The 72,089-nt window shown below is 37.0% G+C and overlaps 1 protein-coding gene across 2 annotated transcripts; it reads left to right on the plus strand.

Annotated features, from left to right (window-relative positions):
• Positions 1-42,708: 42,708 nt before the first annotated feature.
• Positions 42,709-60,177, plus strand: LOC107806049 (26S proteasome regulatory subunit RPN13). 2 transcript variants are annotated; one of them, XM_016630161.2, is made up of 14 exons: positions 42,755-42,918; positions 47,907-48,011; positions 50,970-51,062; positions 51,228-51,287; positions 51,439-51,477; positions 56,710-56,784; positions 56,871-56,937; positions 57,654-57,735; positions 58,153-58,268; positions 58,367-58,390; positions 58,799-58,893; positions 58,973-59,050; positions 59,141-59,195; positions 59,834-60,177. In XM_016630161.2, the coding sequence occupies exons 3-14, from the start codon at positions 50,979-50,981 to the stop codon at positions 59,974-59,976; spliced, it is 918 nt and encodes a 305-aa protein (XP_016485647.1). In that variant the 5' UTR covers positions 42,755-42,918; positions 47,907-48,011; positions 50,970-50,978; the 3' UTR covers positions 59,977-60,177. The 2 variants fall into 2 exon arrangements, with proteins under 2 accessions (XP_016485646.1, XP_016485647.1); XM_016630160.2 differs by lacking the exon at positions 47,907-48,011 and having other exon boundaries at positions 42,709-42,918.
• Positions 60,178-72,089: the final 11,912 nt, after the last annotated feature.

Below are 72,089 nucleotides of genomic sequence, written 5' to 3' on the forward strand. Positions count from 1 at the left end.
TAGGAAATAAGGAATTTCTAATAAGTTTTAATTTAATAAATCCTATATTAAAGGTAATAATTCAATGTTGTATTTTATTTGAAAAAGGTATTTTCTTCATTCAAATTATTTATAAAAGTAACTTTATCTTTTCTCGCTAATTTCCTAATTGGTTTAGAAACTGCAATTTATTTTATCGTATATAAATGAGACTCCTTGATCATCTTAAGTGCATTTGTTACGGACCCTATGTACTGAGTAGCATGAGGATAATGATGTGCAAGGTGAGATAGAAATATGTGGACACAAGGTGTCGTGTGTGCTAAAGGTTTGGGGATTGAGGTTATGATATGAGACATCGAGTTTGAGATAGTTGGAACCGTGTATCAGAAATGATGTGATTGATTGAGTTAACATCGCCTTCCCTTTTGAGCATATTTTTTTACTTGTTTCTGTCCCAGCTATGTTGGTGTTAATTTACTTGGTTATCTTACATTATCATCCGTGTTTCCTATTAACTGTCTCTACTGTTGGTAGTTTGATTTCTCCCTGCTATTGGTATTACTTAGTTATCTTTGTCATTGTTAGTTTATTGTTATATAATGTTTAGTTTATTAGACCAGTGAGTGTCTTGACTGTTCCTCGTCACTACTCCACCGTGGTTAGTCTTGATACTTACTGGGCACCGCTATGGTGTACTCATGCTACTCTTCTGCACATTTTTGTTATGCAGATCCAGGTACTCCCACTCAGTTAGTAGCTGTGCGGATCATCGCGGTGGAGATTCAAGGTAAATTTGCTAATGCGCTCGCAGGCCTCGTAGTCACCTTCATTTTTACTTATTTCCATTGGTTCCTTTTGTTCTGGAACAGTGATGTATCTATTATGTATAACTACTCATAGAAAGGTTTATGACTTGTATTACCGAATTTGGGAATTGTAATTGTTCAGAGTTATCTAATTTGAAGTTAGTGAATATCAATGTTATTTCTGTAAATTAGTTTAGAGACTAGGTGTCATCACGACTCCTTTGGAGGGGTTTTAGATCGTGACAGCTGCACCCCTTGATCTGATTCGCAGCATATGGAGTCTCCATCAGAATTATTTATATTTTTTTGTTTAGCTTGTATTCTAGACAAATGTTGTATTATTATTATACCTTCTAGTAGATGCTCATGCACTTGTGACATTGGTTTAAGAGGTTCCTAGTGGGTTTTCATTATTGTAGTTCACATAATTATTATTATTTCACCTTGTAATTTATATTTCATACGAAAATTGGTAAATAAAATCACGGGTTTTCTACAAGTACTAGATTATACTCTATTTGTCTAATGGGATTTATGCTTTCAAAAATAATAAAATGAGTATTTAAGTTGATAATTCACCGTTAGCTTACCTTGCGAAGTTGGGCGCCATCACGGCCCATTGTGGATTTTGGTCGTGACAGCTTGGTATCAGAGTGTTAGGTTTACTTAGTGTAGACATATGATTTTTGACCCTCCCCAATATTTTTATATTTTAGCATGTAAATATTTAATTTAGGCCTAATATAGTTATTTCAACTCATTTTGACTCTTTTACTTTATTTTATTACAAAAAAAATAAAAATTACAAAAATATTTTAGTTTATGTATTTTTCATAAATTTTTTATGAAAAAAATAATAATAATACAAAGAATAGTACCTAATTTTTATCTTTATTTAATTTCAAAAACACAAAAATAGTTTCATGTTTAGTTTAATTAATTAGGATTAGCTTTGACATTTATTTCAAACCATAAAAATATATATAAAAATATATTGATCTGCATTTAGGATTTTATTTTACATTTTTAGATTAATTAAGTAAGTTGTTGTTTGACAAAAATAGAAAAATCATAAAAAATATTCATGTTGCATGTTACTCTTTAATTTTCGAATTTTGGCAATTTTCTTTTAATTTGGTATTTAATTAGTTGTAATAATTATTAGGGTTAATTAATTTTTTAGGGTAATTTGGGTAGTCTAGCTTAGGAGAAGTGTTTACCTAACTTATGAAGTTTCTATAATGGTAGGGTTTAGGAAATGCAATAGCTAAATTAAAAAAAAAACACTAAGTTAAGTGGATACAATTAATATGAAGAAATGATTCGTAGTGGGAAGGACACTAACATTGATGATTATAAGAGACAATAACATTCTGAAGAAAAAAAAAGGAAAAAATACGCAGGGCTGCGCAGACAAAAACGACCCCCCCCCCCCCCCCCCCGCGTCGTCTTCTTCAAGCACCCCCACCCCCTGGCTTTCCATATCCTTCCACACACCCCATCCTCTCAAAGAACCAACCACAAACATCAACAGATCCCTCCCCACCATTCTGTTTCTCCGGGAACCAAACGACCTTCCCCATCGATGTCAGGTTTCTTCATCGTTCTCAAGACCAAAACGAACAGACCCTTCCCTGTCGTCCTCATCTTCTTTCGAGTTCAATCTTGTGTGTGTGAGTTCCTTTTCACTTGACAAACAAAACAAGGAATGAAATAATAACATAGAGCTCTAATGGAGTTTCAGCCGTAGCAGCCATGAAAGAAGCTCCACCCCAACGTCACTGCCTCACCAAGCAAACGACCCTCACCAAGCCGGAAATCGAACCAGAGCCTCGGCCACTCATTGCTGCTTCTTCTTCTTCTTCTTCGTCTGTCACTGCTCAGCAACGCACACACATACATAAATAGAGGGGATAAAGAAGAACGAAACCAAAAAAACACAAAAGAAACTGAAAAATATATGTGTACATATATAAAAGAGCTTCTGTTTTTTTTCTTCTTCATTTGATTTCGGTTTTGGATTCAAAATCATGGTGTTTGTTTGAGGTCCGGAAGTCTACTAATTTTGGTTGCCGATGCAAGGTCCGTCGTTGAATGTTGTCACGTTCCCGGCTAGCTTCAGGATATAGGTCGTAGTTCCGTCAAGGCTTCCGACCACTGTTTTGGTCATCAACGGCTCGTTCCATTTCTGTTGGAGATCCACTTTGAGGTCCATATCCTTCACCTTTGTGTTCTATACTGATGAATGCAAATATGTTATTGCTGAAATTTTGTTGAAATTTGACTTGATGCAAATGCAAGACCATTTTGTGTAAAAAAAAAAATTCAATGAGTAGACCTAGAGGAGACTAAAAAAGATCAGCAGTCGTGGCTTCTTCTCTTCTTCGAAAAATCCTTTCTTTTCTCCTTCCGCCTGTGCACATACATAAAACACGCACACACACAGTTTTCTCGTGATAGTTGTTGAATTACAAGCTGTTAATGAGTAAAAAAGCTAATCTCCATTTGTGTGGTGCACCTTGCGAAAGAAGCTATTGCAAATTTCAAATTAAACCAATTTGATTCCCTGGAAAGGTTTGTGCGTTTTATTTACTAACTAATTGATATCATAACATTTTCTTCCTTTTTCTAATCCCGTCTATGTGGTAATGTCTTTTCTTTGTTTTTTCCATTTTTTTTGTATATTAGATTTCAACTGTTCTACTAATTTGGATAGTTTTAGTGTACTTAACGCTATGTGAATTTGCTATTGGTTATAGCCTATGAGATTTATATTGTCATTATTTGTTAATTCGCTTTGATTTGCTACACCTAGATTTAGATGCCCAAAATAAATTGAGGTATGCGTTCGTGCAACTTTGGCAAACTTTCTTACTAATAACAAAGCGTTATTAATTGTGGACACGTTCGCGTGACAGGATTTTTGACACGCCAAATAAATAGGTACACGTACGCGTGACCTGTTTCAAGATAACTTCCTAATTAAAAACGGCTAATGCACGTAGGATCTAAAATTGAGTAATTAAACAATTTGATTAAGCCAAGTATGATCAAAGCGACCGTGCTAGAACCACGGAACCTGGGAATGCCTAACACCTTCTCCCGGGTTAACAGAATTCCTTACCCGAATTTCTGTGTTCGCAGACCGATAATAGAGTCAACTTCCTCGATTCGGGATTTTAAACCGGTGACTTGGGATACCATAAATTGTCCCAAGTGGCGACTCTGAATCTTTAAACAAATCCCGTTTTGATTGTCCTTTAATTGGAAAAACTCTCTTATATTTATACCCTTCTAGGGGTGTAGGTGAAAAAGGAGGTGTGACAGCTCTGGCGACTCTGCTGGGGACAAGAACCCAGAATTTCTGGTTCACGGTTCAAGAATTTGAGCTTAGAATAATTGTTATATTTGGCTTTATTTATTATCGTATTTATTCACATGTGTGGGCTTAATGTGCTAAATGTTGCTTTTTACCGCTTTGATATTATCTGAACTATATATATAAACTGTTACGAAACCCCCCTTCTTTCTGAGTCTTCTGAATTTATGGTGCGCGTGTGTGTGGCCCACTTTTCTGTTAGAAGTTATACCAAGTAGAACGAGGTTGGGTCAAGTAACTAGACCGGGTAGACTTTCGTGCTCCCGGTACGTTGCCCCCACTTCGGCTCGAGTTGTCCGCTCGGGTAAGCCAGGTCTAGAACAATAAATTCAGGTTTTCAAACCTAGTATAACATAGCCTCATGCCGTATCCCTAGTAGGAGCGCTTGCTTGCATCATGTGCATTTTGACTTTGGGAACTCAACACAGGGGTTGAGTCCGTCTAGGAAAGGTGCACCCAAAATAACAGACCATCTTGATGCATCCTATGTGCCACATGTTGCATTTATTCAAGGGTAAAAGGGTCATTTGGTGGACCAATGATAGTTGAGGGCAAATGAAAAAAAAGTGAAGTGTGGAGATAAAGCAAGTTGGCCCGGTTATGTTGTTAAAAAAAAGAGTTTGAAAATTCAGGAAAAAAAAAAAAGATTTTGCACTTTTTCATCATTTTCCGAAAATCAGAAAATCAAAAAAAAAAGAAAAAAAATCCTAAAAGATTTTGCATGTTTCATCATTTTTCAAGAAATAGCAAAAAAAAAATATGTTTTCTCTAAATTAGTTATTTTTTTAATTATCGCCCGTATTTAAGTTGTCCGAACTACGCGAACTTGATTCTCGTCTCTCGAGTAGGCACCATTTCTTGGCTTTGCGGGGTCTTAGCCAAATTTTGCACTTCTATCCACCTTTTGGCCAAATAAGCCATTTTGCAAAAATAGTCTCAATCATGTCTTACATGTGTCTAGTAGGGAGTGTTATTGTCTCACATAGTGTTGGTTTAAAGTTTTCTCATACATGTGTAGATTTATTTATCGAAGTTTGAGCATGACAGACACCCCGTGGCCGTCCAGTCAGGATCGCTAAATCTGGAGTTGCTTAAGGAGATTTGTTTTATTTTTATGTTTTGAGTCCGTTCTTCATTTTATGTCGTCCTTTACTTTTTAGTTTTGTATAGTAATGTCAAGTCTTTTGTTATTGTATTTTCATCTTTGTATTTGAAAAATGTGCTGTAACTCAAAAATCCAAAAAAAAGAGATATTTCATTTTATATTTCCGTTATAAGTTTTCTTTAGATTACTAATTCTAGAAATGAAAAAAAGAAAAATTTCTGAGGTTGTTTTTCCTTTAGGCAATAAATATCTAGGACTTAAAATGAATTGTTTTTATGTTTCCTTTAAGTAGATTAGGACCAAAATTCAAAAAATAAGAGAATTTTCCTTTAGTACTTCTTTAAAAGCTTTATTTAAGGTGTTAATTCAAAATCTAAAAAGATTTTCTTTTGAGAAGTTTCTTTTGGGAAATTAGTGAAAAATGAAAAAAAATTCTTTTTATTTTCATTAGAACTTTAGGATATTGTACATAGAAGAAAAAAAGACAACATACTTTATCTTTGATTTATTTTCAGAGTTTCTCTTTTTAGGCAATCAAAATTGAAACCCAAAAATATTTTTTTTGCTTGTTTCGAAATCTTGCGTCAAGATATCAAATGAAAATTCAAAATATTTTTCTGTGGTTTATTCTTTAGATTTTCTTCCTAAAAAAAAGAATCAAAAAAAAATATTTTTCTCTTCTAGGATATTTTCTTATTAGAATATTTGTATCAAAAGGATAAAAAAACATGTCCATTAAGCTTGAGTTTAGAATAGGTCATAGAACGTTAAGTCTAGAAAATTCAAAAAAAAAAAGGATTTGCTGGTTTTATTTATCTTTTCTCATCAGAGTAGTCGTGGAGGAAAAATAAGAAGAATGTCAGTTTGTTTACTTTATTCTCGTTCTTCCAGAACTACGCAAAGATCTGATTCATGCGGGGTCATGATACGTAGGCAACCCACATAGGGTTCGATCGAATCATTTTATTTTATTTTTATTAAAAGAATATGAAAAAAAGGATAAGATGAAATCATGGGATGTAAGAAATGAGAGGGAAAAAAAGAGCGATAATCAAAAAGAAAAGAGGAAGGAAAATGATCAAGCAAGTGTTGGAAAAGCAAAGAAAAGAGAGGATTGAAATGAACAAATTGGGATGATGCCAACTGATCTTTGTACCCTCGAAGTCATTTTAGAACCGATAACTGTGGCTAGGTGCATTGCACATAAAGTGAGATTATCTTATGTTAAATGCCCTAACGCTAACGTGATGGTTTCATTTTGTTATATTCATATCAGAAAGGGTGGTTGGTTTGTGGTTTTAAAGTGGTAGCTCTTCTCTACAACATAAGGTCAAAAGGCAATGGCAGATGACAACGGAACTGATTTGGTTGATACCGACGCTCGAAAGCAGTTGTTTGAACAGAACAATGGGTTGGTTGAAGAGATAAAGATATTAAAACAATACATGGCTGACATGTATCAGGCTTGGATGACTGGGAAGGTACCACCCCCGCCACCACCTAGCCTCCTAGATGTCGTCCTTACCCAAGCTCCGAACACAATGCCAGATGATCCTCCATACTCTCTAGATCTACCCGCTTATCACAGCTTTCCCAACCGTCTTAGTAGCTCCATCACTCATCCTCCAATTACCTCTCCCCAAAATTTCCCTCCTGTCACATCTACTATCCCCGACAATTAATACTCATTCAAAGCTCATGATGCCCAATATTACCCATCAGAGGTTGCCCACAAGGTTCCTAACTCATACAGGCAGGGCCCTCGGGATAAGTTTCATGTTGAAAATGAAAGGTTCACAGGAAGAGAAGGGAAAGATGGGATACCCAGGAGAAAGGCATAGAACAATCCTTGAAAAACAAACAAGGAAGGGAAGACCAAGGTAGCATGACTTACAAATAACTGTCTGTGTCCCCTGACGTTCGCCTTCCCGCGGGATTCAAAGTGCCAAAATTTAACTTGTATGATGGGTGTGGAGATCCGGTAGCCCACCTGAGGGTCTATTGCGGTGAAATGAGAAGCGTTGGAGAGAAAGATGACCTGTTGATGGTGTATTTCAGTAAGAGCCTGACTGGGGCAGCTTTGGACTGGTATATTCGTCAAGATGTTGGTAAGTGGCCTACATTGGGAGACATGGCTCAAGATTTTATTCGATACTTTTAGTACAGATCAGGCGTTACCCCAGACTGCTCCTCCCTATCTAGAATGGAAAAGAAGCCGGAGAAAAGCTTTAGAGAGTTTGGGCTCAGATGGAGGGAACATGCATCTCGAGTCAATACCCCGATTGGTGAAGAAGAAATGGTTGAGCTTTTCCTATGAGCCCAAGGGCCCACCTACTCCAGTCATTTGATCCCGGCCTTGGGAAAGCCTTTCAAAGATATGTTAAAAATGGGGGAGCTAGTAGAAGAGGGAATCAAGTCAGGCAAAATCATGAGTTGTTCGAAAGACATTCAGAACATCTCAGTAAGCTTGGGTGGAAGAAAGAGAAACAGAAAAGATGATCCGATGGGCTTTCCCGATCAACACTTCCAGCCTCGACATCGTCCCCATGGATATCATGATGCACCAAGTGATCCTCCCCAATGCCACTTCTCTCCACGGAACTCCCAAAATCGTACATCACTCTCTCAGTACCCAGCTCCACAAAATGCCTATCCACCCCCACGAGCCTATCGAAAACCCCCTGGATCAGGTTTCCGGCCCAATCAATCATTTAAGAATGAGAGGTTGCTGAAAAAAGAAAAGGCTTTCACCCCATTAGGAGTGTCATATGCCAGTTTGTTCCAAAAGTTGAAGCAATTGGACATGTTGAAGCCGATCCAGATAAAAATACCAAACCCTCTTCCAAAGAAGTTTGATTTTTCTCAAAGGTGCGCATATGGATCAGATGCCCCGGGGCATGACATAGAGAAGTGCTGGAATCTGAAGAAAGCAATTCAGAAGCTTATTGATGTAGGCGGCATTGTCGTACAAAATCCAAATGCAGCAAACACTAGCCAAAGTCCATCGCCTATGCATAATGAGACGCATCTGGTGAGTATGATTTGTTTTGAAAAGGAATATGAAAATTCTTCTGAGATCCTCGAAGGCCTACGCGCTGCAAAGTTTTCAGTGCTATCAGAGGTTGATCTTAAGAACGAGCCAGCAAATGGAACCCAAAAGCAATTTGTTAAGAACAATGTGATGGAAGTTTGTGAAGATCCTAGTAATGTTGATGCGGAATTCAGTAGCTAAGATGCCGAGCTTGGCAATTGGAAAGACGCTCCTGTCTTGGTTAGCCAGGGAGGAGTTTTGGTGGTTTATTTTGTTGTCATTTCTGTTGTCCGGGTTATTTTAGGGTGATAATCCAGACATTGTCTCGTGGCTCAAACTCTTCTATCCTTTTATTTTGCCTAGTTTGTTTAGTCATGGTAGCCCATCTAGTGTTGTCTAGGTTTGTTCTAGGTTTGTGACCCCAATTTAGTTTGTTTGTTTTGTTCAAACCCTTTCACCATCTGTCTAATGCAATTTTCTGTTTTCTGTAATTTCTAGTCATTTTCATTTAGTTCTCTTTTCTTTTATAGTTCTTTTCCTGATTGACTCTAGTGACATGACATGCATGCATAATTCTCGGCCTGGTTTTAAAAGAAATCAAGAAATAAAGCAAGTTGCCTTCGGGTACAATTTTGAGAGTTTGCGTGACATTTTTGGTAATTATTTTGTCCGTAAATATTTACCTTTTTATAGTTAATTGAAAAATACAAAAATGCATGTTGCATGCATATTTAGGATTTAATTATGCATTTAGAAATTAATTAAACCATCATTTGGCTCTAAAAGGAAAATCACAAAAATATGCATTTTTACTCTATTTGTTGTCATTGTCTGATTTTATTTTAAGGTTTTAATTTGTGTGTGAATAATATTTGTGTAGTTTTATTTTTGAGTTTACAATTTAATTAGGAATTGTGTTTAAATTAGAAATTAAAGAAGGAAAAAAAAAAGAGTTCAAAAATGAAGGAATTCAGATGTGGGCTTAAAATTGAGACCAAAAACCAGGCCCAAATCAACTCATTTGACCCAGTCCGGTTAGCTGGTCTCTCAGACGAAGGAAACGACGCCGTATTGGCACTTTCCATCTGGACCGTTGATCAAACAGATCTAACGGTCCAGTTCAGTTCTTTTATTAAACCAAACGACGTTGTATGGTTGTATTTGATCGGGATCGTTCATTGCTTTTGATCTAACGGATCCCAGGCTTTCCCTCATGACCCGACCCACTCCCGTCTGAGACCGACCCAATCCCCACTCAATCAAAACGGCACTGTTCCCTTAAGTGAAGAGATCCTGGCCATCAATCTCACCTGATCCAACGGCCAGGATCCATCCCTCCCCTTCGTATATAAGACCCCATCTATCACCCCACGCCCCCATAGACAAACGCCCCCCCTCCTCACTTCGTCTCTATCGGAACCTAGGTCAAACCCTAGCCGACATAGCTCCCCTTCTCCTGAAACCCCGCGGCAACTACGCCGCCGGCCACCTCCTTAACACCATAGATCCACCTCAACACCCTGGTTACGAATCCACTACTCCCTTGGCTCGAATCATTCCCCATCTTCTCGAATCTTCATTTGAAGATTCGAGTAAAAACCCCATCTATGCCAAACCACCCCAAATTCATACCAGTTACTCCCCTGACCTCACTCATAACCAAACCAAGCTTGGTTTGGTTCGAATCTAACCAGAAACCTTCAAGCCCCAAATCGACTGTATGAACCCTAGAAATCCAGAACCTTGGGGTCTTTCCAATTAAACGAAGGGTTGGGTTCTAATAGACCTTAATCGAGGTGTTCTCAGTTGAGAACACTTCGATTAAAGTCCGTAGGACCTCAAAGAGGTCGAGTCCGGTTCGAGACTGGGTCATTTTGTTCTTAAGATTCAGAGGTATTTTTTCTTTCCTTCCTTCTGTTCATGTGTTCTATTTGTATCTCTTTGCATGTTTTAGTAGTTTGTGTGATTTTTCTACTTTGCTTTTAATTAATTTTGTTCATCTTCAGTAGACCTTTTATTTGGTCCAATTCTATCATTTGCTTCTGTTTGCTATAATTGTTATGTGTTATAATTTGTATAATCGATATGATTAGTTTCGTCGATTAGTTGGTTGTATTACAACTCACTGTTTCTGTCAAATGCTACTTGAATCACATGTTTTTTTTTCTGATTGTTTGTCGATAATTGTTGTACATTATGGCATGTATGATCGATTAATCAATTGTCGTCAAGTAATTTGCTTGAAAAATTAGAGAAAACAGGATAGTAGTTCCTGTTTGTTTTCCAGTAGGTTTACCATTTCTTTTGTCTTCTGTGTTAAATGTATAAAATTGAACCTTTTGTTTTCAGTCTTGTTACTCGTTTATCTCATTGCTCTGATTAATACCATTTCGATTTCTTCTGCTCTTCTGCCCTAAATCTTTGTGTCTGAATAAGATTGTGAATTGGATATAGTTTTAGTTATTTAGGTGTTTAACCAAATGAGTGTCAGGTTTGAACTTACATAAATGTAACTTCAGACTTGTAAAGCTTAGGGTAATGAAGTGATAACAGTAGGGTTTCAGGGGTGATTTAGGAATGAAACAGTTAGGATAATATTTTAGTGTTAGTGTTTTATTAGTGGGATATTAATTAATTTGGTAATGGGGAACAAAAGGGAATGGGGGGCTGAAAATAAGGAAAAGTTTCCTTAGTGGATATTAAGTGAAAAATTTCAGATTTAGTGGAAAAAGGGGGTCGGGCAGTAGTTTTAAAAGGAAGGCAGACTTGTATAAGAAGAGGACAGAAGAAGACTGAAAATCGATCTTCTGAAAATACTAAAGAGAATAAAAAAGTTGGAGAGTTGGTTTTCTTTCACTTCTGAAAATCAGAATCAGTTTGGTTAAGTGTTTAATAAAAAGTTCAAAGTGTTTCTTTCTTGGAGAGTTTAAAAAATAGAAATCAAAGTTTGCTGTTCTATTGCACTTCAGGTTATATTGTTCTATTTGTGATTGCTAATTTGTTTCTGGGATTTCATTGAGGTTTCAAGTAGTTTTCCGAGTTTGTTATTTCTGGTCTGTACTGGTTATTTGTTGCTTATTCTGGTATATCTGTGTTGCTATTTGGTACTACTGAAATTGCAACTGGATTTGGTCCTGAGTTTGCTGTTGGTTAAACAAAATTGTTCCATTGGTTGTTTGCTGGATTTCTGCTTGTTTTAATTTATTTCTGGTTTGTTGCTGCTTTGTTGTCACCCCTGCTGCTACTCACTCCTTCTTCCTATTCTTATATTTTCAATACCATGTACACCCTCTAATTCATTGGTGTAACCTCGAATTGGAATGAAATGAAGTAGTATTTCCAGCCTATGTTCACGTGAATATTTGTAGTGATAGTCAGTCTAATGTTGTCATTTTCCGTTTGTTTGAATTATATTGAGTCAAGAACTGGTCAATTAGGATCGCCTCTATCATTTTGAACCATTTAGACTAGTAACAGACTACGGACTGTACTTTGGTGTAGTAGTTTATTTCCAGCTTTCCCGTTGTTTATATTCACAGTGACGATAGCAAATAATAGATTTCTGTTAACAGATAACTTTTGAGTGAACATAGTGATGCCTTAAACTTAGAAAGATAGGAATTTGAATGAACACTCGGGTGAGTGTAGTGTTGGGAATAATCAGTTAGCCAATGTTCATGTTTCTTTAAAATCAGCAAATTTCGAATGTGTTAGCTTCATTTAGTTAATAGCGCTTCATCTTAGCCGATACTTTCTAAAAAACGCAATAACGCACCTAATAGTATGTAAATCTGGTCGTAAGAGTTAAAACCAAGGCCATAACTTTCTTGTGCATTTAATCAGAACAGCTTAAGCAAACTTTCGTAATCATTAGTAATTAAGGTTGGCTTAGTTTCAAGTAGTTGAAAACAATTAGTTCCAATGGTTTATTTCATCTAAAAATGTGGGTTTAAATTAGTTATAGGATAATTAGTTTTCTTTTGAATATATATATTGTTTGTCAACTCCGTATTTTCAATTTCAGTAGTATTGACTTATAGAATAATGCATGAAATAATCTCCTTTTACGCAAGTTTGATTGCAGTTTTCCAGTTGCGCTTGCTTTAATCCGATAAATAAGTGATGGACATTTCAAGCATGTAATTAACTAGGATTATTTTCTTTTATTTTAGAGACAAACTTAAACAAAAAATGTAGACACTTTAGGAATGTCCTTTTAAAAATAAAAGAGGCGTGCCTCGCCAAAAATAAAACGTATAAGTGGAGAGGTCCTCTATTTTTAATAACTATCTAGCTTTTGGGAGAGGCCGTTTAGCGAATATCCACGACCTTCACCGAATTAATAACACGATAGTCTCTTTAGGCACGTATTTAATAAAATTACTTTCTTAAATTCGGGTGCGCATTTATGTGACCCAAATCAAATCTCAACGACGTTAAAATATGTTAAAACTATGGGTGCATTTATGTGACGTGGTTCGAGACGTGCTTTAACGACGTTGCAATTCTCTTTTAAAATAATAATAATAAAAGCGGCTAAAAGTTAAAATTTGCACATAGATTCAACATGTATTAAAAATCAGATAAATAAACTGAATATGACAATTGAGCGACCGTGCTAGAACCACGGAACTCGGGAATGCCTAACACCTTCTCCCGGGTTAACAGAATTCCTTATCCGGATTTTTGGTGCGCAAATTGTTAAACAGAGTCATTCTTTTCCTCGATTCGGGATTCAACCGGTGACTTGGGACACCACAAATCTCCCAAGTGGTGACTCTGAATCTTTAAATAAAATCCCGTTTTGATTGTCCTTTAATTGGAAAAACTCCCTTTACGTCCCTTTCCTTTGCGGGCGCGGGCGAAAAAGGAGGTGTGACAGCTCTGGCGACTCTGCTGGGGACTTCGAACCCAGAATCTCTGGTTCAGGGTTCAGAATTCGAGCTTAGATGAATTGTTATATTTGGCTTTATTTATTATTTGATCTTATTACATGCTTTGACCCAAATGTGCAAAATGATGCTTTTTTACCGCCTTGATATTATTTGAACTGTACATATAAACTATGCTGAAACCTTCTCTTCTCACCTCCGGGGATGTGCTTACTGGTTGAGACTCCCTATTCTGTTAGTGTCATACCCTGAAATAAAAGAGGCTCGGAAAGTTTCTAAGCCGGCTGGCCTTTTGGTTCCCGGAAAAGAGCTTCTTCCTCAACTCGAGTTGTCCGCTCGGGTACACTGTCTAGAACATATACCCAGGTTGAACCTAGAATAACTTGACTTCATGCCGGATCCCTAGTAGGAACGTTTATTTGCATCATGTTGCATTTGACTTAGGGGACTCAACACAGGGGTTGGGTCGGTCTAGGACAAGCAACCTGAAATGAAAAAAGACCATCCTGCTGCATCCTGTTTGTTTTGCACATTTATTTTCTTCAGATCTGCATGCTGACCAGTTTCTGAAATCGGGAATTTTTGAAAAATTGTGAAAAAGAGAAAAAGAAAAATAGCAGTGTAGGGAGATAACTACTTATTTTTTTGAAAAAATAAAACCAATGTCCAAGTAGTGTCAAAACCCTGTCAAAATTTTGCAAAAAAAATGAAAAAAATTGTCTTTTTTAGTTTGATATATTTGAAATAAAAAAGGAGTCTCGTTTACAAGTTTAGTTTATGTTGGGCGAACTACGCCGGTTTGATTCTCACAGGGCGTGAGATACGTAGGCAACCCTCGTCGGGTCCAACCTCCCATATTGCAAAAATAGACAAAAAATGTCAACTTTTAATTTTCGTCATAGAGACGGGCGATGCCGTTTTGTTAGAAATAACCGAATGTTCTCGAAAGGGACGCCGGAAGGCTGACTTTGCATAAATGGCCACTCCTGTCATTTTTTTTTATTTTTGATCGGTTGACTCACACAACCTTAAAATCTTCGTCCCTGAAGTGCTGAAAGGTCGTGTTCGGAAAATCGGGTCTTTCTTTTATGAGAAATAATCAAATCGTTTTGAGTCAAATAAATTTTCTTTTGTTTAAACACATTAATAAATGTGCAGAATGAGTACGACTCAAAATGAACTTTTTTCAATCATGAATAAAATTACCCCTCCAGTTGCGGCTATGGTGGAATGATTTAGGCAAAGAAGGGCGAGACGAAGTCAAGAAACATCTGAAAGGTCTCACGGGTTTGTTGGGTATCAGGCCTCGAGGGGATATTATAAGGGCACTGGTCACTTACTGGGACCCGGCGCACAATGTCTTCCACTTCTCGGACTTTGAACTCACCCCGAATTTAGAGGAAATAGCCGGGTACATCGGTAGTACTGAGGTTCCGTTAAGGCATAAATACCTGGTTGCTCCAAGAGCCGTAGCGGTGCACCGGTTTTTGGACTCGTTAAAGATAGTCAGAACGATCCATAACCCAGACTTGGCGAAAGGTTTTTGCACTCTAAGCTTCATATACCAAAGATACGGCCACGTAGGAGGATTCGACAAGCCAGAAAACAAGTTGTGCAGCAAAAGTAACCGTCGAAAGTGGGATGAACATAGACGGGTTGCTTTCATGATAACCTTCTTAGGGCTTTTAGTGTTCCCAAGAAAATACGGGAATATTGACATAAAGGTAGCTGGGGTCGTCAGTACTTTGCTCACTCAAGATGACAGCACGCTTGCGCCCATGATTGTATCTAATATCTTCTGAGATCTCACGGCCTGCAAAGCCGGAGGGAACTTTTTTGAAGGGTGTAACTTGTTATTGCAAATGTGGATGACCGAACACCTATGTCACCGAGCCCAGTTCCTGAGCCATGGATCTTCTGAGAAAACCTGCATAGAGGAGTTCTACACCAGAATTAATGAGGTCCACTTACCTGAAGGAGTCTCGGTATGGACCTCATACTTTCGGACTCTCAACGCCAGTCAAATACAATGGACATTGGGATGGTTACCGATCAACAAAGTCATATATATGCCAGCAGCTAGGCCTCATTTCCTATTGATGGGGCTTAAGAGCATTCAACCTTATGCGCCTTATCGGGTTTTGAGGCAACTTGGGAGGTGTCAGATAGTGCCGAAAGATGAGGACCTGAGCACCCAGGTGATTGAGATCAGTTCTGATGGCCAGTTTCCTAAAGCAAGGGTCCGCCAGATTTGGAGCCAATGTCAATACTTGGAGGCAAATACTTGTGTACTGAATCGGGCAAGAGGGGAAGTTTCACCCGAATATCAGGCTTGGTACAAAGGGGAAGTGTCGTCTGGAAGGCCGGCTAAAAGACCTCACCTTCAAGAGTTTGCCAAGTCCTCACAAGAGCATTGGGACTGGTTGGCGAAAGAAGAAGAATACAGGGCCACAATAGGCAAGTTGAAGCAGCAGGTCACAGATCTTCAGTTTGAAAGAGAAGTTCAGACCGCGGCCGATGAAGGGGACAAAAAGAAATCAGCCCAAGAAAATGACTCCCTTAGAGCTCAAAACCGACAAGTCATAATGGATGTCAACAACCAACGGAGAAGCCGGTCCGATAAAAGGCTGATAGCAGGGTTAAGGAATCAGGTCATTGAAAACCGAAAGGACTTGGAAAGATCCGAGGCTAGCATAGCAAGAATGCGGGCCAGATGGGCAAAATGTGCAGCAGCGCGGAAAAAGCACCTATGGCAAGTGAGAAGGGATTATGAAGGGAGCATTGAAATATTAAGAGAAACAAATTCCACTCTCAGAGATCGGGTCATTAAACAAGCCCGAGATGCTAGAACGGACAGGGACGCTGCTATGATTCAATAGCCCGAATGGAAGAACAAATTGAGAGGTTCCAAAATCGGCTCGTTGACAACACTCAAGTATTGGGATTAAAGAATCAACGAATAGAACAGCTGTGTATGGAAAGGGATAGAATCAGGGGTAGGATCAATGAGATTGGGCACTACATCACCACGAGGTGCCTAACCTGTGAGGAAATGCCCTATGATACCCTTTTTGCCTCAATCATGGGTTATGTCCACCGGATCATGGAGGAATTAAAAAGCTTGCAAAGAGGCCTTGCACCAAAGCCCGCGGAAAGGCCGACTGATGCCTCGCGGGCACCAAAATTCAAGGCCTTAATGTATCCCTAATTCAAGTCTACATTGTTGTTTCTAAAAGTTTGTTGTCTATCCTTCTGTTCTCTTTTCATATCAAACCATGTTAATAGTGTGGAGTTTGTATTTTGTTTGTCCTTTTTCAAATAGGTAGCTTGTAATAGCATAATTTGGTAATAAAATAAAATAATTTTTTTTGTGTCTTTATTTGTGGCAGAACTACGCACGGTCTGATTCATGCGGGGACATGATACATAGGCAATCCACATAAGATTCGACCATCACTAAAAAAAAAGGGAAAAGGCAAAGTGAATAAAGAAAGGACATAAGCCGGAATGACGCATGCAATCGAAGCAAAAACATGTTAGAAATGGTTAAACTGCCTAGGAACATTGCATTCCCCAATGTAAAATTGCAATATGTGTTAAACTCTAACGCTAACAAGTTTGTTGTTTTATCAGAGAAAAAGATTTCAAAACAGTTAGCTCGTTAGAATGTTCTGGCAGATTACCATTACCACACAAGATCAAAAGGGCCCATTTCGGAAAGTATGTCTGGTTCGAACAAAAGTGTTGAGGAGGAAAAGACAGAGATACAAATAATGAAGGAGGAAGTAGACAGGTTGAGACAAGAGATAGCTGGGATGCACCTAACCTGGGCTAAGGGGCAAACATCACCAATACTTCCCCCTACTCCTACCCTTTCACCAGCTCGGACTCCGGAACACCCTTCCACTGGTCCATCAACAAGCTTCCCCATTGAGCAATACTATCATGGGGAAACTTCCTATAATCCCCAAGCTTCACCACCCAAACAAAACCCTCCTCCACCAGCTGTTCCTGTTTTCGTGGCACCTCCACCCGCCATATTGCAAAAATCATCCGATGAACCAGTGTTTCAGGTTCACGACAACCAATACTATCCTCCTGAACTCACCTTCAAAGCACCCGAGCCATACACTTACACCCTTCACCTTCAGCTCCCGACAGAAACTGAGAGGCCAGCTAAGAATCCGGAGCAGGACGAAGTGCTCCGTAAAGTGAAAAGCCTGGAGCAATCCTTCAGGAATATGCATGGATTGGGCAGTCAAGTCACTGTGTCCTATAAAGATCTGTGTCCTTTCCCCGATGTTCAATTGCCAGCAGGTTTTAAGATGCCAAAGTTTGATCTATATGAGGGACATGGTGATCCCATGGCGCATCTACGAGGTTTCTGTAGTAAGATGAGAGGGGCAGGTGGAAAGGATGAGCTGCTGATAGCTTATTTCGGTCAAAGTTTAAGCGGGTCCGCATTAGAATGGTACACGAGGCAGGATCCTGGCAGGTGGTATACCTGGGACGATCTAGCACAAGTGTTTGCAGGTCATTTCCAGTATAACCTTGAGATCATCCCTGACCGTCTCACACTGTTAAAACTTGAGAAAAAGCCTGGAGAGAGCTTCAGGGAATTCGGATTCCGTTGGAGAGAACAAGCAGCAAGAGTCGATCCGCCAATGAGGGAAGGTGAAATGGTGGACTACCTCTTACAAACTTTGGAGCCAACTTACTTTGGTCACCTCGTGACGTCAGTTGGTAAATCTTTTAATGAAGTAGTAAAAATGGGCGGCATGGTTGAAGAGGGACTCAGGTCCAACAAGATAATGAGTTATTCGGCGATCAAGGCCACAACTCAGGCTATCCAAAGCGGCACGGGAGGTGCGCTCAGGAAAAAGAAGAGAGAAGAGGTCGCAACAGTCGAAGCAGGTACTTGGTCCAAATCCAGAGGTCCTTCCCCTCGCTACCAACCCAGACCCCATTACCCAAACTATCCACACACTCCATACAACCCTCCACAACCCTATTATCCACCACAAGAGCCACATTTCTCCGTCCATCACGCTCAAACTTACACCCAGCCTCCGGCTCGCCCGCAATGGCGTACGCCGTTTCCCCAGAATACATATCCACCTCCACAAAACACATACCCACCTCCGCAAAGCACATATCCACCACCAAGGGCCTACAGGAATCCTTCAGGGCCAATCTTCCGCGGAAATCAGGCTTTCAGGAACGAAAGGATGCAGAAGCCAAGAACATTCACTCCGTTGGGAGAAACCTATACTACTCTGTTCCACAAGTTGAGGCAGATAGGCCTATTAAGTCCTGTTGAACCCAAATTGCCAAATCCTCTTCCCAAAAATCTGGACCACTCAGTAAGCTGTGAATATTGTTCGGGGGCTCCCGGGCATGATACTAAGAAGTGTTGGAAGTTGAAGATTACCGTACAAGATCTTATTGACACAAATAGGATCGAGGTTCAGGCACCAGAGGCACCCAACATCAATGAAAACTCGTTACCGGTGCACCATGAGGCCCACATGATCGAACTAGTGCACGAAGGAGGGAAACCCAAAAAACCCTCACAAACGGTAATGACGATTTGTGCCAGTCCAAGCGAAAAGCCGACCAGTGGAACGGCAGTGGTACAGTTGGAAAAGGTAGATGACAAGTCAGTTGTGGTGGTGGGGAAAGGTTCATCTGTTGCTACGAAGAAGCCAGAGTCAGTCAGGGTAGTGTTGCAAGGAGTATCAAGTAGACCAGCATTGGTAGTAAAGGGGGCCCGCATAGAACCAGTTGTTATCAGGCCAGTAATGCAGTTGCCGATAACAAGTGAGAAAGCTGTGCCATGGAGCTACAGTCAAGTGACAGTGATGCATAAGGGGAAAGAGGTTGTGGAAGAAGTATGCGAGGCCCAGGGGTTAACTCGTTCGGGAAGGTGTTTTGTTCCCGCAGAATTGAGAAGGGCCAATCCAGTAACAATAAAGAAGCCAGTGACGGAGGAAGAAGCAGAGGAGTTTTTGAAGAAGATGAAGGCACAGGACTACTCCATTGTAGAGCAGTTAAGGAAGACCCCGGCCCAGATTTCGTTGCTATCCTTGTTGATCCATTCAAGCGATCATTGTCAGGCATTAATGAAGATTCTGAATGAAGCCCATGTCCCGGACAAGCTCTCAGTGAACCATTTGGAGAAAATAGTGCACAAGATCTTCGAGGTAAACCGAGTGACATTCTCTGACGATGAGTTACCGGTAGAGGGTACAGAACACAATAGAGCACTCTACCTGACGGTGAAATGCGAAGAATCGGTGGTCACTCGAGTACTGATTGATAATGGGTCAACTGCCAATATCTGTCCTTTGGCCACTCTGAACAAACTGAAGGTTGCTGATGATAGGATCCACAAGAACAGCGTTTGCGTCCGAGGTTTTGATGGGGGCGGTACTGACACAATGGGTGATATCATACTGGAATTGACAATTGGTCCGGTCGAGTTCACCATGGAATTTCAAGTGATAGATGTGGCGGTGTCGTATAATCTTTTGTTGGGACAACCCTGGATCCATGCAGCCAAAGCAGTGCCTTCTACACTGCATCAGATGGTCAAATTTGAATGGGATAGACAAGAGATTGTGGTACATGGGGATGACGGCACACATGCCGTCAGTGATGCCATTGTGCCCTTCATAGAAACTAACGATGACAAGGGCCCATGGGTTTATCAGTTTTTTGACGTAGTCTCAGTAGACAAAATTCCTGAGGGTGGGGACCTTCCACTTCCCAGAATCGCAACTACGACTTTCATGATAGCCTCGAAGATGTTGAACAGCGGGTTTGTACCAGGAAAAGGTTTGGGGATTGATATGCAGGGAATGGTCCAGCCAGTTTCTTTGCTCAAGAACCTGGATACTTTTGGGCTAGGATTCAAGCCTACCGCAGCGGATGTAAAGCGGGCCCGCAAGTTGAAGAAAAGAGTCTGTGTCCTTCCTAAGCCAATCCCGCACCTATCCAGATCATTTGTCAGAGCAGGGTTCAGAAAGTTGTCGGTCCCGGAAGTTCTCGGACCCCTGATCGGGCCAGATGGAGATTTGAATGAGGGATTTGAAAGGATGTTCGCTGATGTCAACATGATAGAAGCTGGAGAGAGTTCCAGTAAGGCAGACATACAGTTTGTGGGGCCTAGGGCAATGTCAACAATTGGACAGCTACTCATCTTCCTACTCAGAGGGAGTCCTGGTAGTTGGCTCTGATTTTCCTTCTTGTTTTCTGGATTATTCCAGGGTTGTAATCCAGATTCTTGTTTATTTTTATTGTATTCAACAAAGTGTGAAACATTGTTATCCCATAATTCAATAAAATGAAAAGTTTCTTCTTCATTCCTTATTTTATTTTTATTTTTAATTTTTGTTTCCTTCTTTTCTTTTTCTGAACAGTTCTTTTCATACTGGTTCTAACGACATGGCATGCATAACGGATATTCAACCTAGTCTAAAAGATCAATCTGATTCCGAACTAACTATACAAGAGGTCGATTACGATAATGAATCGGAATACGATGAGGATGAAGTCTTCGAAGAGATAAACAGAGAGTTAAGCCAGTTTGAAGAGAAATCCAAGCCCAACTTAAATGACACAGAAGCCATCAATTTAGGGGATGCAGACGATATCAGGGAAACTAAAATAAGTATCCACATTGCACCAAATATTAGAGAAGGACTAATCAAAACACTTATTGAGTTCAAAGATATTTTTGCATGGTCGTACGATGACATGCCGGGGTTAAGCACGGATTTAGTGGTTCACAAATTGCCCACTGACCCGGCATGCCCTCCCGTCAAGCAGAAATTGAGGAAGTTCAAAACAGACATGAGTGTGAAGATTAAAGAAGAAGTAACCAAGCAGCTACAAGCAAAGGTTATTCGGGTCACTCGATATCCTGATTGGTTGGCTAATGTGGTGCCAGTGCCGAAGAAAGATGGGAAGATCAGGGTGTGTGTCGATTACCGCAATCTGAACAGAGCAAGCCCAAAGGACAACTTTCCTTTACCCAACATCCATATCTTGATCGACAATTGTGCCGGACGTGAGATCAGATCTTTTGTAGATTGCTATGCTGGGTATCATCAGATTCTGATGGATGAAGAAGATGCGGAAAAGACGGCATTCATCACGCCATGGGGGACTTATTGCTACCGGGTAATGCCATTTGGTTTGAAGAATGCTGGGGCAACGTACATGAGAGCAATGACCACTGTGTTTCATGACATGATACACAAAGAGATTGAGGTGTACGTGGACGATGTGATCACAAAGTCCAAGCATCAGGAAGACCACGTAGCAGACCTAGGGAAGTTTTTTCAAAGACTTCGAATGTATGATATTAAGCTTAACCCGGCCAAATGTGCCTTTGGTGTTCCATATGGAAAGTTGTTGGGATTCATCGTCAGTCGGCGATGTATTGAAATGGACTCGTCGAAGATCAAATCTATCCAAGATTTGCCACCACCGAAGAACAAGACATAAGTAATGAGTCTGTTGGGAAGGTTAAATTACATCAGCAGATTTATTGCTCAACTCACAGCAACTTGTGAACCCATTTTTTTGCTACTGAAGAAAGATGCTGCGACAGAATGTCAGGAGGCATTTGACCAAATCAAAGGATATTTATCAAATCCACCTATGTTGGTTCCCCCTGAGCCGGGGAGACCGTTAATTCTTTATCTAACGGTCCTGGAGAATTCGTTTGGCTGCGTACTGGGGCAACACGACATTACAGGAAGGAAGGAGCAAGCCATCTATTATCTCAGCAAGAAGTTTACAGTATATGAGGTTAAGTACACTCAACTCGAGAAGACATGTTGCGCCCTGACTTGGGTGGCCCAGAAATTGAAGCATTATCTGTCATCATATACTACTTATCTCATTTCACGCTTGGATCCACTAAAGTATATTTTCCAGAAGCCTATGCCCACAGGGAGGTTAGCGAAATGGCAAATATTACTCACGGAGTTCGACATCGTCTATGTGACAAGGACGGCCATGAAAGCCCAAACGCTGGCCGATCACTTGGCTGAGAATCCTGTTGATGAAGAATATGAGCCGTTGAGGACGTATTTTCCTGACGAAGAAGTGATGCATATAGATGAGTTGGAATTACCTGAGGAACTAGGTTGGAAGCTCTTCTTTGATGGAGCCGCAAATGCGAAGGGAGTTGGAATAGGAGCGGTACTTATTTCTGAAACAGGACGTCATTATCCTGTTACGGCTCATCTGCGTTTCTATTGTACCAACAACATGGCTGAGTATGAGGCATGCATTTTGGGTATGCGACTAGCTACAAACATGGATGTCCAGGACGTTTTGGTCTTGGGAGACTCGGACCTCTTGGTGCATCAGATTCAGGGTGAATGGGAAACACGGGATTTGAAGCTTATACCATATCGACAATGTTTGCATGATCTGAGCAAGCGATTCCGATCAGTGGAGTTCAGACACATCCCAAGAGTTCACAATGAGGTTGTCGATGCTTTGGCCACTTTAGCATCAATGTTGCATCACCCAAACAAAATTCATGTTGACCCGTTGCATATCCAGGTTCGTGATCAACATGCTTATTGCAACATTATAGAGGAAGAAATGGATGGCGAGCCATGGTTTTATGATGTCAAGGAGTACCTCAGGATGGGGATATACCCGGAGCAGGCCACCGGAGATCAAAAGAGAGCCATTCGGTGATTGGCCAATGGATTTTTCCTCAGTGGGGGAGTGTTGTACAAAAGAACCCCAGATTTGGGATTGCTGAGATGTATAGATGCCAGTCAAGCCACGACAGTTATGACAGAGGTACATGCTGGAGTTTGTGGGCCACATATGAGCGGATATGTATTGGCAAAGAAGATTCTTCGAGCAGGGCACTATTGGCTCACTATGGAGCGTGATTGTATCAATTTCGTGCGAAAATGTCATCAGTGTCAGATACACGGAGATTTGATTCATTCTCCGCCGACAGAATTGCATACAATGTCAGCACCATGGCTATTTGTTGCGTGGGGCATGGATGTCATTGGACCTATTGAGCCGACAGCTACCAACGGTCATAGGTTCATTCTGGTAACCATCGACTATTTCACTAAGTGGGTTGAAGCTAAAACTTTCAAGTCGGTAACCAAAAAGGCAGTGGTGGATTTTGTTCACTCCCATATCATTTGTAGATTTGGGGTCCCAAAAGTGATCATCACGGATAATGGTGCTAATCTTAACAGTAATTTGATGAAAGAGGTATGTCAACAGTTTAAGATTGCACACCGCAATTCCACCCCATATCGTCCCAAGGCGAATGGAGCAGTTGAGGCAGCCAACAAAAACATAAAGAAGATACTGAGGAAGATGATAGAAGGGTCCAGACAATGGCATGAGAAATTACCATTTGCATTGTTGGGTTATCGCACTACTGTTCGGACTTCAGTAGGTGCAACTCCTTATTTGTTAGTATATGGAACTGAAGCAGTAATACCGGTGGAAGTTGAAATTCCATCCCTTCGGATTGTCGCTGAAGCTGAGATTGATGATGATGAGTGGGTCAAAGCTCGGTTGGAGCAGTTGAACCTGATTGATGAAAAGAGATTGGCAGCTGTGTGTCATGGCCAGTTATATCAAAAGAGAATGGCGAGAGCCTACAACAAGAAGGTGCGCCCCAGAAAATTTGAAGTGGGGCAGCAGGTGTTGAAACGAATCCTGCCACATCAGGCAGAAGCAAAGGGCAAGTTCTCCCCGAATTGGCAAGGACCATTCATTATAACCAGAGTGCTGTCCAATGGCGCTTTATGTTTAACATATATCGAAGGGAAATGTGTCGACATGGCTATCAATTTCGACGCAGTTAAGAGATATTATGTATGATTTCTTTTGATTGTAATTGTTGTTTGTTTGTAGTTGGCATTTATCGAAGAATGAAATGACTGAGGCAATTCTTTCTTCTATCCAAACACTTTAACCTTTGCTTCCCCCTTTGAGCCTTATTTATTCTTTCATATCCCTCTTTTGGAATCAGTAATTAAAATGAAAAAAAAATAATGATAACAAAGGCAAAAGAAAGTCACAAGAAAATAAAGGAATTGGGAGCTACGTTTGACTTAATTCCTCAAAGAAGGATACGTAGGCGCCTCACGGCTCGGTCATAGTGTGCATAATGTAACATAGTGTAACAAAATAAAAATCCCCAAGCAAAACTGGGGCAGAAGTTTGCGTTTGTAATTTTGGTAAGAAAGTTTGATTCCAAGAGTTGTATTGTTTTACCCATCAAAATTATTTTGAACTTTTGATACCCTTTTTTCCTTTTTAACCATACACAAAAACCCATATGGATGTCCAAAAAAGACCTCCCGATCAGTATCTGAGAAGTGCCAAGTCAATGCAAATGGAAGTCGGGAATAACACTCTAATCCCCAGTAAAGAAGAAGATCATAAGCTGGAAATGAATTGATAGCTGAAAGAATCCCCAGCAAAGAGGGTAATATCGACAGCACTCAATCCCCAGCTGAAAAATAGAATAAAATGAGATAGTCTTATCGGTGAAAACTTTCACAGGTACCATAAGGCAACGGAAGATAAGAGAAATAAAACGAGAGAGTCTTATCGGTGAAAACCTTCACAGGAACCATAAGACGACGGGAGTTGAGAGAAATGAGAGAGTCTTATTAGTAAACACCCCTCGAAGGGCACTATGAGGCGACAAGGCAAGATTGGCGGAAAGGGTCCGCATTTGGCAAAAGTTGAGTGCTTGTTTATCCCCAGCAAGATGAAGTTGTCCGAAAGATTGATTGATACGAATAGACTGGGTTGATTAATCTAGAATGCACGACATGATCGTTAAGGATCGGTTATATCATTCAGATAAGTTCTTTTCTTTCTTTTTCCCCAGCATTCGTTCAGAAAGACTTCTTCTTTTTCTATTTTTTTGAAATCATTATTTTTTTCATTTCTTGGTTTAAAGACTTTACCTCCCCAGCAGTTTGTTTTTGAAAAGGATTTTCAGAGCTTACTACCAGTGGCCAAAATGGTGCAAAGCAAAATGCGAATAGGATAGGCCAAAGATAAGGCGACAAAGCGAAAAGAAGTTTGTCGCAAGACCAAATGACGAATGGGTCTAGATCCCAAGAGGACTAAATTTCCAGGGGAAGTCGGAGAAAAACAGAAAGAACAACAGTCAAAAAGTTATGGATCAAATTCCAAAAGGATCCCCAGCAGATTTGCAAGATACAGGAACAACTCCGACAGATTCTCGACAAAGCTCCACAATGGTCGGACAATACAGAGCGGGGAAGGAAGAGAAAATAAAAACCATCCCCAGCAGGAATATCATCCCCAGCAAATAATATCATCCCCAACAAGTTTTATAGCAAAGCAGGGAAAAGAAAAGGGAAAAAACCATCCCCAACAGAAATGGCACGACCACTCGCCTCGTTTTAAACTAACAATTTTTTCTTTGATTTAAAGCAGGGAAAGGAAATATTATTGACAGCAGAAAGACAGGGTCACAAAGAAGATTATCAAACTGGGACATAAAATTTTCTCTCATTACAAAAATTTTCTTGAAATCAGATAGACATTTGGGAAAGAGAGTAGATAACACAAGTTTTTGAAGGAAGTAAAATCCTCAGCAGTATACGAGAAGGGAGATACAAGTTTTAAAAATAAAAGCAATCTTGGAAGAAGCAAGATAACCCAAAGTTTTAAAAGTAATGACCTTTGAATCAATATCATCCCCACCATTGTTAAAAGGAGGAAGATAATTCCCTAGCAGTATTATTCCCGGCAGGTTTCAGGGAAATAAAAGCACCAGCTTTAAAGGAAGTAGTCTTTGAAGAAGGAAAATGACATATTTGTGGAATAAAATATCTGTGTTATCCCCAGCAGTTTTCAGAGGAATAAAACACCAGTTTTGAGGGAAGCAGTTAAAGAAGTCAGGAGCCCGCCTGTAGAACGGAGGTTGTTATATTTTTAAATTGTTGAAGTAAGGAGCCCGCCTGGAGAATGGAGGTGTTAAAATTTTTAAAAGTTGTCGAAGTCAGGAGCCCGCCTGGAGAATGGAGGCTGAACTATTTTGAAGAAGTTGTTAAAGTCAGGAGCCCGCCTGGAGAATGGAGGCTAAGCTACTTCAAAAAAGTTGTTAAAGTCAGGAGCCCGCCGGGAGAATGGAGGTTGATTTATTTTCAAAGTTATTGATGAAGTCAAGAGCCCGCCTGGAGAATGGAGGCTGATTTATTTTCAAAGTTGTTGATGAAGTCAGGAGCCCGCCTGGAGAATGGAGGCTGATTTATTTTCAAAGTTGTTGTTGAAGTCAGGAGCCCGCTTGGAGAATGGAGGCTGATTTATTTTCAAAGTTGTTGTTAAAGTCAAGAGCCCGCCTGGAGAATGGAGGTGTTAAAATTTTAAGAAGCTGTCAAAGTCAGGAGCCCGCCTGGAGAATGGAGGTGTTAAAAAATTTTAAAAAAAAAGTTGTTGAAGTCAGGAGCCCGCCTGGAGAATAGAGGTGTTAAAGTTTTAAGAAGTTGCTGAAGTCAGGAGCCCGCCTGGAGAATGGAGGTGTTACGTTTTAAGAAGTTATCGAAGTCAGGAGCCCGCCTGGAGAATGGAGGCTAAGCTATTTCAAAGAAGTTGTTAAAGTCAGGAGCCCGCCTGGAGAATGGAGGCTGATTTATTTTCAAAGTTGTTGATGAAGTCAGGAGCCCGCCTGGAGAATGGAGGCTGATTTATTTTCAAAGTTGTTGATGAAGTCAGGAGCCCGCATGGAGAATGGAGGCTGATTTATTTTCAAAGTTGATGTTGAAGTCAGGAGCCCGCGTGGAGAATGGAGGCTGATTTATTTTCAAAGTTGCTGTTGAAGTCAGGAGCCCGCCTGGAGAATGGAGGTGTTAAAATTTTAAGAAGCTGTCGAAGTCAGGAGCCCGCTTGGAGAATGGAGGTGTTAAAATTTTAAAAAAAAGTTGTTGAAGTCAGGAGCCCGCCTGGACCTGGAGAATGGAGGTGTTAAAGTTTTAAGAAGTTGCTGAAGTCATGAGCCCGTCTGGAGAACGGAGGTGTTACGTTTTAAGAAGTTATTGAAGTCAGGAGCCCGCCTGGAGAATGGAGGTGTTATATTGTAAGAAGTAATGGTTGTTGAAGTCAGTAAAGCATCGGGAAACGACAAAATCCCCGGCAGATGAAGGCAGTTCAAGATTCGAAGGAAAATAACGCGAAGCTCACAAGAAGGAAATAAACAGTCCGAGATCGGCGATCAAGGGAGAATACAAGTCAATTCAGAAGTAAAGGCAACATCAAAGGAAATACAAGGCAATAAGGCAACACCAGTCACATGACCAAGTTTGAGAATAAAATTTTGTAATGCATAGCTCATAACTTAGTATAACTTCTTTATCTTTAAGCAATGGTGTAATAAGGAGGTCGAAAAGCAGTAGCAACAGCATGTAGCTGCAGTAACAGCAAAAGGCAGTCCCATGGTAGTCCCAGCTACAAAAATTTCCTGAACTACATTAACCTGATTCTTTTCTAGCCAGGGATATGTAGGAAACCTTTGAAGCAAAGGTTCGGTTAAATCTTTTTCAAAAAATGCTTCACACGGAGTACTCCAACGGGCAAAAATCGCTCGTATCCGCTCACTTTATCTTTACACGAAAACTCTTTGTGTTTTCGGACAAAGAGGGGCAGCTGTGAGCACGTGATTTTTGCTTCACGGAAATTACTCCAAAAGAAATCGAGAAATAAAGCAAGTAGCCTTCGGGTACAATTTTGAGAGTTTGCGTGACATTTTTGGTAATTATTTTGTCCGTAAATGTTTACCTTGTTATAGTTAATTGAAAAATACAAAAATACATATTGCATGCATATTTAGGATTTAATTATGCATTTAGGAATTAATTAAACCATCATTTGGCTCTAAAAGGAAAATCACAAAAATATGCATTTTTACTCTATTTGTTGTCATTATGTGATTTTATTTTAAGGTTTTAATTTGTGTGTTAATTGTTGTAAGTGTTAATTAATATTTGTGTAGTTTTATTTTTGAGTTTACAATTTAATTAGGAATTGTGTTTAAATTAGAAATTAAAGAAGGAAAAGAAAAAGAGTTAAAAAATGAAGGAATTCAGATGTGGGCGTAAAATTGAGACAAAAAACCAGGCCCAAATCAACTCATTTGACCCAGTCCGGTTAGCTGGTCTCTCAGACGAAGGAAACAACGCCGTATTGGCACTTTCCATCTGGATCGTTGATCAAACAGATCTAACGGTCCAGTTCAGTTCTTTCATTAAACCAAACGACGTCGTATGGTTGTATTTGATCGAGACCGTTCATTACTTTTGATCTAACGGATCCCATGCTTTCCCTCATGACCCGACCCACTCCCGTCTGAGACCGACCCAATCCCCACTCAATCAAAATGGCACCGTTCCCTTAAGTGAAGAGATCCTGTCCATCAATCTCACCTGATCCAAAGGCCAGGATCCATCCCTCCCCTTCGTATATAAGACCCCATCTCTCACCCCACGCCCCCATAGCCAAATGCCCCCCCTTCCTCACTTCGTCTCTATCAGAACCTAGGTCAAACCCTAGCCGACATAGCTCCCCTTCGCCTGAAACCCGATGGCAACTACGCCGCTGGCCACCTCCTTAACACCATAGATCCACCTCAACACCCTGGTTACGAATCCACTACTCTCTTGGCTCGAATCAATCCCCATCTTCTCGAATCTTCATTTGAAGATTCGAGCCAAAACCCCATCTATGCCAAACCACCCCAAATTCATATCAGTTACTCCCCTGACCTCACTCGTAACCAAACCAAGCTTGGTTTGGTTCGAATCTAACCAGAAACTTTCAAGCCCCAATTCGACTGTATGGACCCTAGAAATCCAGAACCTTGGGGTCTTTCCAATTAAACAAAGGGTTGGGGTCTAATAGACCTTAAACGAGGTGTTCTCAATTGAGAACACTTCGATTAAAGTCCGTTCGACCTCAAAGAGGTCGAGTCCGGTTCGAGACTGGGTCATTTTGTTCTTAAGATTCAGAGGTATTTTTTCTTTCCTTCCTTCTGTTCATGTGTTCTATTTGTATCTCTTTGCATGTTTTAGTAGTTTGTGTGATTTTTCTACTTTGCTTTTAATTAATTCTATTCATCTTCAGTAGACCTTTTATTTGGTCCAATTCTATCATTTGCTTCTGTTTGCTATAATTGTTATGTGTTATAATTTGTATAATCGATATGATTAGTTTCATCGATTAGTTGGTTGTATTACAACTCACTGTTTCTGTCAAATGCTACTTGAATCACATGTTTTTTTCTGATTGTTTGTCGATAATTGTTGTACATTATGGCCTGTATGATCGATTAATCAAGTGTCGTCAAGTAATTTGCTTGAAAAATTAGAGAAAATAGGATAGTAGTTCATGTTTGTTTTCCAGTAGGTTTACCATTTCTTTTGTCTTCTGTGTTAAATGTATAATGAATTGGACCTTTTGTTTTCAGTCTTGTTACTAGTTTATCTCATTGCCCTGATTAATACCATTTCGATTTTTTTCTGCTCTTCTGCCCTAAATCTTTGTGTCTGAATAGGATTGTGAATTGGATATAGCTGTAGTTATTTAGGTGTTTAACCAAATGAGTTTCAGGTTTGAACTTACATAAATGTAACTTCAGACTTGTAAAGCTTAGGGTAATGAAGTGATAACAGTAGGGGTTTAGGGGTGATTTAGGAATGAAACAGTTAGGATAATATTTTAGTGTTAGTATTTTGTTAGTGGGATATTAATTAATTTGGTAATGGGGAACAAAAGAGAATGGGGGGCTGAAAATAAGGAAAAGTTTCCTTAGTGGATATTAAGTGAAAAATTTCAGATTTAGTGGAAAAAGGGGGTCGGGCAGTAGTTTAAAAGGAAGGCAGACTTGTATAAGAAGAGGACAGAAGAAGACTGAAAATCAATCTTCTGAAAAATACTAAATAGAAAAAAAAGTTGGAGAGTTGGTTTTCTTTCACTTCTGAAAATCAGAATCAGTTTGGTTAAGTGTTTAATAAAAAGTTCAAAGTGTTTCTTTCTTGGAGAGTTTAAAAAATAGAAATCAAAGTTTGTTGTTCTATTGCACTTCTGGTTATATTGTTCTATTTGTGATTGCTAATTTGTTTCTGGGATTTCATTGAGGTTTTAAGTAGTTTTCCGAGTTTGTTATTTCTGGTCTGTACTGGTTATTTGTTGCTAATTCTGGTATATCTGTGTTGTTGTTTGGTACTTCTGAAATTGCAACTGGATTTGGTCCTGAGTTTGCTGTTGGTTAAACAAAACTGTTCCATTGGTTGTTTGCTGGATTTCTGCTGGTTTTAATCTATTTCTGGTTTGCTACTGCTTTGTTGTCACCACTGCTGCTACTCACTCCTTCTTCCTATTCTTATATTTTCAATACCATGTACACGCTCGAATTCATTGGTGTAACCTCGAATTGGAATGAAATGAAGTAGTATTTCCAGCCTATGTTCACGTGAATATTTGTAGTGATAGTCAGTCTAATGTTGTCATTTTCCGTTTGTTTGAATTATATTGAGTCAAGAACTGGTCAATTAGGATCGTCTTTATCATTTTGAATCATTTAGACTAGTAACAGACTACGGACTGTACTTTGGTGTAGTAGTTTATTTCCAGCTTTCCCGTTGTTTATATTCACAGTGACGATAGCAAATAATAGATTTCTGTTAACAGATAACTTTTGAGTGAACATAGTGATGCCTTAAACTTAGAAAGATAGGAATTTGAATGAACACTCGGGTGAGTGTAGTGTTGGGAATAATCAGTTAGCCAATGTTCATGTTTCTTTAAAATCAGCAAATTTCGAATGTGTTAGCTTCGTTTAGTTAATAGCGCTTCATCTTAGCTGATACTTTCTAAAAAAATGCAATAACGCACCTAATAGTATGTAAATCTGGTCGTAAGAGTTAAAACCAAGGCCATAACTTTCTTGTGCATTTAATCAGAACAGCTTAAGCAAACTTTCGTAATCATTAGTAATTAAGGTTGGCTTAGTTTCAAGTAGTTGAAAATAATTAGTTCCAATGGTTCATTTCATCTAACAATGTGGGTTTAAATTAGTTATAGGATAATTAGTTTTCTTTTGAATATATATATTGTTTGTCAACTCCGTATTTTCAATTTCAATAGTATTGACTTATAGAATAAGGCATGAAATAATCTCCTTTTACACAAGTTTGATTGCAGTTTTCCAGTTGCGCTTGCTTTAATCCGATAAATAAGTGATGGCCTTTTCAATCATGTAATTAACTAGGATTATTTTCTTTTATTTTAGAGACAAACTTAAACAAAAAATGTAGACACTTTAGGAATGTCCTTTTAAAAATAAAAGAGGCGTGCCTCGCCAAAAATAAAACGTATAAGTGGCGAGGTCCTCTATTTTTAATAACTATCTAGCTTTAGGGAGAGGCCGTTTAGCGAATATCCACGGCCTTCACCAAATTAATAACACGATAGTCTCTTTAGGCGCGTATTTAATAAAATTACTTTCCTAAATTCGGGTGCGCATTTATGTGACCCAAATCAAATCTCAACGACGTTAAAATATGTTAAAAACTACGGGTGCATTTATGTGACTTGGTTCGAGACGTGCTTTAACGACGTTGCAATTCTCTTTTAAAATAATAATAATAAAAGCGGCTAAAAGTTAAAATTTGCACATAGATTCAACATGTATTAAAACTCAGATAAATAAGCCGAATATGACAGTTGAGCGACCGTGCTAGAACCACGGAACTTGGGAATGCCTAACTCCTTCTCCCGGGTTAACAAAATTCCTTATCCGGATTTTTGGTGCGCAGACTGTTAAACAGAGTCATTCTTTTCCTCGATTCGGGATTCAACCGGTGACTTGGGACACCACAAATCTCCCAAGTGGCGACTCTGAATCTTTAAATAAAATCCAGTTTCGATTGTCCTTTAATTGGAAAAACTCCCTTTACGTCCCTTTCCTTTGCGGGTGCGGGCAAAAAAGGAGGTGTGACACATGACATGCACGCATAATTCTCGACCTGGTTTTAAAAGTTAGTTTAATCACGAAGCAATGAAACAATGTTGAAGATGTAGGGACATTTGAGGGAAATAAGTAAAGGTATTTTGAGATCACTTCAAGCCCGAATTGTGTGAAACTGGGGCAGATAGAGCATAAAGAAACCTTATTGAAATGTATCATACCGCATCGGATTGAAGCTAAAGGCAAGTTTGCCCAAATTGACAGGAGTCGTTCGTGGTAATGAGAGTGAGAGTGTTGTCCAATGGTGCTTTGTATGTAACAGATGTAGAAGGCGAATGTGTGGATATGATCATCAAGTCTGGCTCAATCAAAAGATGTTACGAATGTTTTCTTTGGTTTGTTTAATTGGGTTGTTTGTACTTGGCATGTTTTGAAGGTTGGAATGACGAAAGCATTTTGTTCTGCTATCTAAACACCTTATCCTTCGCTACCCCTTAGAGCCTTATTTATTTTCTTTCATACCCCTCTTTCGGGATCAGTAGCAAAGATCATAAACAGAAGCGTGAAAGATAAGTAAAGGAAAAGGAGAAAAGAATAGAACGAAAAGGGAAAGAAGAAAAATGAAAATTGAACAAAAAGAAGAAGAGAAAAGAAGAAAAGAAAAAAAGAGGAAAAAGAAGAAAGAAAAAACAACAAAACAACAAAAAGAGAAAAAGGAAGAAAGGAAAAGAAAAGAAAAATCACAACAGAGCAATTCCTATGTCATGAACTACGTTCGACCTGATTCCTTTTAAGGATACGTAGACAGTCTCACGGTTCGGTCCCATCAAAATAAAATCCAAGAATCCCCAAGCAAGAAACTGGGGCAGAAGTTGTGGTTGTTGTAAGAAATCTAATTCCGAAAGTTGTAATTTTGAACCCATGTTGAATTGTTTTGAGCCTTTGATACCGTTTCTTTCTAACATTATCCAAAAGCCCACGTTACGGTCCAAAGAAAGACCTTCTGATCAGTCTTCAAGGGATGCCAAGTCGAGCAAGTATAGGTGATTCATATCAAGGGCGACACTCTGATCCAAACTGGAAAAATAAAAAATGAGAGAGTCTTATTGGTGAAAACCTTCACGGGCACCTGGAGGCGACTGTAAGTTGAGAGAAAGAACAAAATGAGAGAGGCTTGATGGTGAAAACCTTTCGGGCACTACAAGTCGAATAAGGATTGTGAATCAGATTGGATAATCAGAGCATTGAAGCCCAGTTTCACGGTTTGAAAGTACAACAAGAGTTGAACATCAGACTTGCTTGACAGAATAGGCCACAGGTGCATGTCATGGTCATTATAGTTGGTATCCACATCTGATAGGTTTCCACTTTATAGTTCTCTTGTTAGGAATCATCTTTTACTTTTGTCCTTTACTCTGTGCCTTTTGTCTAGGTTACTTCCTCTCTTTGAGTCTGTGCAGTTGAAACAAGTGAGAAATGACTTCAAAATTTGCCACCAGCTTTCTAATTGCACAAAACGGGGTCTGGCTAACACATCAAAATATCATAAGTCAGGAAAAAACAACAAGCGCATTGAGGTGGTAACAATCAACATGCTTTGGGATCCTTGTGAAATACAAAGGTTTGGTACATATCGATTTATTAACAATGCAACAAGATGGTGGGTGTTAGGAAAACAGATCAAAGGTATTTTCGGTGAAGCACGAAGGTTTGGTACATATCAATCCATGAACAATGCAACAAGATGGAGGGTGTTTGGTGAACGGATCAGAGGTATTTTTCGTGACAAAATTGACGAAAAGGGTGGTAAATCAGTGATAAGCAAGATCTTCCAAGCAGAAGTCAAAGTTATCATGGCAAGCGATGGAGCAATAGACCTCAAGGCCAAGGCTGGTGTTTTAAGTCAGGAAATAATAGCATGCGCACTGAGTGGATGATAATTAACGTGCTTTGGGATTCATGGGAAACACAAAGGTTCAGTACGTGTCAATGGTATTGGGTTTGAATGGATCAGAGGTATTTTCCGTGATAAGGGTGACAGAGAAAGTGCTTAGTCAATAAACAAGCAAGGTTTTCGAGTGGGAATCAAAGTGATCATGGGAAGTGAAGGAGCAATCGCCCTCAAAATTCAAGGCCACAAACCAACCACCATATTTTTAAACTGACAAGATTTTCTTTGATTGAAACAGGGGCAGAAAATTTCATTCATTTCGGAGAACCCTCCGTAAGGAAAGCCAAAGCACCAGACAGGTTTGATCGTAAATTCTCAGGACCCTACTGGAAAATGGGACCTAGTTTAAAATTCAAAACAGTCATGAGTAGTAAAATCTAGCATAAATGTATCCCAAGGAATATAAGATGGTTTTAAAGTTCGCACGTTGGAGATAGGATTCAATTAGCAGTTTTCAGGATCCTCCTGAATAATGGGGCCTAGCTTTAAGATTGTTGTAAGATAACAAGATGTAGCGGAAATAATACCTTTATAAAATATAAACTTAGGTTTAAAATTATCGTTTAATTAAGAGTTGTCAGGACCCTCTTGAATAATGGGACCCAGCTTTAAGATTTCCATTAAATAACAAGATTTAGCGTAAGTTTTGTTATAGAGTAATATAATTCAGCCGTAAAGAAATGTCACTCTTAGATTAAAACTTGACTTTTGATTTTTAGGACCCTCCTGGATAATGGGGAGTAGTTTAAGACCCTCTTAGATAACAAGATTTAACGGAAGTCATACCTTTAAAAGATATAGCTTAGATTTAAAATTGTCGTTTAGTTAAGAGTTGTCCGGACCCCCCGGATAATGAGACCTAGCTTTCAAATTCTTAGTAATATTTGGTAATATGATTCTTTCTAACACTCACATATGCGCCCAACTACCAAACTGGGCAGAAAATTTTCTTTGTTTTGTCTATTTTTGTTGAAATCAGGGACCCGCTGGGAGAACAGGGAGAAGCAATTCAAGTTTCAGCAATCAGGCGCCCACCTGGAGAGCAAGGGAATACAATTCAAGTTTCAGAAATCAGGCGCCCACCTGGAGAGCAAGAGAATACAATTCAAGTTTCATCAGTCAGGCACCCACCTGGAGAGCAAGGGAATACAATTCAAGTTTCAACAATCAGGCGCCCACCTGGGGAGCAAGGGAATACAATTCAAGTTTCAGCAGTCAGGCGCCCACCTGGAGAGCAAGGGAATACAATTCAAGTTTCAGTAATCAGGCGCCCACCTAGAGAGCAAGGGAGTACAGTTCAAGTTTTAGCTTTCAAGTTCTTATTGATATTTGGTAACATGATTCAGTTTACACTCACATATGTGCCCAGCTACCAAACTGGGGCAGAAATTTTTCTTTGTTTTTGTCTATTTTGTTGAAATCAGGCGCCCACTTGGAGAGCAAGGGAATACATTCAAATTCAGCAATCAGGCGCCCACCTGGAGAGCAAGGGAATACAATTCAAGTTCATGCAATCAGGCGCCCACCTGGAGAGCAAGAGAATACATTCAAGTTCAGCAGTCAGAAGCCCACCTGGAGAAAGGGAAAGCATCTCAAAGTACAATTCGAGTTCAGCAATCAGGCATCCACCTGGAGAAAGGGAAAGCATTTCAAATTACAATTCAAGTCAGCAACAAAAGGAGCTCGCGGCAAAAATGTGAGTCAACAGAAGTTAGTCACAATAAAGAAAAAAGGAGAAGGGCAAGAAGTTAATCCAAATGCAGAAGTTGATGAAAAATGTGGGTTGCCCAAGACATGGTTGAGGTCACAAGCACTACATGTCTGGTCTTGATCCGAAAATCTAAAGAAGAACGAACTAGTATCTGCAACTAGCAAGCGTCAAGGTTCAAACCCGAAGTCTGCATGAAAAACCATTCAAGACTCAAGATCAAACTTCAGAAGACTTATAGATAGGAATCTTGTAACTCATAGTTGACATACTTAGTAAGTCTTTTTCATTTTTTTCATTTTGATGTAATAACAGGACCGCGGACCGGAACCTCGACGGAACGGCACCTCGATCGGCTCTCCACCTTGGTATATTCCATCATCTCACTCATCTCTGAACTACACGTGGCCTGATTCCTTTATAACCAAGAATATGTAGGCGGCTCAAATACCAGGGTTCGGTCACATTCCCCTTTTCTTCTTAGTTTTAGTCCCTCCAAATAAGGGTCGGGTCAAAAAACTAGTCAAGTCATTCTTTTTCTGAAAACTCTTCGCGTTCCAGTCAAAGAAGGGCAGCTGTAGACATGTGATTTTTGACCCTCCCCAATATTTTATATTTTAGCATGTAAATATTTAATTTAGGCCTAATATAGTTATTTCAACTCATTTTGACTCTTTTATTTATTATAAGAAAAATGAAAATTACAAAAAAAAATTAGTTTATGTATTTTTCATAAATTTTTTATGAAAATAATAATAATAATAATACAAAGAATAGTACCTTATTTTTATCTTTATATAATTTCGAAAACACAAAAATAGTTTCATGTTTAGTTTAATTAATTAGGATTAGTTTTGGCATTTATTTCAAACCATAAAAATATATAAAAAATATATATATTGATCTGCATTTAGGATTTTATTTTACATTTTTAGATTAATTAAGTAAGTTGTTGTTTGACAAAAATAGAAAAATCATAAAAAATAGTCATGTTGCATGTTACTCTAATTTTCGAATTTTGGCAATTTTCTTTTAATTTGGTATTTAATTAGTTGTAATAATTATTAGGGTTAATTAATTTTTTAGGGTAATTTGGGTAGTCTAGCTTAGGAGAAGTGTTTACCTAACTTAGGAAGTTTCTATAATGGTAGGGTTTAGGAAATGCAATAGCTAAATTAAAAAAAAGGCACTAAGTTAAGTGGATACAATTAATATGAAGAAATGATTCGTAGTGGGAAGGACACTAACATTGATGATTATAAGAGACAATAACATTCTGAAAAAAAAAGAAAAAAAAATACGTAGGGCTGCGCAAACAAAAATGACCCCCACCCCCCCCCCCGCGTCGTCGTCTTCAAGCACCCCCCTGGTTTTCCATCTCCTTCCACACACCTCATCCTCTCAAAGAACCAACCACAAACATCAACAGATCCTTCCCCACCGTTCTGTTTCTCCGGGAACCAAACGACCTTCCCCATCGACGCCGGTTTTCTTCCTCGTTCTCAAGACCAAAACGAACAGACCCTTCCCTGTCGTCCTCATCTTCTTTCGAGTTCAATCTTGTGTGTGTGAGTTCCTTTTCACTTGACAAACAAAACAGGGAATGAAATAATAACATAGAGCTCTAATGGAGTTTCAGCCGCAACAACCATGAAAGAAGCTCCACCCCAACGTCACTGCCTCACCAAGCAAACGACCCTCACCAAGCCGGAAATCGAACCAGAGCCTCGGCCACTCATTGCTGCTGCTTCTTCTTCGTCCGTCACTACTCAGCAACATACACACATACATAAATACAGGGGATAAAGAAGAATGAAACCAAAAAAAAAACGCAAAAGAAACTGAAAAATATATGTGTACATATATAAAAGAGCTTCTGTTTTTCTTGTTCTTCATTTGATTTCGGTTTTGGATTCAAAATCATGGTGTTTGTTTGAGGTCCGGAAGTCTGTTGATTTTGGTTGCCGATGCGAGGTCCGTCGTTGAATGTTGTCACGTTCCCGGCTAGCTTCAGGATATAGGTCGTAGTTTCGTCGAGGCTTCCAACCACTGTTTGGTCATCAACGGCTCGTTCCATTTCTGTTGGAGATCCACTTTGAGGTCCATATCCTTCACCTTTGTGTTCTATACTGATGAATGCAAATATGTTATTGCTGAAATTTTGTTGAAATTTGACTTGATGCAAATGCAAGACCATTTTGTGTAAAAATAAATAAATCAATGAGTAGACCTAGATGAGACTAAAAAAGATTAGCAGTCGTGGCTTCTTCTCTTCTTCGAAAAATCCCTTCTTTTCTCCTTCCGCCTGTGCACATACATAAAACACGCACACACACAGTTTTCTCGTGATAGTTGTTGAATTACAAGTTGTTAACGAGTAAAAAAGCTAATCTCCGTTCGTGTGGTGCACCTTGCGAAAGAAGCTATTGCAAATTTCAAATTAAACCAATTTGATTCCCTGGAAAGGTTTGTGCGTTTTATTTACTAACTAATTGATATCATAACATTTTCTTCCTTTTTCTAATCCCGTCTATGTGGTATTGTCTTTTCTTTGTTTTTTTCCGTTTTTTTTGTATATTAGATTTCAACTATTCTACTAATTTGGATAGTTTTAGTGTATTTAACACTATGTGAATTTGCTATTGGTTATAGACTATAAGATTTCTATTGTCATTATTTGTTAATTCGATTTGATTTGCTACACCTAGATTTAGATGCCCAAAATAAATTGAGGTATGCGTTCGTGCAACTTCGGCCAAACTTTCTTACTAATAACAAAGCGTTATTAATTGTGGACACATTCGCGTGACAGGATTTTTGACACGCCAAACAAATAGGTACACGTACGCGTGACCTGTTTCAATATAACTTCCTAATTAAAAGCGGCTAATGCACGTAGGATCTAAAATTGAGTAACTAAACAATTTGATTAAGCCAAGTATGATCAAAGCGACTGTGCTAGAACCACGGAACCCGGGAATGCCTAACACCTTCTCCCGGGTTAATAGAATTCCTTACCCGGATTTCTGTGTTCGCAGACCGATAATAGAGTCAACTTCCTCGATTCGGGATTTTAAACCGGTGACTTGGGATACCATAAATTATCCCAAGTGGCGACTCTGAATCTTTAAATAAATCCCGTTTCGATTGTTCTTTAATTAGAAAAACTCCCTTATATTTATACCCTTCTAGGGGTGTAGGTGAAAAAGGAGGTGTGACACTTAGGTCTCACGAGTCATGAGAAAGTCTAGTAAAGTCTTACAAATCGGTACGAAGATGTCTGTACTTATCTTCAAGAGGCTACAAGGCTGTTAGGAGCACCTCCCTTCTTGATTCCTCGTCGTGCGATTTGATTCCATTGAGGCGTATGCTTTTGTTTCCTTTTTATTCATTCTTATGTGATGTGGAGTGCTTGCTATCAATTGGGTATCGATGAGCTGTAATGGTACCACAGATGTGGTGCAAGATGTTTCTCTATGCGTATTCGAGTGGGCTATTATTGTCACCAGATGAAGGGGTGATCTTTCATTTTAGCCTAGTATTTGTGTTACCTACGACCGAGATTTGATACTTTCAAATTTGGAGGAATTCTTGTTAATATTGTGGCGTCATTCAAAAATGTTTAAATATGAGTCGGAGGCGTTTATCGAAGTTTGAATGTTTGAAAGTTGAAAGAAGGTTTCAATTGTCGATTCATAGTTTTGATATTGTTTGGTGTGATTTGCGGCCTCGAGCAGGTTTGTTTTATGTTTTGGGACTTGTTGGTGTGATTAGATGGGCTTTCGGGGGGGAGGGGGCTCGAGTGTGATTCAGAGTGGTTTCAGACCATTTTCCTTGTTTTGCAACTGCTGGTGTCTGGTTTTGTTGTTCACGAACGCGAATGGTCTTATGCGTTTACGAAGAAGGACTTTGGGGCTACTGGGATTTACTCATCGGGAACGTGATGAAGGAGACACAAACGCATAGGAGAGGCTGGGGTAGACTACGCGAATGTGACTTGGAGATCGCGAACGCGAAGAAGGAAGGGGAGTTGGGGCCTGACAGGCATTAAGCCTTCACGAACGCGGCTCGTGGCCCGCGAAGGTAAGAGGTTAGAAGGCTCCACGAATGCGGAGGTCTCGAATGGCTCCGCGAATGCGGAGGTCTCGAATGGGTTGGAGCTCATGGAGAGAAGAGTTTGATCATCTATGTAAAGGTAAGTAATTCCCGCATATTATTAACTAACTACATGGATTCTACAAGGATTTAAACATAGTAGAAATTGTGAGATTTTGAAAGAAACCTAGAATTTGGTATTTTGGATTTTGACCACGAAATTGGACATGGAATTGGGACTAAATATATTTGAGTTCGTAATGTTATGGGTAATGTTTATCTTCAAAAAGTTTCGGAATTAGGGCCCGTGGGCCCGAGGGTTGGCTTTGTTGACTTTTTGACCGAAGTTGGGAATTGTTATAAATTAATTAATTATAAGCATTGGAGTATACTTTGATCGATTTGCATGTTGTTTGACTAGTTTTGGGTCGATGGACATCGGTTGGAGGTGTTAGAGCATTTGAGTCAGTTATGGAACTTCAGAGCGAGGTAAATCTCCTGTCTAACCTTGTGAAGGGGGAATTTACCTCGTAAGTGTTATATTCTTATGTGTTACATGTTGTGGGAGCTACGCACGTATGAGCTGACTAGTGTCTGTGTGTATGCTAGAATTCCTAATTATCCCCTGGTAGACTTAGGTTCACGCCATGCTTTAATTGTACTATTTGAGTTATCCTTGCCTTTTTAATTCCTTTATTTCGCGTTATGATTTGAGACTAGGCTTACGTAGAGTGATAGACTTGCTACCAACTACTTGATTAGCCGTGGAATAATTGTGCTTCCCTTACGAATTTCTCCCACGTTGTGCGTTTTCATCAAAAAGCTTTCCTTAAATTTCATAACTCACGTGTTTATTCGTGAGTGGAGTCAATGACCCGTTAAAGATTCTCATTCTTATAACACGTGAATTAATTTTTTTAAATAGAAGACGGTTAGAAATAAGGACATAGATGAGCTAAAAATTAAACAGTAAATGTTTTTTTTACTTAAAAATGTGGAAGAAGGACTTTATTGTACCAAATTCAATACTTCATGGGTACTTAGGCCCTTTTCTGTTAAATATGTGGGGCCTAAGGCGGGGGCTTACCTAGGGTTTATGGCACTCATGACGTATGAGTTAGACGCACGTCATATGGTATTGAATTCTTCCCTTAAGTGAAAATGGTAAATTGTGAGCCCATTATCCATTGTATTTTGAACTTTGCGACATTTGTCTTGAAAATTTCTTAGTTAAAAAAGATGAGATACAAAAGAACTTGTTTTCTGGTGTGTGGATCAATCATGTGTGACAAAAAGGAAAAATTAAGTTAGAGAATTTGAGTTGAAATTAGAAACTAAAATCATGAGAACCATAAAAAAAGGCTATACATAAAAGAAGAAAAATAAAATTGATGAGAAGGTAAATATATTATTTAATTTAGTGAGAAAAATTTATCCAATTAATTCACTCAATCTTGCGTTTACCAAATGTTAAAAATTATTAAAATTTAAAATCTTTTATTAATAATTATATAATATAAATTATGGAGTATATATTATATAATAATATAGTAGTGCTTCTTATTTTCGAGGCCTTAAATATTCAGAAAAGGATATAAAGTACCCCTGAAGCATCGAATTTGGTACAATAAAGCCCTCCTTCCACCTTTTCGAATAAAAAAGCATTTACCGTTTCACTTTTGACTCCTTATTTCTAACATCCTTCTATTTTTAATTTTTTAATCCACGTATTATATTTTCATTGGCTCAACTTAAAATCTAGTCCTAAACACTAACCCACTTGTAGCCCGCCATTACCGATCCGCTCCCAGGGCCATGGCCTTCTTCTGCACGTGCCTCACTTGCCTGTTTTCCTTTCTGATCTTCATCCATTACATTCCTCAGTGCTGAAATTCCAAAACCAACATGTGATTTTCCAGAAAGTTTTCCATTGATTTCATCAGCCAGGACTCCTGCAGGATTTTCGAAGGCAATGGAAATAACCTCAGGTCTTTTACTACTGTATTTTCGGACCGTTTTCCTTAGAACTTCAGGCACAGTTCTTTCCATGTGCGGCAGCGGGCAACTCAGTGGACATATTGACAGTGTAACATGTGCAGCATTATAAAGCGCATGCAGAAGTTTCCCTTTGTCAAGCCACAAGCAACGTGTGTTGATTCTTATTTTTCCTTTCAAAGTTTTCTTTATTGTACCATCCGTGGATTGAGGATGTAATATTTTTATACTGCATTACAAATACCTTACAAAGTTCAGTATCACACAACAAACAAGTATGTCATGCATCAAAAGCTTAAGAAGTTTACCTGACCACTATAATACTATCAGAAGCAATTCTTTGTCTCTCGTCAATACAAAGTTCAGCAACTGGAGATGGGAGATGGAGAATTTGAAGAACTTTAATGAAAAGAGGAAGAAGAAGAAGACTTTGTTGTGTCTTTAAAGAATGGATTCTTTGGGTTAAAATGAATTAAAGAAAGCGGGTAAGTAATGAGAGGGTTACGAGTGGGTTAGTATTTAGGGCTATATTTTAAGTTCAACCAATAAAAATATAACACGTGAATTAATTTTTTTAAATAGAAGACGGTTAGAAATAAGGACATAGATGAGCTAAAAATTAAACAGTAAATGTTTTTTTACTTTAAAATGTGGAAGGAGGACTTTATTGTACCAAATTCAATACTTCATGGGTACTTAGGCCCTTTTCTGTTAAATATGTGGGGCCTAAGGCGGGGCTTACCTAGGGTTTACGGCTTATTCTCTAAACTATATTCAATCCTTGAAGATCTGAATAGCTTTTTTATTTTGAATTTCCTTTTAATTTAATGTGCTTCAAATGAATATATAGTGAAGTACTTTATTTTTTCGTCTCCCAAATTACCAATTTGCTTTCAGTTCTCTGTTTACACATAATAGCCTTCATGGGTTCTTCATCGACGGATGCTTTTCCCCAAATTCAGGTACCCGCTAAATTTGCTTCTATTGTTATTGTTCTGCAACACCTTAGCACTGTTAATACCTGCTAGAAGATTATGTTCTTAAACTTCGTCCTTATTCAAGGACTCTCTTGTATCAGCTCATTTAATATTTTTATTGTTTTCCTTGGAGGAGGAGTTAGGAAAAGCAAATTGCCGCTTGACTAGATTATCGTGCATAGAAGGCTCAACTAGATAGACAAGTCATTTAGACGTAAGTAGTGTCAGTAGGACAAGAAAGAAAAGCTAAGAGGTCCAGGGCATATGTAGAGTTAAGGTGTATTAGTCGTATTGTCGCAGGTTGCTACTTATGCTATAAGGAATTATGCCAGCAAGGTTGAGATATAGCTGTAAAGGTATTAGGTTAAGAAAATAGATTAAATATGTAGTACCTAGGGTGTCTCATAGTGGGAGCTTAGTATGGTCTGGCCCTTCCCTGGACGCCGCGCATAACGGGAGCTTAGTGCACCGGGCTGCCCTTTTTTACCTAAGGGTGTCACAAAGCCGTCAATAAAATAAGTGAAAATCTCAGGATTAGGATTCAAATTCCAACAGAGACAAAAAACTTTAGGTGATTTCTTCCTAGCCACCTAACTTTGGTGGTAGAGTTACTCGGTACACGACTACATGTGTTAGTGGAAGATAGAAGCTACCTGATGGAATAGTAGAGCTACGCGCCAACTGATATTAATACCATCATTAATTAAAAGAAAAAGCCTTTATTAGAGGTAAAGACTTGGTTGATACAAACATATGAACAGACACAAGAAGACTTGCAGATCTTGAGGACTCTAGCAATGTGAACAAAAGCTTCTACAGAGGTTCGTCTTTAAAGAATGGTTATACTATATTGGCCACCTTTTACATGCCACAGTCAGGACCTTGATGGTTAGTTGATTGATTAATTGATAACTGGTAATTATATCTTATGACATGGAGAACATATTATCATAAAATTAAAAGGCTGTTTGGTTAAGTTAAATTTAAATGACTTTTAGTACCAAGTGCTGAATAGGACTTTTAAGTGTTGGAGATAATTTTATGAATAAAAAGTTATGTGTTTTTTAAGTTATAATTAATTTCGATACAGATTAATTTGAGCATATACTAATAATAATTTGACTAAATTCTTGACTAAAAACATACTTAAATAGTGTAAACGATTCATATAGATAGTATTATCCAAAAAGTAAACAAAGAAATATTTAATCATAAAATGAAATATCAATATAAATTATTTTTCAAGATCAAAGAACCACATAAATGAGACTGGAGTGATGAGGTTCTGGAAGAGGGGCAAACTCTTGTTCTTCGTGGAGGGAAATAGAGTACTTCTTAAGGGTTTTCACATGAAAGGAGTGATGAGGTTCTGGAAGAGGGGCAAACTCTTATTTTTCGTGGAAGGAAATCGAGTACTTCTTAAGGTTTTTCACACGAAAGGAGTGATGAGGTTCAAGAAGAAGGGCAAACACAAATTCGAGGTATATTTGCCTGTAGGAGATACTGGAACGGGTTGGTGCATTGTAACTCGGATTGCCACTAGAGTTGTCAACGGTTAATTTAGAGTTCTACATGTTGATACTCCGAGAGTATATTCATGACTAGACATGTCATTCAGGTTGTCTAGGTAACCTAGGACATGACTTATGAGGGGGTCTCGATAGTTATATTAGACATACAGGTTCGCTAGTTGGGGTCGCTTAAGTTTCTTTGGTTAAAGCATTGTGGTAGAACCATCCTTTCGAGGAGGCTACTTGGGAGTATAAGAAAGGACATGCATAGAAAATACCCGTAGCTGTTTGACATTTGGAGTATGGTTCTAGCCACGTTCATCCTCATATAGCAACTAAAAGAAAGCTAAATCGAATCGGAATAGGATAAAGAACGCATGAAGATCAGAGAGAAAGATGATTCTAAAAGTGAAAAGCGTAGAAGACTGATTGTCAGACTGGATGTAGTAACCCGTAGTTAATGAGGACTCCTTTTGTCATTGAGCATTAAAAAGGAGAATGAAATAAGTGAATAGTCAAAGCCCACAAAACAAAACTGAGGAGCAAAGGGTTTTATAGAGTCATCACAACCGTCTAAGCTTCTGCTGTATTAGCTCTATGTGAAGTTCATCAAGTGAGCTCATTTAGGAGCTTTCTGACGTGAATGAAAGTTTTAATATAATCTATACTACAAGCTAAAACATGTAGTGGGGCTTCCAAAAGATTGGGGTGCACTTCTCTAGAAGCTGTACCGAGACAAGGCAAATAAGATTCATCCGAAGCAATTCCTTACCTTGAGAGTGAGGTAGAAAGAGAGGAGGAAGAAGAAAAAAAGGGAGAGAAACCCCAGCTTGGTTTGCAATGATTCAAGGTTCTAATCCTTTTTGTTTCCATTTAATTAATATTATTAGATATAATTATTTTTTTTATCTACCAGGAATATTTATAGATACAATTATTGTTGGGATTGAAATAAAATTTGTTTAGATTTAAGTTTAAATTGTATTATTAGCATTGAGATTAAGTTATTTCCAATTGGAATTGACTGGTTTTATAGATTCAAGATTTTATACATGAATCTATGACTCTATGTATCCTTTGATTTGAGATTGAGGATTCAGACATAGAAAATTCATGAATTTGAGCCTAAAGTCCAACAACAACAACAACAACAACAACAACAACAACCCAGTAGAATCCCACAACGAGCCTAAAGTCCAAACAAAAAAATTTTTGAGTAATTGAATGGGTAATTGGACCAAGAATGGATAAATCACATTTTTGACTCACTGAATATGAAAACGTAGTAGCTCTAACGAGACCTTGCTGATGGAGAGTCGTCATTTATGGGTAATTAACATTGTTATTGCATATTTTGCCTAGATAAGTAGAGGCTATATGCTTTGGCTTGGCTTTGAGCTAAGTGGGACTTTAACCTCTTGATTGCTTTCTTTTCTAAAAGCATGATTTAGAAACTTGCATAAGTGCTTTAAAAAGGTGTTTTGACTGTCTAGTACTTTTGAGATATATACATCTTATGGTATGAAATGATTTCTATAAGCTCTTTAGCTCCATTATTCGGGGACTAAAGCAATGAAGGATGCATCTAATCACCTTTAAAATTGATCATGACTATGGAAGAAGTTCCAGGCATTCAACAGATCACTTTTAATGACTTCCCAGTAATGTTGATAGAATCCCATAGATAATCCATTCAGGCCTGTTACTTTTTTACACTGTACAATGATCAGGACCTGGAGAAGTTCAGGGAATTCAATCTTTGCAATTAGTACGATGCAGATCATTATGCAGTGTAAACAACCTGCATAGGTGTTGCGTTTTTCCTGCTCTTAACACAAAAGTTGTGGTAGAAAGAACTGAACTACATATCTGAAGATTTAAAATAAACCTAGAGACCTGAAGTGTCAAGCTTCTTTATTTAAGTGTTTATAATTTGAAGAGAAATAGAATAAGGTTTGGGTGCAAGCATTTCATACTTTTGAAGAAAACTTCTCTTTTAAAGGTATTCTCCTAACTGAAAAAGAGAAACTTTTGTGTGGGTGGCAACCTGTAGTTAGTAGCACACATCATAATTATAGATTTTTCTTGGGCATTTGGCATATGTCTGAAAAGCTTTAAAACTGTCGTGGTGGCGGTAGCAGCAGACATTTTCCCTCCTTTACTTGAGTGCAAGATAGGAAGGAAAATACAATAGTTGATGTGGAGGATGTTAAATGGTTGAAAATCACAATAACACAATCAATGGCTGTTATAAGAGTACCAATAAAAAATGATGGTTACAAGAATGGTACAGCAACCTGCAACTAGTGTTTTCAAAGGCATCGTTTAAGTTGACCTGTGGATGAGGCAAAGCAAAGCTCCCTGATAGTCAAGGGAGGGTGCTTGTCCAGGCGGGTGCACTCTCATCCAAATTGGATTGTACTTTCATGTTTTATGCTTTAGTGGCTTATGTGTTTGCCCTGCTGGAAATCTTCTTTTCTTTAGGTAAGCATAATCAGCAAGAGACATGAGAGAGTTTGGAATCATGCTAAGTTTGATTTGTTTTTGTCCAGAGTGGTTGATTTCTAGCATTGTCTTTCTTCCATTAGAAAGCAGATTCGTACTTGGATAGAAAAATCATTCGCCGAAAGGATCACTAGAATTGACGGTGCAACAGAAATTGCCAGAGGTTGGCTGAAGGGGCAAGAGGGAGAGAGAACGGGGAAAAGAAGGGGGGGGGGTGAGGGGAGAGAGTGAGAGTGAGACAGGTTGTTGCTAAATATAGTTAGATTTTATTTTAGGTTGTTTCGGTTTCTTGTCTGAGCTATTTTTATTTATTTATTTTTTGATTTTATATTTGATTTTCTGTCAGTCCGATATGATTTGTACTTTATGCTTTAGTGCTTATATGTTTCCCCTGCTGGAAATCTTCTTTTGTTAAGGTCTCTCTCATAATCAGCAGAAATGTGAGGGAGTTTGGAATCATGCTTAGTTTATTATGTTTTTCCAGTGTGGTAGATTTCTAGCATTGTCTTTCTTCTATTTGAAAGCAGATTCTTACTTGGATCGGTGAAAATCATTTGCTGAAAAGGATTATTAGCATCGACTGCGGGACAGAAATTGCCAGACAAGGGGGGTGGGGGGTGGGGTGTTAGAGAGATTGTTACTAAGTATAGTTACATTTTATGTTAAGCAGTTTGGGTTCTTGCCTGGGATATTTATTTATTTTTTGATAAGTAAGACTAGGCTATTTATTTGGCGGTTCTATGATCTTTTGTACTTTATTAAACTGTCTTGTTGATTCTTTGCTTGGATTTTGGGCTGGTCCAAACCAACTCAATTCTATCTAACTTTAAGAAAATGCGACATAACGTCCCATCACTTCAATATATCTAATTCCCTATTTTCTGAATGATATTGTATTCTCAAAACATTTTTAAATAATGAAAGCCCTTTCTCTTGCTTTTCACCTTTTACCTTCAGCCAATATTTGGAGGTTTATTCTGATTCGGAGCTAGCCAGTGTTGTGCATCTTCCTCAGTTGTCTTCTGATAATCAAGTCTCAAGGGTGAAGGGAGTGATAGGAAGGTTTGCAAATATGTTAACTTGATCATTAACTGTTTTTGGCTTTCCTAAGATTTTAATTGTTCCAAAAAACAGCTCCATCCATTTTCAGTATATATGGATGTCCAGCAGAAGTAATATCGTTGCTATCTTGGTCTGGGAGGCCAACCCCAGTGGAGGAGGAAAGCATGCTGCCAGTAGCTTATTTGTGGCCACTTAATTTCACCACTGGTTTTTATTAAGCAATGCTTTGCTTTACCGTTACTGCATTGTCTTTTTGATACCAGCAGGTCATGGAGGAAGCGATGCGTGTAACTTTTCCCAGTATGTTGTTTTGGTTTATATGGATGAAAAGCAACTACGATGAAGTCAGAGCTGAATTCATCACTTTTTAGACTCTTTCCACTGTTCCAAATGAAGAATGAATAGTCCAAAAGCAGCCACATATGATTCTTGTTTGAGAAAGCATAGTGTACAGTATAATGAAAAGCTATCCATTGTTTTTGGTCTTTTGTTTAGGAAATCAAAGGGGTGATGCTTGTGGTGTCTAAGTTAGAAAGATATTACCAATACATAAGAAAACAAAAGATTTAGTACAAAATGTAAATTATGAGCTGGTTTCTCATGGGGATAATTATGAAGTTCGGCTGTTTTCTCAGTCTCATAGATTCTGCAAATTTTGCAATGCTAGTCAAAATAAGATTGGTAAAGTCTTGAAATTCGCTGCACGATTCATTTAAGCAGCGGGCACGTTAATTTTGGCATCAAACATGATAAGTTGCTCATAGTTGTGGTCAGGTATCGGAAGATGAGAAGTCTATGGTCATTCATGCCATTAGCTATGAGAAACTCAGAAAGTTATCATGACTGTTAAAGAGCGGCATCAGTTAAGCGAGGGTAAGGAGAAGTTGGATGCTACAGGCAGGTTGGAGCATGTATCATTCAATAAGCACATGCAAGGGTTGGATGGATGTCATGAGGACAGAAGTGAAGTGCAGAGTTTGGATCTTTAAAAACCTTCTGTGTTGATTGTGTAAGGTTATAGTGTTTGAGATGACTTTCGGAAAAATTGGAAGTGGACTGAGGTTCGGGGGCAGGTTCTTGGTGAAATCCTTGTTAATCTTCCTCTGAAGAGGAAGGGGTGTGACTTCTTCATAGAGTCTGTCTGGCTACTTTGCTTTCCTAACTTACCATTTTTTCGCATAGATTGTCTTGGATTCCCAACTTAACTGTAGAAAAATGTAAGAAAGAGGCAGATCCTTTATAAAATTGGTGTTTTTTTGCTTTTTTTTGATCAGGTAAGCTAACTTTTATTAAGAAGCTTCAAAAAAGTACCAAGGGGGTACTTTCAAAGTACAAGCAAAACATCATAGGAAAAAATTACAAATAAAGATTGTACAATTCCATAAAATGTAACAGCTGCACTAAGTCTCCTACTACCCTTTCCTTACACCAAAAATATAGTTTCTGCAAACAATTATTTTTCAGCGTAGGAATGTGGGTCCTCTGATCTTCAAAGCATCTTTTATTACTTTCTAGCCAGATGGTCCACATGATGCATAAGGGAATGGTCATCCACATCTTTTTCTTCCTTTTGCCTACTGATTGACCCTGCCAACTTTCCAGCAGGCTTCTAACACTGTTTGGCATTGCCCACTTCACACCATAGATGTTAAGGAATAGGTCCCAAATCTGTCTGGTCTGCCGGCAATGAAGAAACAAATGATTTACAGACTCCAGGCTTTCTTCACAGAAAAAACATCTACTGCATAAGGCAAAACCTCTTCTTTGTAGCATATCTTGGGTAAGACATCTATTCCAGGCTTAGAGGATTTGGTGTTTTTTCTTGCTAAAATACTGGATCCTCATGATACACTATGATGGCCATCAATATTGTAGAATAAGATGCTTAGCTGGTGCTCCGGTGAGGTGTGAGAGGCTGGCATGGGAGGGCTAACGGAGAGGCAGAGGCAAGGCAGAGGCAGCTGAAGAAGTATTGGGGAGAGGTTATTAGGCAAGATATGGCGTTGCTCCAGCTAGGACATGACCATGGATAGGAAGGTGTGGAGGTTGAGAATAAAGGTAGAGGGTTAGGTGGCAGAGTGTTGTCCTTGTTTTTAGCAGTAGCCAGTAGCTTTGATACACCACTTGGTGTCTTTCGTGTTTTTTTCGTACCCCTAGACTTCTGTTACTACTTCTTGTTGTATTGTGTCTCGGTTTCCTGATTGCATTGCCTACTGCTAGTTTTGTATTTCTGCTTCGGTTGTTAGATCAATTTTCTTGCTATTGCCCTTCCCCTTTCCCTGTCCTGAGCTGAAGGTCTACCGGAAACAACCTCTCTGCCTTACTAAAGGCAGGGGTAAGGTCTGCGTACACTCTACCCTCCCCAGACCCCTCTTGTAGGACTACACCGGGTATGTTGTCGTTGTTGTTAAGATGCTTAGCTAGGTTATTCCTAGATGTGCCGAGGAGCTTACAACCAGTTGGAGCGGAGGAGGAAAGAGGAAGAGAGAGAAGCCGTCGGATGTGATCCATCCACACATGGAAGGATATGAATTGGAAGACATTTGAAGGAGTCAAGGATGCCACTTCTTTGACGGAAAATGTGCAAGTACCTTTTGTTCATCTTGGAGTATACAGAACATCCCAATTTATATGCACAGATTGGATGACAGTCACAGAGAGCTCTGCCCCTTTTTTCTTCTTTCCTATAGCATAATTCTCTTACTCTCTTGTATGTCGAATTTCTGATTGTCTCCATAATGAAAATTGTTAGTTGTCAAAGATAAGAATACCTTTGCTAATTTTTCCTGTATCATTGTTCAATTGTTTTTCCCTTTTCTAAAGAAAACAAAATTACAAAAAAAAAGTGCAGCATACATGTAGTCTACCTTATGAAATGGTAATTTTTTTTGTTCATTTGACATTTCATTGGTTCTTATTGGTGATATAAATGACATATATTGGTATTATTTTGAGCAGGAAACTTTGATGGAATTTCGTGCCGGTAAAATGATCATAGAGGGGAAAAAAGTTATCCCTGATTCACGGAAAGGACTTGTTCGTATAGGCAGGGTATGAGGAATTCAAAAGAAAGCATATTTGATTTGGTTTGTCATTTTTGTTGTTCGCCTAAGTTTGACCCCGTCTAGCTTAAATGGTGGCGATCTTACAAAAGTGTTGCTTTATAAATGTCTAAATATCTGTTGTGAAATTACGGTGTCATTTTTTATATTTTAGGGTGAAGAGGGACTACTCCATTTTCAGTGGCTTGACCGTAATCTCAACATTGTCGAAGATGTATCCTTTTTCCCGCCAAATCATAGTGAATTCTGTCTTTGGTATTGCTTCACTTTTATTTTATTGATCATTGCTCTTATTCTGGAAATAGTCCCATTTACAGCGATTAATAAAAATCTGAGAGTTGTTTCTTGACAAAAGTTGATCATAGGATCAGATTGTTTTCCCAGAGGAGGCAGTTTTTGAGAAGGTATTTCTATTACCCGTTGCTTTATACTTTAATCACTGAAGAACTATCCAATTGCAACAAAAGATTTCTGTAATGTTTAAGATGTTCTCCACAAAATACTGAATCAATATTGTCTAACGACTAATGAGTGACTCTAAACATGATTGTCAATCTAAGAGTTTATTCCCCGAATTGTCACCCAACTTATGGAAATAACCTATCAATGTCACTTTTGTTTGGTTTGGGACAATAAAGTCACCCAAAGAAAATAAAGAACACCCATTTGGTATGCCATGTCATATTAAAAAATATGTTTTAATGATAAAACCCATTTAACCAAATGTCTATTATACCCATTTAACCCATCCGATAAGAAAATGGGTCTACTTTAAAATGACTAAGAGGGTGTTTGGCTAAGCTTATAAGCTGGTCAAACTGGCTTATAAGTACTTTTTGGCGTATCTACGCGTTTGATAAAATTAAAAGTGCTTATAAGTTAAGTGCTTATAAGCCAAAAGCCATAAGTTGGTCTCCCCCAACTTATCAAATTTCAGCTTATAAGCACTTTAGGTTTGACAAAAATATTTACTATTCTATCCCTAAAATAATTCTTTTTAAACAAAACTCTTCGTATACCCAGTTCTTCAACTGCTTATTATTAATTTCAACACTTTTATCAAAATACGTAACTGCTTATTTTTTAAATCAGTTTCAGCACTTAAAAGTGCTTTTCAGCACCTAATACTTATCACCTACTTAAATCAAATCAGCTAAGCCAAACGGGCTCTAAGTTCTTGTTTTTAACAAAGTAAATTCTTGTTAAAAGGATCGAAGCAACAAAGATAGACAAACCTTTTGACCGGAGGAAGTACTTCACCTTTTCAAAGTCATTAAATTAGCTTCTTTCCAATCTCAGAAACATCCATGAGGTAATTAAATACCTGTGCTTGCTCCTGTTGTATTCCCACCAAATCCGAGAGTAGAAGCTCTTTTCTTTGGTTCTCGACTCAATTGCTTTTACATCCAAAAATTGAGGCTTTAGAAATCTAGAATAGAAATCCAAAACCAATGAAAATTTTGTTTTTAATCCAGAATCAGTGTACGAAAGCTAAATACACGAATCTTTTTTCAGCATTATGTTTAAAACCTTATTTTAAAACCAAACCCGGGAGTCCAGTGTCTCCATAGGGAAGTATACATGCAGTGCAGTTTATGTCAAATTAAAATAGGTTATTTACTTAACCTTTAAATTTTCAAGAAATGAGTAATTAACTTTATAATTTGTAATGTTTTGGCTTCCACCACCCTCTGTCACACTATTATCTGGCCTGTAGAGACTGTAAATCACTGTAAAACTGTAAATGACTTTAATCTTTTAGTATATTACTAGTTTTATCACCCGCGCGAATGCGCGAGCACTAACTATGTAATATATTTGGGTTATTTTGATTATATGTAAATAATCTTAAAACTTAAACTTTCTCTATTAAATATAGATAATCATTGGATATTAATTAAGAAACACTACATGAAAAAGATTAACTATTTCTCAAATCTCCTAGTTATAATTTTATTTTTTTGGTACCATTCTCACCGGTGTCATTGGATCCTAAAAATAGTCAGGAAGCAAAATAATAACTCATATTTATGACAAAACAATCAAAAGTTGAGACTATGAAGGACTCTTTGGATACGACTTGACTCTTTTACTACTACTTGAACTTTTATTTTGTGTGTTGATATCTTTCAAAAATTATTTTTATTTTAAAATTTCAGTTTCTAAAATAAATTATTATTTTTTTAAAAAATAATAATTTATTTTATAATAATGTAAGTGAAAATATTATCCTTAATTCAAAACTCATTTTAATCGGCTATCTAAAAATTTTAAAAATTGTTTAGCCAGTAAATTTTTTTTTTCCAATATGACTCCATTTTGATATTTGACATTAACCATATTAAATATCCGATTTATTTGAATGATATGTAAATAACCTTAAAATATAAACCTTCTAGATAACTCTTATTTTGTGTGTTGATATCTTTCAAAAATTATTTCTATTTTAAAATTTCAGTTTCTAAAATAAATTATTATTTTAAAAAAAATAATAATTTATTTTATAATAATGTAAGTGGAAATATTTTCAAAACTCATTTTGATCGGCTATCTAAAAATTTTAAAATTTGTTTAGCCAGTAATTTTTTTTTCTAGTATGACTCCATTTTGATATTTGACATTAACCATATTAAATATCCGATTTATTTGAATGATATGTAAATAACCTTAACATATAAACCTTCTAGATAATCGTTAGATATCAATTACGAAACAATACATAAAAAAAGACTTAACATTTTCTCAAATCTCGTAGTGATAACAGTACATAAAAAAGACTAACATTTTCTCAAATCTCGTAGTGATAATTTTATTTTTGCACTATTCTCATTGGTGTCATTGGAACCTAAAAATAGCCAAAAAGTGAAATAATAACTCGTATTTAAAGCGCAAATGTTGGCACAATATGAACGATTCTTTGGTTACGACATGACTCTTTTACTACTACTTGAACACTTATTTGGTATGTTGTTATCTTTCAAAAAATATTTCTATTTTGAAATTCCAATTTCTAAAACTTTATATATATATTTCAATAATTATTATCTTTATAATGATGCAAGTGAAGATGTTATCCTTAGTTTAAAATTCATTTTAGTCGGCTATCTAAGAATTTAAATGATTCTTTAGCCGGTGAAATTTTATTTCATTATGACGTCATTTAGAGATTATCAATATCTAGCCACATATTTTGAATTTGGAATACCCTATATACAGAGGTGGATCTAGGATTTATACTTTATGGATTCAATTTTTAAGTTTTTAGCATTGAGCTCATTATATTTTTAGAGTTATGGGTTCAATTGAACCTATTGTCAACACTCTATATCTGCCTCTACCTATATATATATACACAATTTTTTTGTTCTTTGAATCATTAAATGTTAAATTAGTTGACTGTTATTATATAACATTGCATATATTGTCTTGAAATTGCCAAGTAGTTTTATCTCGACACCATACTTGGCTTAACCTCAATGCAAACTACTCAAATTGCATTTATATTCAAATTCAGATATCATATCAGTTTGTTAGTAATAATGATTTTTTAAAAACGACATACAATGTAAATTAAAAAAAATATTCTAAGATATCCTTGTCTTGTAATCTATGCATTCGAGTTGAAAAAAGTATTTAAAATCGATGATATCAACTTCCAAATTTTTTATACTTAATATAGATGAAACATAAGAAGAAATTCGTTGTCATCTCTTATTTCTGGTTTTTAGATTTTTCATACATTTTTTCTATATTTATTTTCTTTTATCTTATTTTTTATGTCTTTCTTCTTTCTTTTTTTACAATTTTTTTTTTATTTCTCTATAAAAGGATGAGTTTAAATAGAAATTGTCTACATAAGAATGTTATTTATATTTTTAGTCTTTAGTTGAAATTCTTCTATATTTTTCTTTTTGCTTTATCTAATCAACCTAAATAAATGCTCGCATTACCACTTAAATTAAAAAATTCAAGAATGTGTAATTTATATATAATCCATATATAATATGTGTATAATCGTGTGTTGCCAGTATATCATCTATGGATATTAGCTATAAAAAAGTAAGCAATAAATCTGGCCCGATATTTATGTAAATATTCCATAAGATTTCAGTTTCTTGATTTTATCCATGATATGACTTCTATTATAATAACTTAAAAACTCTACTAAAATTCAAAAATATCTTATCCTTTTATTTTTAAAATACATTATATTTTAAAAAATAATCCCATTTTGAAATAATTTGTTTACATTTAAAAAAAAATCATGTCATACCAATTTTTTTTTATAAATATACTTTTTGTTAATTACACTTAAAAATTTGCTAAGAAACTATCAATTAGAAACAAATGCCCCCCTTGTTGAATTCGAGAAAAATAACTTTTCACATAATCTAGTGATTCAAAATTGATATTTTTAACAAAAAAATATTAAACCCTTGCAATGCTGGTTTGACTGCAGCTAAATGAAGAGGTTTCAGCTTATACCCTTCAATTCCTAGTAGGTGCTAAATTAAAATTAATGATAGCAAATGTATAGCTAAAATTTTGTTATGTGTTTGATGTCCATTTATACAAATTGACTCTTCAAACAAACGTTTTTCAGAAAATGAAAAAAATAATGGTTTTGTATATTGACTGATTTTTGTGATGTTTCTTTCTCCAGCATGTAGGTTTACTTCATTATATATGTAAGTAAACTTTTATTCGATTTTTAAACTCTTTTTTGTTATCTGGCCATAACCATAGACATGTACCCTATATGTTACATTTATTTTAAAAGAAATCTATTTATTCAAATATATTGTTTTAAAGAACTATAATTATATGGTTTTAAATGTGAAAGTTTTATAGTTATATGAAATAATTTTTTTTTCACAGGCGCAATAGTATTTAAATAATCAAAAAAGATAACAAAAGTTCCTAGCAGCATATGATCATTAATCGAATTAAGTATGATAACTTGACCCCAAAAAAAGATAAATTTCTTTTTTTATTTTAATTCAAATTTAAAAACTTTATCTATAAATTCAAAAGTATTCTTTAATTCAAATTCGGATATATATATATATATATATATATGACTAACAAAGTTAAATATAGAATAAAGTTACCATATACAATTTGTATTTATTAGCTTGCCACTTGGCTTAACCACAATGCAATTATATATGGTAACTTTCTTGCTTTAATATATATATAGATAGTTTGAAAAGAATATAATTGGCACTGCTTTGGAAAGTTCTCAACATTAATATAATAGATCATCTTTCTTAATATAGATCGATTTTCTTATTGGGTGCGGTAAATGGGTATAAGGGACGTGGGTTAAATGGTTTATCATTAAAAGTTATATTTTTATATGACATGGCATGCCAAATGAGTGTTCTTTATTTTTGAGTTTAAATAAATAAAAAAAGCAATAGTTGGGTGACTTTGCTGTCCCAAACCAGACTTTGGTAGGATATTCGCATAAGTTGGGTGACCATGGGAATTAACTCTCGATCTAAATATTCATTATTTACTACAGGAGGTCCAAACTTTCTCCCATTTGAATATTTTTCCTTAAATTTGTCATTCAGAGGTTCTCACATTAATTAATATCTGTTATTAATCCACTGTTGTCTTATACTCTTCAGGTCAATCAATCGTCTGGAAGGGTCTACATCTTGAAGTTCTGTACCGACGATAGAAAGTTTTTCTTTTGGATACAGGTCACTTCTGCTGCCATGGATATTTCTGTATGCTTTTGAGTTACAAGAACATGCATTGTGATAATTTATCCTTTCATTCCGTGCAGGAGCCTGCAGCTGACAATGATGCACAAATATGTAGCTCAGTCAACTTCCACTTGAATCAACCACTTGGTAGTCAAGATTTATTCCTGTTTTTGTTGTTTTTAATTCTTACTATTTTTTCCCTTTTAATTTTACTTTATTTCCTTTTTAAAGTTAAATATCTTGAAAGTTGATTTGGAAAAAGAATAATACATCTTCTACCAACTTAATTTATGATTATACGAGGATCAGCGCAACAAATATTAAGAGTTTTCAAGATATCAGTCCAATGTCTCTCTGCCTTAAGTTTCATTCTTTCCTGTCTGCCTATTTTGATCTTGCAGACTCGAATTTAGCTGTCAACTAGCCATCATGCACTTGCAATGTGGCAGGCTCTTCCTGAGCTTTGTGTGTGTATTTCATGTTTTTATTTTTATTTTTTATTTTTATTAATTTTTTAAATTGTTAGATTGATACCAATTCATGAAAATATTATTCATCAAGTGTCATGTTGTTTGGCTCTTAACATTTTCGATTTATTATGTGTCAAGTGTGAATCTCTTACCTTTAAGAACTTTAAGTGGGCTAGTTTAGGGTTGAGGTGTAGTACTCGTTGTAACAACCTAAAGGGGCTGCAAATGGAATTCTAATTTGGAGAATGCACTCTAATATATTGTTACAGTACCTACATTTGGATGATGTTAATTGACATTTTTTATCTGTATAGCTTCTATTATTCCCCAAAGTTGGAAGATTATTTAACATACCTGTTTTAACTTTGGTATATTTTGAACTTGTTTGAATAGAGTTCCCTGGTGAAGATGAGCCTGAAGCTTCAGCTCCATTACCAAATTCTGAAGATATGGTAGAGGAAGATATTTCATCGAGGTAATGCTAATATAGTTGAGCAGTATAAGATCTGTTTTTGAAGTTGCATCTTGCTACAAAAATTGGGAAGATTTATATGCTAACAAAGATTTCTAAGGACTCGTGCAAATGGGTTTGTCTCACTTCATGTTTACTTAAGAACAAAGCGACTAGTTCGAGGTTGAGCCAGCACCAACTACTACGACTCAATCCTAAGCAAGTTGGGGTCGGCTATATTATTCCTCACTGACTATGCTGCTTCAATCTTTAGGCCGAACGTATTACCCGTCTCCGAAGGCCTGCAAGTGGCATAGTTAATTAATTGATTGATTTGTTTTCCTTTTGGTGTTCCTTATAAGTAGTAGTACACGACCATCTTTATCTCTATGAAATTGCTGGAGGCTGGAAATATTTAAATATCTGGCTGAGCTCTTTCAGGGCGGGAAATTTGGTTAGTGCAAGCATGAATACTGAAGCAAGTAGTGATGTAACGTCTTCGGGTCCTGTAAAGTTGGCTGATCTTCAAAGAATATTGAGTAACATAGGATCCACAGGTTTAGTTGACTGCTTCCCTTCAATTTTGTTATGACTAACAATCTCTTATCATTTAATCTCCATTTGGACATAATGTTTTTTCTTATGGTTGGTGCAGATGAGGCTGTAGATCCTGATGCAGGTAGGCATTTGGTTGACTCATAATTTGTTTGAGCATTTTTATGCTTGGTGACGGCATACTGTAATTCACTATTTTTAAGTTAAAAGGATTTTGACGCAGTTAAACTGTTGTTGAGATGTTGATTAAAATTAGAGTGAAGAATATTTAGCAATATTTTGGTATACAGGAGTTAAAGCTTGATGTATAATCTGCTTCATTTGCTGCCTTCTATTTATCTTATGAGGGTTCTCCTTTACCTCTTTTTTTTCCCCTTGCAATTGGAGAACATCATCTAGAAATTTTAATGCCAAACGAGTACGAGTACAGCAATACTTTTCCCTTGAATAAAGCCCAGATCTGGTCGTTCATGTAATACAAACAATATAGCATATACACCATTGTTCTTAACTTATCTTGCTTCTGTACCAGGATTGGGATTGGGAGATATTTTGAGGCCTGAGCTCATATTACCACTGATTGAAGAAATACCACTAGAAGGAGAGCTAGCTTCATACTTGCCTGAGGTAAAAATTTGGCTCCATTGTTTCCCAAACTACAAGAATTGCAGTGGTGACGTTATCTTGAAAATTGTCATGTTTGCAGGGCCATTGGACACCACATGAATTATTGGAGTTGCTGCAGAGTCCCCCATTCCGCCAGCAACTAGACTCGTTTACTTATGTGAGTGATCAAATTCTCTGTCCTGCCGCTTCAGCTTTTTAGGTATTGCTTGCAGGTTGTGTTTGTAATTTGACTCTCTTCTCACTGCAGGTTCTTCGAACTGGACAAATAGATCTGGCTCAGTTTGGAATTGATCCCAGTCAATGTAAGCAAGCATTGCGTTATAATTCATCTTGGTAGCTAAAAGGAATGAAACACTAATAGATTAATTTCCAATAACTACTTAATTTTTCCAAATGATCAAGTTTTTGTCTAATCCCTCTCATCTCTGTTAAATTGTGTTTGCTTGTGGATGATGTTTACTCTTCCTCTGAGCCGAAATACTTTTGACTTCCTCTCCTTTTTTGGCTCCGTCCTTAATAAGATTGAACTTTTTCCTTAAATGGGAAGATTGCTCTCCCCCCATCAATTTATACTAATATAAACTGATTTTAATCTGGGATGACCCGTATATGATGTGATATAATACGAAAGTTCGATATTGTAAATTTTAAGCCATTACTTTACCCTGCCATACTCAATTTCTTAATCATGCCAAAGTGGGTAAAGTATCAAACCTTTGCCTTTTGGCACCTTGAGCTCCAGTTCATGTGAGTGTAACTCTATTTATCTTAGTCCCGCTGGTGATACCTCTGATCTAGCATTTCAACTGGTCGTTGCTGATTTAGTACCAGAACTTTGTTTCTAAGTCATTTCTGATGCACTGAATCATGCTGGGACAATCAAATTGTCAGTGCTGTTTGAGTGTTGAAATTGGTTAATATTTATGTACACTTTGTGCAGATAAGTTAACTGTCCCATCTTTTCTTGAGGCACTGGAAGATTCTGTTTCCGCTGCATCAGGATCCAACGAGTCAAGGCAGGATGAGAAGGATTTAAGATCTCAAACGTGCAACAGAAGTGATCCCATGGATGAAGGCCATTAAGATAATGAGTCCAAATCAATACGAGATGCTCTTATGGAGTTCTCACAATGTTGATTCCCCTTGTTTAATTTTAGAGAAAAAGAATTGATTTCCAGATGATGTGAACATTGTTGTTTGCTAGCACTGTAAAGAATTAATGATTTGGGGTGAAATTTCTTTCATTTGTTGCCTCATTTTATGCCAGACAAAGTATACGGCAAATTGCGTCCAACTTATTATTGCAGCTGTTCAGGTGATAAGACATTCAAATCATTCAATTATATGGGACCGTGTATGATGTTTCACGTCACCATCAAAATTAAAAGGTTCTATTGCATTAATCATGGATTCTCGAAATTCTCTGTTTCCTCTTCATTATTTTCAAAGAAGAGATCTAGTCACACGCAGCCTGAAATTTGATAAGATCGCTGGTGGTAGCTCCACTAAAATGAAATTGAATTGTGCTTGGATTACTATTTTCTTGAGTTGCCTTGACAGCACTGTTTATTATTTGAGTAAAATATGTTATATTGGTTATTGCTTGGCAGAAATGTTCTTTTGATAGGACCCCAAGAAGTCGTCTTATGACGTTAACAAGACAAACATGATTCTAGTGAAAACCTGAAGGAATAGGATTCCTGTTGTCAACTGCTTCACTAGGATAAAGAAAGGGATCCCTCGTTATTTAGGGTTATATTCATGCATTTCATTCAATTGCAATGGCAAAACTAGAAATTTCGTTAAGAATGTTCAAACTTTATCATATATATATAAAATTTAATATATATATATATATATATATATATATATATATATATATGTATGTATAAAATAATCCCAGTTAAGTATAAGAATCCAAAGAAGTGATTTTTTTGCATATTTCTTTCATTTCCACTTGTGATTTGATTTTTGACCAATGATTGATCTAAGGATATGCAAAAAATGACTATTGTGATTTAATTATCGGGGTCCTACTCAAGTGTAGTTATTCATGGTGAGAACTGTTTTTTAAGTTGACGACTAAATTAAATACATTTTGTTATGATAAAAATCAAAATATGGTGGATGTCTACTCTTCCTCCATGATCTTTCTCTCAAATGGTTAATGACATATTCAATGACATATTTTCTATGTTCAATGACATATTCCATGACATATTTTATTCACTTTTCATGCTTATATAAATGCCTTGTAATAGATAGGAAAATACACACAATTGAAGAAGAAAATCTCTTCCTTCTCTCTATCTCTATTTCTTGTTCATGTTTTACTAAATTGCTTTTATTCCATAACACGTTATCAGCACGAGTCTCTAACTAATTGTATATATATATCTACAAAAATTTTTCTACATCCGGAAAGATTACAATTAGAAGTCATACATATCATCACATGGTTAAATGTAAAGAGAAACTACATATGGTAAGTAATGAAATGTAAGAAGGTATGATTATCTTATACTTGTCATTCCTTTAAAATCTCATATGCACACAACTTCGTACTACACCTGTATTGCATAAGCACATATTAATATTACATCTTTTATATCACATGAATGGAATAAAATTTTCGAAGTTCTATATGTGAAAATCATAGTAGCAGTTAATTGTTGATATGATGCATGTCATGGTAACCAAGGATATTTTATATAAATTGTCCTATGCATATTTATGTGTTAACTATCTTCAATCTGTCCTGCCGCTTTAAACATTTTCTTTTACTTGGATGAATATTTTTTTTTCCTTTTGGATTTTTACACTTGCATATAGTACCAAAAAAAATGGAATAAAAAATAAAATAAAATAGGTCATACTGATTAAAAACATAAATCATCTTGAAGAAAACAAGAAATACTTCACATCTTTATCTAGGTTGATTAATTACTTCTTTGATATTTGGAAAACAAACCAGCTATTTGAAAGTATACTTCATAATTTATGGTCGTATCATTTGAAAGCAAACAATGATTAGTATGTGTAACGACCCGGCCGGTCGTTTTAAGCTCTAGCGCGTCGTTCAGCAGTTGGAAGTCATGAACAACTTCATTTTAGGTATATTGACTTGTACGTATGGTCAGAATTGAATTTCAAGAAATTCGGAGTCAAATTGGAAAGAAACTTTTCATTGCGGCAACCTTAAGTTGAAGAAAATGGCTAAGATTGGAATTTTGAGTAAACGACCTCGGAATTGGGATCTGAAAGTTCCAGCATGTTCGAATGATGATTTCGGACTTGGGTGTATGTCCGGATTTGGTTTTGGATAATCCGTGAGCATTTCGGCGTATATTGTGGAAGTTAGTATTTTAGAAGAATTTCTTAAACTTGGGTTGGAAGGCATTTCAGAGTTATAGATGTCCGTTTGGGATTCCGAGTCTGGGAATAGCTCTGTATGGTGATTCTGGAGTTGGGAGCGTGATCGAAAGTGAATTCGGATGTCCGGAGGTCATTTTGAAGTCATTTGGTTAAATATAGGAATTTGAAGGGTTTTGAGAAAATTCGACCGGAAGTGAAAATTTTGATATTCGGAATGCGATTCTGAAAGTTGGTGCAAGTCCGTAATATCGAATGTGACTTGTGTGCAAAATTTGAAGTCATTCGGACTAGTTTTGGTAAGGTTTGAGACACTTAGTCTCTCTTAAGGAAACATAAGTTGGAAAAGTCAACCGGATATTGACTTATGTGTTAGAGGGCTCGAAATGCAAATTTTATGGTTCGGATAGCTTCGTTAGGTGATTGGGACTTAGGAGTGTGTCCGGAATATTTTTGTGATGACCGGGGTAGAATTAAGCTTGAATTGGCAAAGTTAGTATTTTGGCGAATTCCGGTTGATAGGTGAGATTTAAATCCGGGAGTCAGAATGGAATTCCTGGAGTTGTTGTAGCTTTGTTATGTCATTTGTGATGTGTGTGCAAAATTTCAGGTTATTCGGACATCGTTTGGTCGGGTTTTTGATCGAAAGTGTATTTTCTGAAGTTTTTGGAAACTTAGGCTTGAATTCGATGAGTTTTGGATAATTTGATATTGTTTGAAGTGTTTTGATGATTGGAGCAGGTTTTAATGATGTTATGAATTATGTGGGCATGATTGGTTGAGGTCCCACTGGCCTCGGGTGTGTTTCGGATGCCCAACGGGTCATTTTTGGTAGATTTTTACCGTTTTGAGCATAAATGTAATGATCTAAAGGTTCATTTGTAGTTCTAGAGATCCAAATTTGATTTCGAGACTTCCAAAATTTAAATCATGAATTATAGGACTGATCTGAAAATTTTGGTTTAATTTCATCAAGTCGCGAATGGGTTTTTGACGTGAAATGTGAGTTAATTGTTTAACGAGCGAAATGGGTATTGAACTGGCCAAATGAGCTCCGAATTGAGTTTCGTTTGAAGGGTTATGTTCGTATTATTATTTGTGACTCATAGGAACAAGAATCGTCTAATTACGAGTTTGTATGATGGAGTTAGAGCTATTTTAGTAAAAAAATGGTTGTGCTGCAAATTTCATAAAAAACTGATGTATTTTCTGCAGCAGTGAACAGTAACCGCGCATGAACAATAACCGCGCGGGTGAACAGTGACCAATGAACAGTGTCGTGAATAGTACTTCCGAAATATTAACATTTCATCCGCGAACCCAACCCATTTTTCCACCATTTTTGAGCAACCTTGAGAGCTTTTGGACGGGAATTGAAGGGGTTTTGACGGGAAGTGATTGAAGGTAAGTCCTATGAACTAAATACATGATTATATTGTGCAATCATCCTTGAAATTCATGAAAATATAGCCAAATTGTAAGAAAATAGGGCTTGAAATTGAAATTCTAAATTTGGGATTTGAGGGGTCAAATGGACTCCGATTCTTGTGAATTTGGTATGTATAGACTTGTGGCGATATAAGGAACATTTTGATGTAAAAATTTCTGGATTTTGAGAAGTGGGCCCGGGGCTCGGGTTTTGCAAGTTTCGTGAATTTCGATATTTTTCGATTGCTTTCGATTGAGTATTGTCCCTTTAGTATAATGCGACATATTCGTTGCGATTTTGGGCAGATTCGACGCACGTGTAGGCCAATTCGAGGGGCAAAGGCGTCGCGAGCTAAAGAAGTAGCCGATTCGAGGTGAGTAATTGATGCAACTGTTGTTCTGAGGGTTTGAAACCCCGGACTTTCACATAGTAACGCTATATTGAGGCGTGACACGCATCCCATGGCAGGTGCGGGGTCGTATATGATTGGGGATTGTGACTTGGTCCACCCCGAGTGATAATTATAGTATATTGGCGACTGATTCGCACATTGTATTGATACTTATAATATGTTGGCGACTGATACACACATGTATTGATGATATTTGGGCTTAATGCCACGTTTGGGGGCCTTGTGCCGACTTGTAGAATCCTTCGGGGATTAATATCATTTAATTTCAGTCCAAGGTTTTAATTACTGTTTTGCAAACTTAGCCGTAATTCTAAGTGTTGAAAACTCAAATGACATTTTAAATGTATTTCGGGCGGGAAACTTCTATTTTGTAAATGCCTAATGGGCTTATTATATTATTTTCTGGACTGATTATAAAGTGACTTGAAACAATGGTAACAATGACACTGTATGATATACTCGAAACAGTGGTAACAATGACACTGTATGATATACTTGAAACAGTGGTAACAATGACACTGTATGATATACTTGAAACAGTGGTAACAATGGCACTGTATTATGTAAATTGGTCAGGTAACAATGGGCTGACCGGTCAGGTAACAATGACTGACCAAGATATTGCGCTTGGGCTGTAGGAGCCCCTCCGGAGTCCAATGACACTGTATGATATACTTGAAACAGTGGTAACAATGACACTGTATGATATACTTGAAACAGTGGTAACAATGGCACTGTATGATATACTTGAAACAGTGGTAACAATGGCACTGTATGATGTAAATTGGTCAAGTAACAATGGGCTGACCAAGATATTGCGCTTGGGCTGTAGGAGCCCCTCCGGAGTCTGTACACACCCCCAGTGAGCGCCGTCGACGATAAATAAATATGGATGGCTCGGGCTGCACGCCGCAGTAGGTACTGGAATGTACCATCATATGCATTGCATTGCATTCATGTATTTGTATTTATACTGTTGTTTAGCTGCTCAGTTCCATATGTTGCTGTATATTTGGATTTTAGCTTACTTTGTGTATTTACTGGATTTTCTTATCTTCGGACTGTAGTTACTTTTATTACTCACTGGGTCGGAGTACTCACTTTACTCCCTGCACCTCGCGTGCAGCTGCAGGTATTGATCACCCGGTAGCGGGATATTAGCTCATTGAAGGTATTACTATTGTAGCTGAGCAAGGTTACCGCCAGCGTTCGCGGCACCGGACATTGTCTTTGGAATTTCAGAATTTAATTTTGTATATTATTGGCCCTGTAGTTGTGTTCAGGATGTCTTTAGATGCTCGTGACTTGTGACACCCCGGTCGGGTTATGTTGGGCTTTAAACACTGGTTATTATTGTCGTTAAGTTGTATTTATTTATTCATTTAAGTTTAATAATTGTTAAAGATATGATTTGGGTTAGTTGGCTGGAGTTTACTTCATAATTTATGGTCGTATCATTTGAAAGCAAACAATGATTAGTATGACTACTAGAAGAGGTATTTTTGAGTATCCATGACCTACTTGATGCTTGCTACTGACTTACCATTTTTAAGTATTTTATATGAATGATGCACAAGCTACAACTGGTAAGTTGTTACCTATAATGTCACTTTTCAGGTAATATAAATGCTGAATTTATGTATTAGTACTATATATGTGTTAGGTGTACTTTCGATAAATTTATTCACTAATTGCTTGGTTGAATTGAGTGAAGGAAAGTCATGGCGTTAAATCAAATCCAATAGGTAAGGTATACCCCGAAAACAACAATATTTTTGAGAGAGACTCAATAAATATTATGACAATGATTTTATGATCCTTTTAAACTCTAATAGAATTTAGAAGAAATATTCTGACTACAAACGGTTGTATTTCATATAGATGCTACAAATAATTAATAAAGCTTTACGCTGATTTGAGATTTGTACACTTATTTAAGAAATCAAATTTGATTTGCTAAGTTGCAAATTAGTTGTGTATAACTTTCTTGGCATGTGATTGAAATTAAGGCTTGAGAATCAATCTCAATATTGTTTAGCCTATTATGCCATTGATTGAGAGTAAGACATCAGGATCAAGTCCTGATGCTCCATAATGATAAAAGTTGGGTTTGAGTCCCAATTTATTATGGCCTAACATGCCTTTATATTGGTAAGACATTGGGTTTGAGTCCCAATGTACCATATTGATGATATAATAATGACTAAAGAAAAATAATATATTTTTCATGAAAAGGCATAAAAATTGTCCCACTTGATTTTGCTCCATTCTTGAAGTAAATGTGATAGCAGTGCATAATAAGTTTCAATGAAGATAAGTGGTTGAACAATGAACGTGGGTGTTCCAAATATCAAAATAATAATAATCATCACTATGATTATAAAAGGAGAACAATAAGGGTTCTCAAAATAGTCCTTCAAAATGTGAAGGCAATGCTTACCATCAAATTGGTATGAAAATAATAAAGCACATCGCTGATTATGATCCATTCCTTGAAGAGAATGTGACTTGTGTAAGCATTGAGAATGCAAACTCATTCCTAAAGTTGAATGTGGTAATATGTGATAAAAGCAATAAATAAAGACATGCAATTCATGATTATATGAGTACCACACAACTCACCTCTAAGTGAGGTTTGAGTAAAATAAAGAGAATAAATATTATTGTGTGGTTACATGAATATGTCATTGGTCGTGTACATGTGGTACGCCAAATATTATTTTGTCCATGCCTTATAAAAGTTATTAAAGTCAAAATTAAAGCAAGAAATAATTTTGCTTATGATGATTTTGACCATGACAATTTATTATGATATAATTTTATCCATGAAGGAGACATTTACCATATGAATGGTATGATAAAAGATCTTGTAGTACAAAAGTTGTTAAGAACTCTGAAAAACTAATTTGTTACTACCCGGATGAATAAACTTATTCATGACATTGATATTGTAAAGTCTCAAAAGAAACTTTTTGAGTTTCAAATATATAAGTCAAAGTGATTGGCATATTGAGACTATAAATGAAAGGAAGATTGAATATCTTCATATTTCTATAATCATACCGGGTAAATATGAAAGGTTACCCGATCTTCTTTCTATTTGTACTACACAAATATAAGCATGATGCTGGAATCATATGCCACAAGTAAACTAGAGGTTTACTAAAACAAATATTAATTGGCATGACCGGTTGACCATCTCGGTTCATTATGATGCGAAAAATTAATTAAGAATTACATTGACATATATTGAAGAATAGAAGATTCTTCAAGAATTCTCTTGTGCTGCTTATTCTCATGATATATCAGTTAAAGGTTGAGATTGAATCCCTTGATTTCTGGAAGGAATAAAAGGTGATATATATATATGGGCTCAGTCACCTGCCATGTGGACATTTACTATTATATGATTTTAAAAAATGCATCTATTTTATGGTCACATGTGCATTTGTTATCAACTTGCAGTTTGGTTTTTGCAAGATTGCTTGCTCAAATTATTAGAGCACAATTCCAGAATATAAATTATGATGATTTATCTTGATAATACTGGTTTAAATCCAAGTTAGTTTAGCGGAAATTGTATGCCTCCAATTATAGCTAAATCATTGGTTATGAGAACAAAACTCCCAAAAATAAAATTTGGTATGAGATGTATTATTTAATATACACCAGCACTTGTACGCATCTAGCCAAGTTATGAAAATTTCTCCCTATCACAATCGGTTCAGGGTCAGGAACCAAATAATTTCTATATAGAAATATGAATGTGCTATATGATTTAATTATGCCACCACAATGCACAAAGATAGGTTCCCAAAGAAGGTTGGGAAATGTGTTGGTGATCCCAATATTAGGGGGAGAAAATGGATAGCTAAGAAAGTGATACGCGAAATGAATTATTATGATTACATATAGATCCTCGTACAAGAAAATATGAACTTGAAGTTCAAGTGATAATTAATTTATAAATTATTGCCAGACGCATTTGCTGACCCAAAGCTAAATGTCATATTTCAGCTGTTAATGCTCCAAATAGAATAAAGTCCATAAGGGACAAAGTCTATGGCACACATGAAGCGTAACAGACCAATCGGTTCCAAAGATAAAACTCCTTGAAGAAGGAGAGGGGCAAAATGGTCATAATAAGGAGGCAAGTGCTCTAGAAGAGCACCACGACATAACACTTCATAAGACCTCATGTGAGAGACTCAGGTACCTGAAAATAATGAAATAAAGATATCTCAATAAGTTATGTCTTTATTGGGTAATAATGGAATCGATATAAAATGATTGTCGATGATATTGTTAATATAATGTAGCGCTCAATATTATTAATATTGACAAGGATCTTAAGATCAAATCTGTCATGAAATTTGGACGGATAAAAGATTGGCCAAATAAAAAATACACAATGAAATTGACTTCACTTGAAAAATGTGAAGTTGGACGGATAGTCCAATACCTGAAAGTATAAAGTCAATTGAGGTATAAATGTGTTCTTGTGCGAAAGGTTCAAGTCGATAGACATAAAGACGACTTGTGGCACAAGAAAATTAGTAAATATCCTCACATTGATAATATGGAGACATGTTCTCTTATAGTGGATATAGTCACTTCAGGTTTTAATCTGGCAATATATGAAAAACTTGATATGCGTATAGTGGATATCATTGAAAGATTTTAAATTGTCTTGGAGCATATTAAGGTTTCCAAGAAATTTATTAAATAAACCTTCAAAATTCCTTATACGGATTGAAACAATCAGGGCCCATGTGGTATAATCGCCCGAGAGAGTACTTGTTGAAAGAAGGGTATAAGAATAATTTAATTTGTCCTTGTGTCCTTATAAAAGGATATGAATTTGAATTCGTTATAATCGCCATGTATGTTGATGATTCAAATATCATTAGAACTCCTGGAGAGCTTCCTAAAGCAGTAGACTGTTGAAAGCAAGAATTTGAAATGAAAGATCTTGGAAAGACAAAATTTTGTCTTGGTATACAAATTGAATATATGAAAGATGGAATTTTTGTCCTTCAATCAGCATACACTAAAAAGATTTTAAAGAGCTTCTATGTGGATAAAGCACATCCATTAAGTACCCCGATAGTTGTAAGATTACTCGATATAAATAAAGATCCACTCCGACCTCATGAAAATAATGAAGAGCTTCTTGGTCCTAAAGTACCATATCTTAATGCAATTGGTGCGCTAATATATCTTGCTAACACTATAAGGCCTGACATAACTTTTTTAGTTAATGTCTTAGCAAGATATAGCTCCGTTCAAGGAGAAATTGGAATGAAATCAAGCACATATTGCGTTATCTAAGGGGGATTACCAGTGTGAGCTTATTTTATGGCAATGATTGCAATACCGATCTTGTTGATTATGTCGATGTAGAGTATTTATCTGACACACACAAGGCTTTATCTCAAACATGTTATGTGTTTATATGTGGTGGCACTGTCTTATCTTGGCGATAGACTAAGCAATCAATCGTGGTTACTTCTTCTAATCATGCTGAGATAATTGCTATTCATGAAGCAAGTCGAGAATGTGTATGGTTGAGGTCTACTATACATCTTATTCGAGACAAATGTGGTTTGAAGTGTGACAAACTACCCACAGTTTTGTATGAAGAAAATACAACATGCATAGCCCAATTAAAGAGAGGATTCATAAAGGAGTTAGGACAAAGCACATTTTACCTAAATTATTGTTCACACATGATCTTCAAAAGAATGGTGATATTAATGTGCAACGGATCCGTTCAAGTGATAATATGGCTGATTTGTTCACCAAATATCTATCGGCGTCAACCTTCAAGAAACTAGTGTACAAGATTGGGATACGAAGACTCAATAATGTGAACTAATGATCTCATTAGGGGGAGTTACTACGCGTTGTACTCCTTTTCCCTTACAAGGTTTTGTCCCATTGGGTTTTCCTTGCAAGGTTTTTAACAAGGCAACCAAAAGGCGTATAAATATGTGTACTCTTTTTCCCTCATTAGGATTTTTTTTCCCATAGGGTTTTTTCCTAATAAGGTTTTAACGAGGCACATTATTTATGGATATCCAAGGAGGAGTGTTATGATAAAAATTAAAATATGGTGGATGTCTGCTCTTCCTCCATGATCTTTCTCTCAAATGGTTAATGACATATTCAATGACATATTTTCTATGTTCAATGACATATTCCATGACATATTTTCTTCACTTTTCATGCCTATATAAAGGTCTTATAATAAATAGGAAAATACACACAATTGAAGAAGAAAATCTCTTCCTTCTCTCTATCTCTATTTCTTGTTCATGTTTTACTAAATTGCTTTTTTATTTCTTGTTTATGTTTTACTAAATTGCTTTTATTCCATAACATATTTGATATTTTTCCACTTAGTAGCTCTATTCCCTTTCTAAGTTTAATGTACCTAACGTTTGGAAATTAAGAAAACACCAAGATATTGAGATATAAACTCGGACGGAGTAAAGTGTTGAGGGTGTGTGTTAGCATGCTATAAATATTGTGTGTTTCTAGTAAAGGTTGAACTGTTGTACTATAATATAAGTCAAGTTTAGATTAAAATGTTGGAGATGATAGAGCAATTGAAAGTCAATTTCAAAGAGAGAAGTGCTCCTAGACCATTGTTCGTTTGCAGGAGGAAATTAAAGGAATCACAATATTTTTGAAGTGTCGACACTAATCAAATTTCACATGCATCATATAGGCATTTTTGCTAATAAGCCAAAAAGACCAAATAACTAATAGAACAAAAATTTATAAATTCGAGATACAATCATCACTCTTACAATATTAATCAGAATTATCATGATTGACTACTACTAATTAAAAATTAACCATAATTTTCACAATTAATCAAAAATTTATTCATTTTTTCATGCAAAATAAAATCTGAACAAAACCAACCTTAGTTAAAATCCGAAAATATTTCAGCATAATATGCTGAAATACAAATTTTTTACTTAGAAAATTCCAACATAATATGCCGGAATTCATAATATGCTGGAATTTCAACATAATATGCTGGAGTTTTGTACTACCTTATGCTGGATTTTTCGTGTTTTAACTAAGGATATTTTTGTTCAAATTTTATCTTTATTAAATAGTGGCTATTTTTCAATTGATTTACAAACACGGGTTATTTTTCGTAAAATTGCACGGGGCGCCCTATTTGGTCGCCCACATTTAACCTATACCCATTTTTTTAAAAAGTTTTAACTTATACCCACTTTTTAAACAACTTCAGCCCCTTTTCTCCTCCTCTTCCTCCTCCTCCTCCTCCTCCTCCTCCTCTTCTGCTGCTGCTGCTGCTGTTGGTGCTGCTATGAAACTTCAGTTTATTGGATGATTGCCATAAGTATGTTTATCAGATTATTTAAAAATAAATTATAAATAATTACGTAAGTTAGTAGACAATAATTTGTGAATATTTCTACGTACGGGAAGTTTAAGGTCACACTTAGTGATTCTTTTCATGATAATTCTATTTTTTTCACGTTTATTCTTTGCAAAATTTATGATTTAGATACTGTTGGCAATCTGATTATTTATCTAGTATGTTAGAAAACTTTTTCAAAAACTTCAGCTTATATAGTGCTGAAGTTTTTACAAATGAACTAAATAACTTCAGCATCTTCTGCTGAAGTTTTTGAAAAAGCTTTATAACAAAACTAATGAATCCAAGACAAAAAAACTTCAGCTTATTTAGTGCTGGAGTTTTTACAAATGAACTAAATAACTTCAGCATCTTCTGCTGAAGTTTTTGAAAAAGCTTATTTAGGACAAAAAAACTTCAGCTTATTTAGTGCTGAAGTTTTTATAAATGAACTAAATAACTTCGACATCTTTTGCTGAAATTTTTGAAAAAGCTTAATGACAACTAATAATCTAGGACAAAAAAACTTCAGCTTATTTAGTACAATTTCAAACAAAAACTTCAGCAAATAGAGAACAAAA

The sequence above is a fragment of the Nicotiana tabacum genome, chromosome 18 (assembly GCF_000715075.1).
Source record: "Nicotiana tabacum cultivar K326 chromosome 18, ASM71507v2, whole genome shotgun sequence".
NCBI lineage: Eukaryota > Viridiplantae > Streptophyta > Magnoliopsida > Solanales > Solanaceae > Nicotiana > Nicotiana tabacum.

What these genes read in the sequence shown, in the direction of transcription:
- LOC107806049 (XM_016630160.2), top strand. Translation starts at nt 42,880, where the DNA reads ATGGGTTCTTCATCGACGGATGCTTTTCCCCAAATTCAG. An exon ending in AGTTTTTCTTTTGGATACAG is followed by an intron (nt 56,785 to 56,870) that starts GTCACTTCTGCT and finishes CATTCCGTGCAG; the next exon opens with GAGCCTGCAGCTGACAATGA. An exon ending in GAGTAACATAGGATCCACAG is followed by an intron (nt 58,269 to 58,366) that starts GTTTAGTTGACT and finishes TGGTTGGTGCAG; the next exon opens with ATGAGGCTGTAGATCCTGAT.